Raw genomic sequence first — 72,089 nt, 5'->3', positions numbered from 1 at the left:
AAGCAGGTATAGATAGGACTTTTTGGAAATAATGAAGAATGAAGGGAGATCTCCGAGAAGTAAAGAAAGTTTTGTTTGCAAAATACTGCAGTAAAAGACACCCTGTCCTTTCCTTTTGTATTATTATGCTATGTGTTTGTGTACTCTTGTATATTTGTGTTTTTCCTGTCTTTATGTGTTTTAGCTGATGTTGTTCTGTTGTAGAATTTTTCTAATACTGCGTTATTTACTTTTTAAAGATGTTTAGACATTATTTACTCTGTTTTGTTTTAATGCTCATGTGTGAAGCTGATGTTTCGAATGTTATTTTATGTATGTACTCATGTCATAATTCCTGTAACACTGATGTATATGTTAGTTCGATTCTTTTGTAAAGCCTGTTGTACTACAAATGTTATCTGTATTGTTATGTTCTTTAATGATGTATTTTGTACCTTTGTAATTGTATTCTCATGTTATAAAATTGTAATTGACACCAGTTCATCAAATTAAGTACCTTGTAAGTTACATTTCACTGCTCACGTTTCTGTTGGTCATAGTATATGGACAATATGTGAGAAGTAGGGACTGTTAGTGTTTGCACATGTGTTAATAATTCAGCAAGGGACTGGATAACAGCATTGCTGGTTCTAAGGACATTTCAAACAAACTTTTTGTGAGTGGACAAGTGGTGGTTTATGGACTTGCTATATTCTCCGCAGCCGGCCGAAGTGGCCGTGTGGTTAAAGGCGCTGCAGTCTGGAACCGCAAGACCGCTACGGTCGCAGGTTCGAATCCTGCCTCGGGCATGGATGTTTGTGGTGTCCTTAGGTTAGTTAGCTTTAACTAGTTCTAAGTTCTAGGGGACTAATGACCTCAGCAGTTGAGTCCCATAGTGCTCAGAGCCATTTGAACCATATATTCTCCGCAAGACTCTTCGATGGTGATTGTGCACCTGCACAGTCGCAACAAGTGGCTGCTGGCCGTCTCTACAAGGACTACAGTGGGTCTGCATCTTTGATGGGCCACCAATACCATTATTTCTACAAGGACTGCAGTGGGTCTGCGCCTCTGGTGGCCCACCAATACTATAATCTCTACCAGGACTACAGTGGGTCTGCTCTGTGATGACCTACCTACCAATATTCTTCAAAACGTCGAATGACTCTGCTGTGGGTTTGCTCTGTTGTGGCCCATTACCTGTCTGCATGTCGAGAGTCAGCACTGTCTTTCCGTTGGAAGGACAACACTACTTCTTCAAGACTGCATGGAAATCCACTACTTCTGTGTGCATTTTCTTTTACTGCTCAGACTTTGAGAAAAACACTGCAATTTTACTGTGACGAATGATGAGGACTGTCTTTATGGACTGTGAGAAAATTTTAGCTTTTGACCAACATTTTATCAATAAGTGTGTGCATTTGATATCTTTGTTATTGTAATTATGAAAAATTTTATCAAATCATTATTGGCCACTGCCCAAAACAATTTGTAAAATTTTTTGTGGGGAGCATGGGGGCTATGTAAGTAAGCTGTTTATGTTTTCTTATTGGCAACGTAACGTAGCAGTCTGTGGCTGCTTTGCATTGTTGTAATAGTCGCCATTGTAGTGTTAGGCAGCTGGATGTGAACAGCGCGTAGCGTTGCGCAGTTGGAGGTTAGCCGCCAGCAGTGGTGGATGTGGGGAGAGAGATGGCGGAGTTTTGTAATTTGTCATGAACTGCTACATATATTATGACTATTAAGGTAAACACATTGTTTGTTCTCTATTAATATCTTTCATTTGCTAACTATCCCGATCAGTAGTTAGTGCCTTCCGTAGTTTGAATCTTTTATTTAGATGGCAGTAGTGGCGCTCGCTGTATTGCAATAGTTCGAGTAATGAAGATTTTTGTGAGGTAAGTGATTTCTGAAAGGTATAGTTTAATGTTAGTCAGGGCCATTCTTTTGTAGGGATTTTTGAAAGTCAGATTGTGTTGCGCTAAAAATATTGTATGTCAGTTTAAGCACAGTCTTGTGCAATTGTTCAAAGGGGACGTTTCACAGTATATAAAAGAAAGTGGATGTCGGTTCCGTATGAGACTGTGTGACATGAATTACACATAAACTGTGTTTTAAAGTGTAGTAGTGTGACAGATCGTTCTTGATTACGTGTAAAAGTAACACGTTCCACTGCTCAGTCTCCTCCCAGATAGTCAGAAACACCACAGTAAATTTAGAAGTGGAATGTATGGCGTAAATGACAACAGTTTTAAAAAATTAACATGAAAGGAATCCAACAGAGACCTTTCACGGTAGCAACGGATAACGCTGCAGGAATCACGGCCCCCCCATAGCGCAACGGTCAACGGCTTCAGCTCGTTGCAATCCCCAAGATGCCGTGCACTCAGGCAGACCCGTCCAGCTCCGAGTCCGATACACGATACACCATTCCCTACCGCACAGCCCCAGCAGCCCCAAAGGGAACACATGACCAAGCAAATATGAAACGACGAAGGCCAGAATAGATAGAGCGCGTTCACGAGTGAGACCAGGCGGATCACGTGCGCGCCCTCATAGAACCCTCCATAGTTCCACAACCATATCACCTATGGACAGCCTAAAGAATGGCCCCTCTCATTTCTAATCATCCTTGCAATCCTTTATGCCACTGCACTCTCCACAGGTTACTATCCTCAGCTGTGAAGAACATCCTAAATATTACTTTTTCTCAAAACACACAAGCCTCTGAGATGAGAAAAACCTCCACAATTGTACTTTTCCTCAAATTCACAACGACCTACTGATACATCATCGCACAGCCCCATCTGCCTCATATCATTGTTTAGTAAGGTCCTCAAATCCATCCTCTCCCAAAGCAACCATCAACTCCTGGATCATCACCATCTCCTTCTTATTAACCAGTGTGGCTACTGTTCCAACTTCTCTCCTAGTGACCAGCTTCTGCATCTCACCCATCTCCTATCCCACCGGCTCAAAACCTATGAATCCGCTATTTTCGTCTCTCTTGACCTAACGGAAATCTATGACCCTGTACGGCGTCTGCTCTCTGGTCTCTGGACTCCACAATTACGCACTTACAATTAATTATGTCCACCTTATTGCACCCTCCCTCTCTAATCACCTATCCTTTGCCACCATTAACGACACCAATTTGTGCCCCTTCCATCCCACTGCAGACATCCTCCAATGGTCGGTCCTCTCCCCTCTCCTCTGTCCCTGTCTCCCCCACACACCCAATATACCCAACCACCTCCAGCAGCCCACCTCCTTCAGTATGCTGAAGGCACCCCTCCAAACTCACCTCAATCAGTCAATCGTCTGGTGTAACCAATGGCTCTGCAACAATTCAAAACCGGGGCAATAATTATGGGACAAATCATCTGCACCATGCACCTCCATGACTTCTGCCTTACCACTTCACTTACGACCTTCCTATCCGGGTAACTAATACACTAAAACATCTTGGACTGACGATCAACTGGCAACTAATGTAGTAACCTCACCTACTAACTGTCCAACAGAAAGTCCAGAAAACTACTACCGTTCTCCACACCTACAAAACCTTGATCGATCCCAGATCCTGGAGGGCAATGCACTGCCTCACTTTCCGCATCCATTTACCTTCCCCCACAAGGATCTTTACCAACTCGTCAAACTGCCGCCTCTCGTCACTCATAATGAACTCCTTCGAGCAATCTGCACCATCTGCAAACTCGGCTCTAATATTCCTATAGTTTCCTCTCTTCTTTCCAACACTCGTATGCTGCGGCACCTTTACCAATACACCTACACATCATCCCAAAGAAACTTCAACCGTCTCTCCCTCCCATATCACACACTCCACTCCGACGTTTGCCCATCCCAGCAGATATACGTCCACTCCACCCATTCGAATTCGTCAGTGCTACCTCTCCCTTCCCTTCCCACATTTCCTAATCCCCCTTTTTCTCCATCTGCCTTTCTTTCCTCATCTCCCTTCTTCCACCCGCTAACCTCATCAGTACCTCTCCCCATCCCACTCCTACGCCATCGATACCATGCACCAGTGCTCCATCCTTATACCACCATATTTCTACCCTCCTCACAGGCCCTCCTTTTCCCATTCTTCTAAATATAAATGTTTCGACATCACGTTTTAAATGTTTCTAAATGTACTTCGTTTAACCTTTTATTTTTACTGTTTTTAGGTAAAAATGAGAGAAACCATATGTTTTGTATATATAAAAACTTCCATTTTATTTTCACCTTTCAAAAGTTTTAAATTCATCGCAAATATCTAAACTTTCTGTTTCTTAATTTTCTTCTCATTTAGTTTGTGTTGTCATCTGGCTGAAGTGCGTGTTGACTGTACTGTTGACAGGTACCCGCCCTCTCCTCATGGAGAATACTGACAGCGTGCAGACTAGGCCGGTGTATTTTGAAGATCCACAGTTGAGATCCGAATAGTGGACCCACTACGTTTCGCATCTGTTACAGGAAATGTAGTGTGATTTCACACCTTTAGAAAATGACACAGAGTGATAGAGTAGCAAGAACAGGTCGAAATGTTATCAGCAGCTCGTCGTTTTGTGGTTACTGTTGCTGACTGTCGATCATGGGACCCTACGTTTGATTCCCGGCGGGCAAATAAAATTATTTGTACCAGGATGCCGAACATCTCAGATCGGATTTCCAGACCAAAAATGACACACGCACATTTTCCTCCCGAGATGTTTATGACAACCTAGCAAAGTTACAGGTGCCATCATCACGGTGTAAGAACGACTGCTGTGCGATACAAGGAAATACATTGTTGTCACTCAGTGGTCAGAGCAGCACCCAAGGCTCAGCGTCTCACTCGATGACGTTGCAGGTGTACTTAGTGGGAATAATGCCAGATGAACAAACACTACGTCATGTCTATCAGAAGCATTAGGTGATACGTTACTTTGTAGAAACTAAAGGCCAAATGCTCGTTCGCGTAGAAAAAGCAAACATGTGCAAGTGATCGCTAATTGGGTCTCTGTGTAGTTCGCTGCAGAGAGACAGTGTCGTCGGTATTAGAGTCCGGTACCATCAAAGGCCAACATCTTTCACGCCCCACAATTGCCTGATAGGTACACTGTTGAAGAGTAAGAGGTGCCGCCCCGCGTGAATTTTGACGTACACATGTCCTACCACTAGCGTGCGCAGTGATGACTTTAACTCACCAATCTTCCTTCGTGCGTCAGACAGTCAGTGGTGTTGCTGTCCACGAGCCCGCGTTACCCTCTGTACCATATGAGGTATGGTGAGCAGAGGTACACTTGCGGTTTATGTGCTCCTCAACAAACAGATGGTTCTAAGTGTTTCAGCTGCTCACAGGATGAAACTTCCTGACAGATTAAAACTGTGTGCCCGACCGAGACTCGAACTCGGTACCTTTGCCTTTCGCGGGCAAGTGCTCCACCAGAAGTAAAGCTGTGAGTACCGGGCGTGAGTCGTGCTTCGGTAGCTCAGATGATAGAGCACTTGCCCGCGAAAGGCAAAGGTCCCGAGTTCGAGTCTCGGTCGGGCACACAGTTTTAATCTGCCAGCAAGTTCCATATCAGCGCACACTCCGCTGCAGAGTGAAAATCTCATTCTGCTCACAGGATGCTGTCCTGCTGATTAGATGTACTGTGGGCCGTATACGCTACATAGCTGCCATCACGTAGTTTCTCATATTACACAACTCTTAATATTACACGAATCTTATGGTGGAAGGTTTCACCATACACCAGTGACCCAGTAGCATGAGAAAATGCCGAAGAGGGACGATCTGGGATACATATTATTTCCTACTTCGGAACCCGTGATCTGGCTGGAACGAAATGCGCTGATACGGCGCGTAATGCCAACTCTGTGTACGCCTCTGACTGATGGCAGCTACAATAATGATAAGTCTTTCACTCTGCAGCGGAGTATGCGCTGTAATGAAACTTCCTAACACACTAATATTTGCGCCGGACAGGGAATTGAATCGCAGAACACTGCCTTTCGCTAACAGTACTCTTACCGATCGAGCTATCCAGGCGCCACCCGACCTCAGGGATTTACTTCGGTCAGCGTCTCATTCATACATTATCAGACCAAAAGTAACTACTCAACCCTACGTAACAGGGAACAGCGCACTAGATGTCACGAGAGGCGGTCCCGCCAATGTTAAAAGAAGGCGGAGTGTACTGCATTGTCAGTAGGCAACATATAACTGCACAGCGGGTCGGTCAGGAGAGCCGAGTGACGTCAAACATGGACTGGTCATCGGTTGTCACCAGAGTAACAGACCAATGATCGACATTTCAATCCTTCCAAACCCGGCCAAGTTGACTGTAGGTGATGTGACTGTGAACGGGAAAGGCGAAGTAACAACAACTGCTAAACCAAACCAGGCAAACGTCACATACTGACGGACAGGGGCTGTCGATCATTGCAGATGGTGGTTGTCAAATGGCTCTGAGCACTATGGGACTTAACAGCTGAGGCCATTAGTCCCCTAGAACTTAGAACTACTTAAACCTAACTAACCTAAGGACATCACACACATCCATGCCCGAGGCAAGATTCGAACCTGCGACCGTAGCAGTCGCACGGTTCCGGACTGAAGCGCCTAGAACCGCTTGGCCGCCGCGGCCGGTGGTGGTTGTCGAAAACAGCATGAGATCAGTGGAAGGAATCAGCTGTGTGTTCCAAAGTGTTAAAAGCTTTCTAGCTAGCACAATGTTAGTAGGAAGATAGAAGAAGTGGGGCACAAAGATCCAACGGCTCCTCGTAAGTCGTATATTTCTGCCTTCAGTGCTGTAAGGTAAGAGGCTATCTGTGGCGCCCTGGAAATTTTGTAAGTTCGGAGTTGACGTGGAAGCGCTGGGACCTCTCGGCGGACCGCAGCAGGTCGGCGGCCACGTGGGGCCGAACGTTAGCCAGGGCTGGGAGTTCCACGGTGACGCTGTGTCGATGAAGGAGACATTCCGGGAGTGCCAAATATGGCGTCCTTTGTGAAACCATCTTGGCAGACAGTTCACAGTTCGTATAGTAATTACTAATAGCCAGAGGAATCATGATACCTTAAACAGAAACATGTATGCTACCATAATCTCCAAGACGATTCTGATGGTGTAATGAGATTTTCAATATCTTTATTAGTTAAAAGTTTAGTATCTGACTCTGAATTATACGCTACTGGCCATTAAAATTTCTACACCATGAAGATGACGTGCTACAGACGCGAAATTTAACCGACAGGAAGAAGAAGCAAATGATTAGCTTTTGAGAGCATTCACGCAAGGTTGGCCCCGGTGGCGACACCTACAATGTGCTGACATGAGGAAAGTTTTCAACCGGTTTCTCACACACAAACAGCAGCTGACCGGCGTTGTCTCTTGAAACGTTGTTGTGATGTCTCGGGTAAGGAGGAGAAATGCGTACCATCACGTTTCTGACTTTGATAAAGGTCGCATTGTAGCCTATCGTGATCGCAATTTATCGTATCGCGACATTGCTGCTCGCGTTGGCCGAGATCCAATGACTGTTAGCGGAATATGGAATCGGTGGGTTCAGGAGGGTAATACGGAACGCCGTGCCGGATCCCAACGGCCTCGCATCACTAGCAGTCGAGACGATAGGCATCTTATCTGCATGGCTGTAACGGATCGTGCAGCCACGTCTCGATCCCTGAGTCAACAGATGGGGACGTTTGCAAGACAACAACCATCTGCACGAACAGTTCGACGACGTTTGCAGCTGCATGGACTATCAGCTCGGAGACCGTGGCTGCGGTTACCCTTGACGCTGCATCACAGACAGGAGCGCCTGCGATGGTGTACTCAACGACGAACCTGTCTACACTAATGGCAAAACGTCATTTTTTCGGATGAATCCAGGTTCTGTCTACAGCATCATGATGGACCCATCGGTGTTTGGCGACACCGCGGTGAACGCACATTGTAAGCGTGTATTCGTCATCGCCATACTGGCGTATCACCCGGAGTGATGGTATGGGGTGCCATTGGTTACACGTCTCGGTCACCTCTTGTTCGCATTGACGGCACTTTGAACACTGGATGTTACATTGCAGATATGTTATGACCCATGGCTCTACCCTTCATTCGATCCCTGCGAAACCCTACATTTCAGCAGGATAATGCACGACCGCATGTTGCAGGTCTTGTACGGGCCTTTCTGGATACAGAAAATGTTCGACTGCTGCCCTGGCCACCACATTCTCCAGATCTCTCACCAACTGAAAGCGTCTGGTCAATGATGGCCGAGCAACTGGCTCGTCACAGTACGCCAGTTGGTACTCTTGATGAACTGTGGTATCGTATTGAAGCTGCATGGGCATCTGTACCTGTACACGCCATCCAAGCTCTGTTTGACTGAATGCCCAGGCGTATGAAGGCTGTTACCACGGCCAGAGGTGGTTGTACTGGGTACTGGTTCCTCAGGATCTACGGACCTAAATTGCGTGAAAATGTAATCACATGTCAGTTCTAGTATAATATATTTGTCCAATGAATATCTGTTTACCATCTGCATTTCTTCTTGACGTAGTAATTTTAATGGCCAGTAGTGTACAAGAAACACCCACCAACGATTTTCCAAGACCTAAACTTTCATCCGATTTTCTCGAGAAACATATCTTTAGAAGGATATTAGTGTAAACCTGAACTGGTATGAATTACAGGCATGTAACTTGAATAGTACGTGAGTTATTGGAGGTGAAAATGGCCGATTACTATCAATCGCATGTAACATCCACGTGATAAGTTTTTGGCTACGGTGCGACGACAGGAAATTATGCCTCTAACAGTTATAAACATTATGTATTCGACGTATGAAAAAACAATGAAAACTTATAAATATTAATTATTTATATAACATTCTATGATGTAATTACACATATCAATGTGTATCATACAAAGACAATGATAATTGTAAATTTCTTTTATGATCTGCGTTTGTCTTCCTTTGTTTTTACCTTTTGTTGGTTGGTTTTTGTAGGTTCAGCACGCAAGACGAATATCAAACTGAGGTCTGTTAAGAAATTGTAATTATTTGTTAATTATTACTTGAAAATAGAGTTCATTATTATTATAAATATGAGTGATTAATTATTTGCAACTCCAATTCCTCTATCAGTAAGCATTATCTGTGTTAATTATTTCTTTCCGCTGCAACGAGCGCAGCCATTGATGGTAGCGAATTGTATCGCGTGTTTGTCTGTGTTTCCCTTAGAAACAAATCAAATGTTTGCTTGATGAAGTCTAAATAGTACACAATATGAAAGGAGAGTTTCTGCAAAGTTCAATAAGCATTTAAAATACTTATTTGCTCTAACAATAGAAAGTCTCTATCAATTGTCTGCCGCCATCTTAACAATTATCACAGCGGCAAATTCTAATTACGCAACTCTGCAGACATAAATGCTGAACGTAATACAGGTGTGTAATAATAAATGTGCACCGGTGGTCCCGAACTCATTTTAATGAAAATGATTCGAATCAGATTGGTTCTTTAAAAACAGTGCTCATAGCACGATCCTTATAAGAAACTTTTCAGTCTGATGTATGGAGCCGAAATTAATTACGCACGAGTTGCGAAGAATATTGTTTCAGGTAATATATGTCAGTGTTGTGCGCGGCTGATATTCTGTGGTTTTAGTGATCATTTTGCTGAAGATAACTGCTTCCATCTTAATCAATAGTTGTATAGAATCTGTTGTATGAACTGTGATTTAGTGACACTTACACAACTTACAGACAACACTTTAACACGACGTTAACTTGGAGTTCTTTAGCAGCTTGATCAAATCTTTAGCCGGGAGAAAAATTATTTAGTAATTACTCAATGTAATAAAATAAGATTATCATTTCCATTTACAAATTAGTTAAATACCAAACCACTGAATAACCCAGCGAACGCCACACGCATCAGGCCATAAGACCTCCACAGTTACACGAAAAAACGGTAGCAGCATGCTCATGAATATATTTATTCGTCTATGTCTTTGTTCATATCCGAGATATAGTAGTCATGAAAAAATTGGTTAAATATCTACTATGTTTTAGAAAGCACAGAAAAATTAGGCTACTGCCCTACCTTCTGTTTCTATTCCGTCGATATATGTTTTCTTGATTTGTTTATGTATTTAATAATGTGTGTTAGAGCGTGTTTATGGTCCAGCCATAGGAATATTTATTTAATTTCAAGTTATTTAAATGTAAATCCAGTATTTCGAATGTGTTTCATTATGTTTGTGTCGGTGCTTTGGCTTGAAGACAAGGCGCGAGCGCTCTAGCCAATCACAGCGCTCGTGAATGGGGAGACTGGATGGAAGCGGGAAAGGAGTTCGGAACAGGGCGGCGCGAGGAACGGTCGCACAGGACACGGGGAGTCTGGGACAGTACGGCGACGGACGCAGAGTCGCGGGAAAGACTTGCAGTGGAGCAGTTTGCGCGTGGTCGCGGTAGATAGAAACATTTCGTACTGCCGCCTTGTGTAGTCCTGAGATTTCCGTGGCTTCTGCAGTGAAGACATAGTACGCGTTTGGAAGTGAATATCTCGCGAGCTATGTTGTTGTTCATAACTAATTTCGTGAAGTAGGAATCTATTGTTTCCCTGTTATTCAACTTGTATTTTATTTAATTGCTGGACCATCGACACCATTAAGTGTTTTGCAGAAATACACCGCATTCTCAAAAGTACTTCTACTATCGCACTCATCATTTAAAGTCGTTAAGATAGTAGCTGCAGATTTTATTTTACTGCGTTCTTTCATTTATAAACTACTATGTTGCATTAAACATCCGCAATTGCCGAGTGATAGGAACCTTCGACCATTCGATTCATGTGCATATTCATATTGTATACTGTAGACTCAGCAGTATTTGGCTTGTAATGCGGCAACTACGTATCCCAGCCCCTAGACAACGAAACCAGCCAAAACTTTCAATATTTCAACTCTGAGTCTGAGGGTACGTAGTTGAGGGCCACCACATCATTTCATCATTAACTGAAAGGCCCGCAGCCGGCCGGAGTGGCCGTGCGGTTCTAGGCGCTACAGTCTGGAGCCGCGTGACCGCTACGGTCGCAGGTTCGAATCCTGCATCGGGCATGGATGTGTGTGATGTCCTTAGGTTAGTTAGGTTTAAGTAGTTCTAAGTTCTAGGGGACTGATGACCATAGCAGTTAAGTCCCATAGTGCTCAGAGCCATTTGCACCATTTTTTGAAAGGCCCGCAGTGCTAAGCAACTCCATTGCCCAGTGCATGAGTGGAAACGAGTGACTTCAAGTGTTGAATCGGGCTATACCATGTAGTAAACCGATGGAACGGTTTGGTTTAGCGAACGCATGGAGAACGTTGCCTGCCAATAATTGTAGTGCCAATAGTGAAGTACAGAGGAGGTGGTGTCACGATATGGGTATGTTTTTCGTGTTTAGCGTGTGGTTGCCTTATTGCTCTTAAGAGGCGCTACATGCCGAACGATACGAACACATTTTACAGTATTCTGTACTGAGTACAATTGAGGAACAGTTAGGAAACGATGACTGTTAGTATCAGCGGGACAGTGCACCCTGTCAGAAAGCGGCATCTGCGAGGCAACGGTTTCTGTGACAATAACATTTCTAAAATGAACTACCCTGCCCAGAGTCCCTACCTCAACGGAATGAAACACGTTTGGGGTGAGTTAGTATGTCGACTTCTCTCCAGACACCAGCGTTCAACATCGCTACCATCTCTAGTTTCGACTCTTGAGGAAAATGGGATGCATTTCCGCCATATGCATTCAGGCACCTCATCGAAAGTATTGCCAGCAGAGTTCAGATCTTATATTGATGTCCATTAATAGGTATCCGAATACTTTCAATCACATAAAGTACTTTGCAAACTTCACAGATGTTCTACTGCGTATCTACCGGGATTAGATCTCCTGGAAGAAAAGATATCGCGGATAATTTGTTCAGTCAATTTCTGCCAGAGTTAATCATTCGCTCTGCAGCGGAGTGAGCGCTTTTTCCAAACTTCCTACGAGCTATAACTGTGGTATGTCGGACAGAGCCACGGGTAGTGCCTGGGTAGCTCAATTAGTAAGTGCACTGTCAGCGAATAGTCTCTATCTACCATGAAACTTTGGCCTGAAAAAAAAAAGAAATCTCCACTATTGTTGCTCGGAAGTGTAGGAGAATATTAACAATTGGTGTGTTTCACAAATGACATTTTTCTTCTAGATAAAGATGAGGAAGAGGACAGTTTACGAGACTAGACAGCTTATTCAAAGCAAGACTCAGGAAAATAGGAAGTAATTCTGAGCAGTAGAAAAGAAATTAAAAACGTCTAAATACTCAAACCGAGGAAAACGTTATGTGACTGTGTGAATTTTACTACCTATGAAACTGCTCAACGCAACATACGGTGCAGTAAGCACATAAGAACAAAAACCAACGCATGCAATGAATGCTTTCTTACCATAGCAACTGTACTGATTACGAGAATAGAGCCGGGCTAGATGAGGATATTTCTGTAACCACACGCTATCCTATCAATATTTTTGGGACATCGATTAGTGGGCATTAATATGGGGTGTGTGCATCCTTCCTCTTTGTGATGGCTTGAACTCTGCTGGGGCAACTTTCAGTGAGGTGTCTCTATATAGAGGATTGGCAACCCATTCTTTCTCAAGAGCAGAACTTAAGAAGTTATTGATGTTGGACGCTGGGGTCTGAAGCGAAGTGCACGTTCCAACACACCCCAAAGATGTTCCATTGAGTTCAGGTCGGAACTCTGGGCAGGCCTACCCATTTCAAAAATATTGTCCACAAATCAATACCTCATAAAAGCTCCTCTATGACGGGGTACATTGTCAAGCTGATACAATGGTCTTCTCCAAACTGTTATTCTACTTTACGCAGTACACATTGCTTTAAAATTCGTCCAATCCTTCCACTTCTAGCCTTTTTTTTTTTTTTTTTAATGTAGTAAGGGGGCACACACTAACCACGAGAAATGCCCCCGTGCAGTGACACCACCTCTTCCATACATCACTGTTGGCACTGCACATAACGGCAGATAATGTTCGTCAGGCATTCGCCAAACACAAACCCTACCACAGGATTGCCACATGTTTCAGCGTGATTCACCACTCCAAATTCTTGCTTTCCTGTCACACACTGTCCAGTGGTGTCCCTCTATTAACCACCTCAAGCGAAGTGGCCGTGCGGTTCTAGGCGCTACAGTCTGGAGCCGAGCGACCGCTACGGACGCAGGTTCGAATCCTGCCTCGGGCATAGATGTGTGTGATGTCCTTAGGTTAGTTAGGTTTAATTAGTTCTAAGTTCTAGGCGACTGATGACCTCAGAAGTTAAGTCGCATAGTGCTCAGAGCCAACCAGCCACCACCTCAAGCGTCGCTTAACACCGACTACAGAAATTTCTGGTTGATGAGGAGCTGCTCGTGTATTGTACCCCATTCTTTCTAGCCCCCTACGCACCGTCACTGTGCAGCTGGTAACACTTTGGAACTCTGAACTGATTCCCTCCGCTGATTTCATCATATCATGATCAGTTGACGTGGGCAGCTGTTGTAGGGTTGAAATATCCCTGACTGATTTGTTTCTCAGATGACGTCTAATGATTAGTCCCCATTTGAAGTTACTGAGACCTCCTGTTACTGCCAATTTCGTGATGGCACAATTTTCCCCGCCCAATTTAAACCGGTAGGTCCGCATCTCGTGGTTTCTAATGGCTAATTCTTCATTATACGGAGGTGTCCGGATATTTTTGGTCAGAAGTGAAGGTAACACAGCAGTATCCCGCAGTCAAATTCAGAACACATTGGAAACCTAAATGCAAGGTACTTGATTTATGGGAAATGTGATCTACATGCGTACTCCTCAAACCATCATAGTGTGCGTAGTTGACTAGTTCCATTTACCCATCCATTCCTGCTTCTTTAGTGGATGGCACACTAGAATAAGTTAGACAGTAGTCCTCTGGGTGAGACATTACGTCTCTTATTTCATGGCATAGTTCTATGAGACATGTATGTCGGGAAAAGTAATACGTTTTCTTGATATATTTTCGGACGTTACCCTGTCCGTGATTCTGTATCTGTGCCTAAACGAACGCTTGACGAATCGCGGAGCCTTTTCTATTTCCGTTAGTCAAACTTGGTCAGGGTCCTAGACCAATGACGAACAAAATCCAGTAAAGTATGTCCATCCTTGCGACCGATGGTCTGTGGGACTTCGGCTGCTCACTTACGTAATAAATGTGTTATGGTGTAAAGTCAGCGCCTGCACGCCAGTCGAGAACGGCAGAGAAGAGGTCAGCCAATCGCACCTGTCCGACCTCTCTCCAGGACGACAACGCCGCAGTAGCAGCTCCTAGGTGAAGAGGACATAAGCGCCGCGACCAACTGGTGGGGTCCCACTTAGCTAGCAGCTTCAACGTCAGCCACTTCGTTAGTAATCCCTAAGTAGCACAGACTTGTGTTTGTCTATTCTGAAGAAGGCTGATCATTTTGTATGTCGCCCATTGCTTGTGTCACACCTATCAAAGTTAACTAATTGTATCTTGTCTAATTGTAATAAAACTCATAAACTCGAGTTGTTTGTTTGCATAGCGAACGAAATACTGGATTCCTAGACACAACAAAAATAAACACCTCCCGCCGTCGTTTTGATGTTATTTTATAACATGGCAACAGTTTAGGTGACTCAGTACACCATCTCCAGACCTTAGCTGATACTGAGGTGCGAGAACTCCGATCGTATATACGATCCCATCCGTGGCTAGCATCTGTGATCTAGCTTCCACAGAACACTGTAACAGCGATGTCGTGTCTGCTACCAACTACCAACTACACCCTGAAAATGCTCGATTACGGGTTCAGTGAGCGACCTCTGTCGTGCGTGTATTATATTTACTCTGGATTCTTCTATTAGATATGAGTTTGCCATCTGTCTTCTCTGTGGCTAGACTTATGTGATAGTTCTACCTTAAATCGCCTGAAACGGTTACTGCTAGATATTTTACTGCTGTGACTCATTCCAGTGACTGATCACCAATCACGTATTCATACGATATCGGTATTTTTCTAATATTTACATGAATTTCATTATTATTATAATTATTCGACTTTGGCCAACTCACAACCACGTCAAACAGATGATTTATGACATCGTATTCTTTTCCCTTTTTTTGCTTTCTAAATACTTCTTCATTCCTGCTCTTTTTTGTTCTCTACGTTCATCAGTCCATTGGCATTTCTTCTGGAAACGCTTCATATTTTCTGCCTTTTTCCTGAATTTATGTCTGTTTACTAAGCCTTTGTCTGTTATTGCTAACTCCTGCAAATCTTTCTTAATTTCTATAAACCATGGAATTTTAATTTCTGTTTTTTTTTTTTTTTTTTTTTTTTTTTTTTGTCGAAGAAGTTGAACATTTTTTTGCCAGCCCCTTGTGATACAGTTTTTTAAGGAGGGATTAAATGTAATTCTTCGTTTTCTCGTTGTTAGACTGTTAAGGAAATTTTGCTAGCTGTAGGGATACCTTCTCACATGGCGTGAAGAATATAGATCCGTCAGTGCACATAAATGTACGCCGTAGTGGCAAACGAGGTCAAGCTGTCCGAGTTCAGCTGCATTTGTAGCAAGTGCCGATGGGCGCCTTCACAGACTTTCTTCTTCCATCACGTACATTACGCAGACTGTCTATGTTCAAAACCGACTCTGACGACTTGCAGGCCAGGTCTGCTCAATGCTTGTATTTAACGGTACAGTAAATACAGGCATATTGGCAACGTCAAGCTAACCGCTCTCAACAAGTGAAACATCGATATTGATGGGAATGGAGGCCACGCTACGTATGGGCGATATGCAAGGAAACATTTTGCAGGTTGTTAAGAGATTTTTGTCGAGACCAGTAACAGCGGGACACAGAGACAACAAAACCAAAAGCATTCGTGATACGCAGCAGCTTAACCATTCATCTCCTACATACTTTTTGCTTCTGTACATTGGAAGTAAGTATGTTGTCATGCGAAGACACTTTACTTAACGGTTAAGGCAATGCAATTTAGCAAACAGCTGATGATGATGATGATACTATGTGGCTTTGTTTACTGCTTGAGATCGAAGTCCTTAGCGTCAGTACCAAAATTATATAAGTGTGGATAAAAGTGGGTGAAGAATAAAGCTTCAAAAGAGTTAACAAAAATACCCTTAGGAAACACACACACACACACACACACACACACACACACTGTGGGTAGAGTTAAAACAGAACTTTAGATAGCTGTGGCTAGCTGATTGCTAGAATGAAAAGGTTAAGTCAACCACTCTGCAAAACCCTAAATCTCCATCCAAAAGGTTTATATAGGAGTTCAGACACTATACAACGTTTTAAAGCTTTATAATACTGATATCGTTATCAGCTGAAACAGAAGGCAGATCCACACTCAAACTTGCTTCTGACATCTTTTCGCAATATAAAATTCAATCAATTAACATGTAGCGCATATGCACGCCACAGGCATGCCAGACTTGTGCGTGAGGGGGAGGGGGGGGGGGGAAGTGTCGTTTAACAGTATTGTGAATGTGAAACCATGTGTCAGGGGACGCTGCCATGTTCGAAGGACGTGGTGGGGGGGGGGGGGGGGGGGAGGTGTCAGAAACGTAGAAGCAATATCCTTGGGAAGGCTGTTGCTTTAACATTGCAATAGCGACACTGAAATTGCATCTCACCGAACACGAGAAAGGGGAAAATATTGGTTGAGGAAATATCTACTTCGCTCATGAAAATGACTACACAAAATTTATAGCCACTGTAATTTCCAGGACAACTTAATCGAATCGGAATATATATTCCTGTACAAATTAACGAGGACGCAATAACAGTCCTACGTTCAGAAGGGAGAGCAGATGTCATGAATGGAGACTATTGCCAACTGTTTGTGCAACGCTGAGTTATTGTCCGACTTCCGGCGACGCCTACGCTTGTGCTCAGCAAACAGCTAATCTAAGTGCGCCGAGCAGTGGTTGCTGCATGGAATCGAAGGTTGTTGATGCTTTGACAGCTATAAGAACTAATGATGCATTCGTAGGCACTCCTGCTGTTTTGTGATTCAGCGAATATTAAGAGTAACTAAGAAGTAACTACACACATCAAAGTACACTTAGAACTGAATCAAATAAAAGAGCAATTTGCACGTCTGCGCTCAACACTCTGTACTAACTGATAAGGCTCTGACTTAAAGAAAACCTTAACTCTATATTGAGCTACGATGTTACGTGTGTAAGTGTAATTCGGTGTTGTAAACGAGGACAATTAAAAAACTGAACGTCTGTTTGTGGAAGAAGGAAGAACCCGATTGGCAGAACTGTAGCAAGTTCCTAGGGGCTGCCACTATTATTTAAGAAAAGACATGAAATGAAATTAAAATAAAAAAATCAATACTATAGAAGGAAAACTGAAGTCTTAGATTTGTTGAAAAAATTTTGGCTTGTAAGATCAATCTGTTGAGGAAACGGCATACAATATTATACTGGAAATATTTTCTCCAGTGTCTGGTGTCTGCTAAGTGGGCCTAAGAGCATTCATGGAAAGAATTCAGAGAATGTTATAGGAGTGGCTGATATTGGTATGGAGTACTCTCTACCATGTATTCTACGGTGGACTGCAGAGTGTATATGCGAATGGAAAACGGTGTTCACTAGTTTCATGAGATCATTCTCAACTTTCTATCCTTAGTTAATGTAAGGGCAATCAAAAATTTCCGTTCGACGGCGTTGCTGCAGCGTATATCCAAGTGGCGCGACTGCGATGAAGATATATAAGCACCGACATGTAGTAAAAGGATTAGTGTGACGTTCGTCTCTTTCCGACATGTGTGCGGTAAATGCGAACATTTACATCTACATCTACATGGATACTCTGCAAATTACATTTAACTCTGAATTCCCTTATTTTGTCGTGGTGATCGTTCCTTCCTATGTAGGTCGGTGTCAACAAACTATTTTCGCATTCAGCGAAGAAAGTTTGTGATTGGAATTTCGTGAGAAGGTTCCGTCGCAACGAAAAACGCCTTTCTTGTAATTATTTCCAGTCCAAATCCTGTATCATTTCTATGACACTCTCTCCCATATTTCGCGATAGTACAAAACGTGCTGCCTTTCTTTGACTTTTTCGATGTACTCCGTCAGTCCTATCTGGTAAGGATCCCACACAGCGCAGCACTATTCTAAAAGAGGACGGACAAGCGTAGTGCAGGCAGTCTCCTTAGTAGGTCTGTTACATTTTCTAAGTGTCCTGCCAATAAAACGCAGTATTTGGTTATCCTTCCCCGCAACATGTTCTACATGTTCCTTCCAGTTTAAATTGTTCGTAATTGTAATACCTAGGTATTTAGTTGAATTTACGGATTCTGGATCAGACTGATTTATCGTGTAACCGAAGTTTAACGAATTCCTTTTAGCACTCATGTGGATGACCTTACACTTTTCGATATTTGGGGCCAACTGCCAAGTTTCCCACCATTCAGATATCTTTTCTAAATCGTTTTGCAATTTGTTTTGATCTTCTGATGACTTTATCAGTCCATAAACGGCAGCGTCATCATCAAACAACCTAAGACGGCTGCCCAAATCGCTAACATAGATTAGGAACAGCAAAGGGCCTATAACACTACCTTGGGGAACGCCAGAAATCACTTTTGTTTTACTCGATGCCTTTCCTTCAATTACAACGAACTGTGAACTCTCTGACAGGACATAACGAATCCAGTCACATAACTGGGACGATATTCCATAGACACGCAATTTCACTACGGGCCGCTTGTGTAGTACAGTGTCAAAAGCCTTCGGGAAATCGAGAAATACGGAATCGATCTTAAATCCCTTGCCAGTAGCACTAAACACTTCATCTGAATAAAGAACTAGTTGTGTTTCTCAGGAACGATGTGTTCTAAACCTATGTTGACTGTGTGCCAATAGATCGTTTTCTTCGAGGTAATTCACATTGTTCGAACACAACATATGTTGTAAAATCTTGCTGCATATCGACGTTAACGATATGAGCCTGTAATTTAGTGGATTACTCCTACTACCTTTCTTGAATATTGGTGTGACCTTGTTACCTCCACACAAAATATAAAATTAAATATTTTTGATAATGATTCTGATTTAGTGTAACCTCAAAACAAAATTCTTTCTCAGTGTAACCTGCCCGCAAAATTCAATTACATTTATAACCTCCCTACAAAATTCTTTTCACATTAATCTCCACGCAAAATTCGTTCTGATTTAATCCAAGCTCAAAATTCATTCACATTTAGCGTAACCTCACAACAGAAAAATTCCTAAATCTCTCAACAGTAAAAAAATTATAATTATGTCGTTCACATTCAGTGTAACGTCCCAATAAAAAGAATAAATTCAGTAACCTGGTATTAAACAATGTAACTAATCTCTCAATTAAATTGTCGCTCACTTATGACTTTTCAATAATTAGCTGTGAATTTAACCTGGTAAATTTTGGACGACAGCAGTGCTGCGTCATGGCCCTGAAAGATCATTCTGAATAAAAAAAAGGAAAAATTCTTACCTCAATGAAGTCGCCGGATATATCTGCTCTTACAATAAATTTTTCCGGCACAGCTCTGTGCAATGCCGGCCGACCCATCTGTCATTTATGAAAGGGAGCAACTGATTTTTCTATTGCAATAGTCGGGATGATCATGGATGGGAGAAATTAGAAAATTCTTTAAATTGAAATGACTGGTTGTTAAAAGTTACTTTTTATGAGGAAGATTATTATTACGAGAGTTTTAAAACGTTTACACGCGACTTGAGATAACATTACTACATATGCGCGAGGCTGCTATTTACCTTATACAATAATACTCAGGCTCCGGCATCGCTGCACCGCGACCGGGCCAACCAACACGATACACCAGACCAGACGAGAGCAGACTCCAGACTAGCAACAACTTACTGCTACAGGTACACAGTACCTACTGCAGTCAACACTGCTCTCTGGTCAGAGACCTTGCATATCGCAGGCAGCGCATGAGCAATACATCGAAATTACATCTGCTCGGACCTCTTACATAACCCTCCACTGGGGGGGGGCAAAAATTTGGCAGCGATGGTGAGTCAACTGGACTTGCCATGAGCAACAATTTTTTCTAAAATTTACTTAATTAACTAAGTTTACAGTCACAGAGTATATACATATATATATATATATAAGTGCAGAACATGAAATGAAATAGAGTGCACATGCACTGAGTACAGAACATATCAAGCAATGACAAAATGTATACGCAATGAGTACAAAACACATTAACAAATGACATAAAGTGCACACGCACTGTATATATTTTTTACCATTTTACAAGAACTAGGATACGCAATGAGTACAAAACATATTAACAAATGACATAAAGTGCACACGCACTGTATATATATATATATATATATATATATATATATATATATATATATATATATATTTACTTATCGCGAATGGACCCAGAAGGATCACGCAAAGCTTTCTGACGTCGTTTCTTCCATACTTCTTTCATTCGTTCTCCATGTTTTCTTTTTCTTTCTTCTGTCCATTTTGTTCCTGGTCTCTTTAGTGCTTCCTTCTCCGACAATACAATCCACTTTTCCACCTTATTTCTAAAAGTTTTTCTATCTTTGACATCTTTAAGTTCAATATTTGCTTTTTGTAAATCTAATTTTACTTGGCTAATCCATGGTGTTGTTGATTTGACTTTTTCTGTGTAGGTGAGAATTCTGTTGGTGAGTCGTGTGGGGGAAGTCTAGTGACATGTCCATAAAATTTTAATCTTCGCCTTCTTATGTCTGCTGCCAGGTTTGATATAGTTTCTGTGGTTCTTCTTGATTGTATCCGGTATCCTTCTTCTGTTCATTTTGGACCTAAAATCTTTCTCATAATTTTGCGTTCTTCTTTTAGTATTTTTTCTAAATCAAATTTTGTGTGGAGTGTGAGCGTTTCACTAGCATATAGTGCTGCTGGCTTAATTACTGCGCAGTAGTGTCTGATTTTTGTGTTCGAGGAGATGCATTTTTTATTGTATATTTCATGTGTCATACCATATGCTCTCTTCATTTTCTGTTGTCTGATCTTCTGTGCAACTTTCTCTCCTCCGGTTGGCTCCAAAATTTCACTTAGGTATTTAAAATGTTTTACTCTATTTATTTTTCCATATTTTGTGTTCAAACTGTGTATATGGAATTTCGTACAGAAAAATTCTGTCTTTTGAAACGAAATTTGTAAACCTACTTTATCCGCACATTCCTTAAGGATCTCTATTTGTTTGGTGGCGATTTCTTCATCATCTGTAAGTATGGCCAAGTCGTCCGCGAATGCTAAACAAGATATCTCCACGTTGTCTTTGGTTCTACCAAGATGGATTGGTTTCCAGTAGGATTGATTTTTTAATTCTTTTTCCCATTCCTTAATGACTTTATCCAGGACTATATTAAACAGAAGTGGAGATAGCCCGTCACCTTGACGTACTCCAGTTTTTATGAGAAAAGGTTCAGAGATTTCTCCCCTGAATTTAACTTTAGATACAGTGTCTGTCAGTGATTCTTTGATAAGCCTTAGTGTTTTGGAGTCAAGTCCAAGTTCCTCTAAAATGTTAAACAAAGATTGCTGGTCAATTGAGTCATAGGCTTTCTTAAAATCTACAAATGTACAAATTATGGGGGCATTTCTAATTGCTTTGTGTTTTAATATTGTCTTTAAATTAAATATTTGTTCTATGCATGAGCGACCGGGGCGGAAGCCTGCTTGATAATCACCAATTTGGCGTTCCAGCTGCTCTTGTGTTCTTTTCAGCAGGCATGTTGAGAGAATTTTGTAGGTGACTTGTAAAAGTGAGATTCCCCTGTAGTTATTGACATTTGTTCTGTCTCCTTTTTTATGTAATGGGTGAATAAGGGCACATTTCCAATCCTCTGGTAATTTTTCTGTTTCCCATATTTTTGTTATTATTTTTGCGAGCTCTTGCAACGTCTTTGGTCCTAGGTTTTTTAATAGCTCTGCAACAATGCCATCTTCGCCAGATGTTCTATTATTTTTTAAGTTTTTAATGTGACATTTTATTTCTTCCTGTGTTGGTGGTAATGAATCCGGTTGAGCGTTGGCACAGATTTCTTTGGGAAATCTTAAACTAGGTTCTGGGCAATTTAGTAGGTTAGAAAAATATTGAGCCAATACTTGACACTTTTCCTGGTTTGTTAGGGCTAATTTACCATCTGGTTTTCTGAAACATAAATTTTGAGGGATATATCCTCGTATTTTATCTGCGAAAGTTCTGTAGAAGTCTCTTGTATTATAGTTTTGGAAATTTTCTTCTATGGCATCCAGTTGTGCCTTTGTGTACTTCCTTTTTGCTTGCCTAATAGATTTTGAAACCTGTTTTCTAACCTCGTTAAATAAATGTAGACTTTCTTGTGATTTTTTACTGTTATATTCTTGAAATGCCTTTTTTCTCCTTTCCAATGCATTTTCACAGTCTGAATCCCACCAAGGGTGTTTGAATATCTTTTTCAAGGGAATAGTTTCCTTAGCTATTCGCGTGATTTTAGAATGAAATTCTTCCCATGTGTTTGCCTTTTCCTTCTCCCATTCTTCTTTTACTTTAGATTCCTTAATCTTCTTGGTGTCATATTTCTGTATTTCTGTTTTCTTCTGATGACTTCTTCGTGCTGTAAACTTGATTTTAATTCTAGTTAGGTAATGGTCTGAATCAATGTTTGCTCCTCTGCGTACTTGGACGTCGTAAATTTCTTTTTGTACTGGGTATGAAATCGCCACATGATCTATTTGAAACTCGCCAATTTCTTGTATAGGAGATCTCCATGTCTTTTGTTTTCTTGGACATTTTCTTAGAGATGTTGACATTATCTTCAGGTTATTCTGCTTACATAGTTCGACGAGCCTTGTACCATTTTTATTGGTAAATTTATGTGCAGGATATTTGCCTACGGTTTTTTGGTGGATTTTCTCTCTACCAATTTGGGCATTAAAATCGCCGAGTAGAACTTTTGTATCATCTTTTGGAATCTTGGCCATTATATTCTCCAAATTTTCCCAGAACTTTTCTGTTTCTATGGGGTTTTTCTTGTTGTCTCCGTTTGTGGGAGCATGAACATTAACCATTGTGTATGTTTTGTTGGCACATTGTAAGCGCATCGTCATTATCCTATTATTTACGGGAGTAACTTCCTTGATGGAGCTGAGCACGCTCTTGTGTATGACATGTTCCACATCCTGGAGGACCTCCTCACTACGGATCAATTGGAATGAAAGTAAATCTAATCTAATCTAATAAACGCCATCCCGAGATGGGGGGCTCCTCTTCTGATTCGTTTATCCGTCTTGCTCTTAAAGATGCGATAGTTGCCATAATCTGATGTTTCTTCATCTGTAAAACGTGTCTCCTGTAAAGCTAGTATTACTATCTTTTGCTTTTCAAGTTCTGTTGTAAGGTTTAGAAGTTTTCCTGGTTGGATTAATGTATTTATGTTAAAGGTTCCAATGTATGTAGGTGTTTTAAGTGGAAGTTTGCCAGAGAGCTCCGACTTTCTCTGATGTAATCGTGTAAGTCCAGGTTCCCCAGAATCCGAATTCCTGGTTGCCATCTGTTGATGGGTGGATTGGTTACCACCTGGGGTAATGTTGTTATTACTTGCACGAGTCATACTTGCTTGTAATCAAATTGGTCCAGTGTTTCCACTGGGTGTTTAGAACCAGGGATTGTTAGTTCCTGGCGTATTATGACCAGCCGCACATTGTGTGAACAGACGCTGACCAGGATGCCGATGGTTCCCACTTCAGACGCGTCCTGGATTTGGGTGTTGACAGTGCTTATTGTAATGGCGGCACTTACTCGCCATGACACAGCAACGTCTTCGGGTTCTGTGGTTTTTGAATGAGTGTGACCCTTGCCAAAAGTCACCCTCCCACACCCTCGTGATGCTGCCGCCTCGGTATTACCATTTTATAAGAACTAGGAAAGGAACGGGAAGGAAAGGGAAGGATTGCATCATGGTTGTAGCACAGTAGGTTGCACGTAGCTGCGCTGAAAGTCTATATCTTTCTACAGAAGCACAACACCAAGTGAGACAATCTAAGTTCTCTTCCCTGAAGTATTAATCAGTCTAGCCAAGACACTGAAATGTCGTATTAATATCCAATGTTATCATTTTGGTAGTACATTAGGTACACCAAACAGTGGGACGATAATAACATCTCCATCGATCAAGGTGGTGGACAGCATGATGTGTCAACAGCACATTCCTGTAAGGTACACCAACGTAGAATTAGTGCAAAAACCAAATATAGTGCTCCATGATTATGAGGATGGACAGGACAAACGGATATTGCAGTAATTTCTGGTAATTAGGTCAGAAGGTGAAGGACATTAAGTCTTATGCTAGTCATCATTGAGAATTACATTAGTCTATCAACTGATTTGAGCAATTGTTGGCACTCATTGCCTATTTACTAAATATTTCTGTACTATGTATGGAGTATTACAGAACATTATTCATAAGTCATGTGATTACACTAAATATTGGCACTCATTGGCCAGTTACAAATCATTTTTATGCATTGTTCAGAAGTCATCATTCAAAACAAGAGTTAATTAATTGCATAGTATTTACATAATTCATCTAATTATAGTAATCATTGGCACTCGTTGGCTAGTTACAAACCATTTTTATGCATTATTCAGAAGTCATCATTCAAAACAAGAGTTAATTAATGGCATAGTATTTACATAATTCATCTAATTGTAGTAATCATTGGCACTCGTTGGCCAGTTACAAACCATTTTTATGCATTATTCAGAAGCCATCATTCAAAACAAGAGTTAATGAGTGTAGCATCAAGCTACTGGTATTCATATATAATAGCCTGTAAGTGACATAAGACAAATTTAAAATATAAGAAACAGTGGAATTCGTTGGCCAGTTACAAAGTATTCATATAGTTTTATAAAACATTATTCAGTATTATTCAGAAGTCATCATTCAAAATGAGAGTTAATTATTGGCATAGCATTTATAGAGTATAACAAAAATATTATTTGCAGAAATTATTGGCATAGCATTTATGCATTATTACAAAACATCATTCAGTATTACTCAGAACTCATCATTCAAGTGACATAGGACATATTTAAAAAGTAACACACTGTAACTATTACTCAAGGTCTGTGTTCAATAATACATAGATATAATGGATTCAATACATCTGACAAATCTGCATTATATTTAGTACTATTAATATCTCTTAAACTAGTAGCATTATTTGGGACTGGTAATATATTTTTTTGTGCCAGCAATGCATTGCCTTGGGATCGATAATTAATTGCTGAGGCATGAAAATATTTGCTTTTGACTTATTGCTGCAAATAAGGATCAGTAACGTCATTCGTCATGAGTCAGCTGTAGCAAGGTTATGAAACAAGTAGAGTATATATGATCACATTCATGAATGACACACACAAATGGGTAATAAAAATGCAAGTGCTAGAACAGGTTTAATAACTAACTGCTTATAGCACATTAATTTCATGAATAGCTTCTCCTGGAAAAAATACAAAATTAATTTTTAAGCTGAAAGAAGAATCGCATATTATGCTGAAAAGTAGTGAACTTCGAATTAACAGGTAATGAAACGTGTACTCAATATGTATGTACTCTAGCTGTCCTTTCCAAAACATTCAGTCATTAGACCATGCGATATAAGACATACTGTCAAAACGAACTGCAACAAATACTTAAATAACTACATAGCATTTCTTAACTAACAGTAACTATATAAACTTCATCATTATTCTCATCTGCAAAGAAAACTTCATTATTCATATTACCATAATTTCATCATTATCATCAGCTGCAAAGAAAAACCTCATTATTCATATTAGCATATTCTTCATATAACTATTCATCATCATTCATTATCATCTGCAAAAAAGACACTTCATTATTCATATTACCATTAACTTCACACAACTATTCATAGTATAGAGTTTCTTATTTCTAGCATATTTCATCACTAAAACGAAGACGTGTAGTTCTGTCTGACAGCCTGCATCAATCGCCTCGTATTCTGAAAGAAAAAAATTAGTTTAGACTGCTATCATACGATGTGTATAGTATATTTTTGTTAATGCTTGTTAATTCTGATCCATTTACTCTTCATCACAAGGTATTCCATTTTCTTTCGTTCATTCCGAAGGTCAAATTCCCATTTCATAGTAATCCTCTGTGGTTTGTTTAAGTTATTTCTTTTACACGTTATTGCTTTCTGAAAATGATGAAAAGGGATTAATATCTTACATTTAAATCATATACCCATTAAATAAAAACTGGTTTCTAGTGATATAATTAAGCATACAACATAGCATGACAGAAAACATATGTCAAAAACATAGAGAGTGTTCAGGTGCAAAAATGTACACACAGTCTCATAATGCAGTAGCCAAGAGTGTAGAATAGTCAAGATATTGAGATATCATAAGGAAAAATGTTAAAGTCAACTGGTGTTTGTTATATCTTGAAGATTTCGTAGTGCATACAAACAAAATAGGAAAACAATCATACATACACGAAAAATGGAAAATGTGCACGGTCTCATACATAACGACAAGAAAAGCGACCTGCTAACCTTATCTTGCCGGGCACTTGCCAAGAAAAAATTCGATAATTATCAGTAATTGTTCATATAAATATCTGCAAATGGCATTACACCGCGACAAATCATAAAGTATGTTCATTCAATAAAGGGTTTAATATTGGAGACATGGTGATTGCCCCTGCTTTTTCTGGTTCTCAGAGTTTCGACGTGTACTACATTGGGGTGAGGAACGCTGCGAATTCGATATGGACCTGCATATAGAAGCTCAAATTTACTGCATCTACTCTTTCCTCTGTTGGGTAAATAATGCGTGCGTACTAATATCTTCTGTCCAATGTGAAAGTAACGGCGTGTACAAACCTGTTTTTGCTGTCTTCTCCGGCGCTCCGCGGCACGTTTGATGTTGTTCAGCGCAATGTCAATTATTTCATGGTGTCGTAGGCGACGAGATGTAGGAAAGGATACTAATTCTTTAATTTTGTTAGGAGGTTCAACATTTTTCAGTATAACAGTCGCAGATAACATAGTAGATTCATTTGGTATGGAGTTAATTACATCCTGGAATGACAGTGTGTGTGTCCCAATCAATATGTTTTTCATAGCAGTATATTCTACATAGTTTACCAATTTCTTTCATTAGTCGTTCGCAAGGGTTCGAAGAAGCGTGGTACCTGGACATATAGATCAGAGAAATGTTTCTTGCTCGCAACATACGTGTCCATATAGCAGATCGAAACTGTGGTCCATTGTCGTAAATTACATTCAATACATGCCCTACATGAAATAAAAAATGTTTTACAAATGCTTTCGAAACAGATTTAGCAGTAGCTTTGCGTAACGGAGTGAAGGTAACAAATTTCGAAGTCAGTTCAACAGCGATAAAGATGTAACAAAAACCTCTATTAGATCTGGGAAGCGGACCAAAAATGTCTACAGCGGCCATGCGTCTCAATTTAACAGGTACAATGGGACGTAACGGAGGAATATGTGAAGTCGTGTCTGACTTAGCTTTCTGGCAGATTTTACATGACGCTAAAACTCGTCGAATACGTTTCTCCATGTTGGCAAAATAACAGTTCTGTCTCAATATAAGAAAACATTTTCTGGCTCCATAATGTGCGTAACTTAAATGAGTATACCACATTAATTTGTTAACAAGCTCGTCAGGAATACATAGTAACCAGTTGTTGCTGTCAGGGTGAGAGCGGCGAAACAGAATATTATTGCGTACAGTGTAATGGTTTCTGATGGTAACATTATTCCTATCTTGCCAAAGGTGTTTAATTTCTTTCCATACGTTGTCTTTACTCTGCTCTTGTGCTGTCTCGTAATGACGACGAAATGAAGTTTTCAAATGCAACTTGTTGAATATACATGACGCTAAAATTTGCTTGGCAGAAGTTGGTTGCGATGTCTTGCTGATTGTTGCTGAGAGTACGGTATAGTGCGTCTGCTACAACATTTTGTGTACTGGGAATGTGAACAATTGTAAAAATTAAATTCCTGTAAATAAAGTTTCCATCTGCTTAATCTGTCGTGTGTAAATTTTGCTGAAAGTAAAAACTGTATTGCTCTATGATCTGTGTAAACGGTCGTATGTCTTCCATAAAGAAAATGCCGAAATCTCGTAAATGCCCATACAACACATAATGTTTCAAGTTCTGTAACAGAATAATTGCGTTCAGCAGGTGACAGAATGCGACTCGCAAAGGCGATATTTTTAATTACTGTAGAAACATCTTCTTCAATTTCCTGAAAAATGTGTACGCCTAAAGCGGTGTTAGAACTGTTGGTGGCAATGGAAAAATTTCTAGTAAGATCTGGATGTGATAAAAGTGGTGCATTCAACAAAGCTTGTTTCAGATTGACAAATTCAGACTGTGTTTGGCTATCCCAGGACCAAATAGTGTTTTTACCTGTCAATTGACATAATCTAGGGGTGTCTAAAGCAGCGTAATGAATAAATTTACGGAAAAAGTTAATTAAACCCAAAAAGCTGCGTAGTTGTTTCTTCGTCGTAGGAACAGTAATGTCACGTAAAGCTTGAAGTTTTTCCGGGTCAGGCGCAATGCCTTCTGCTGAAATTACATGTCCAAGAAATTTTATAGAAGTTTTGCCAATGTGCGGTTTGCTAAGATTAACTGTGAGTCCTTGTGCACGAAAAGTTCGTAACAGTTGTTCAAGAATCAAATTCTGTTCAGACCAGTTACCTTCTGCAATAAGAATGTCGTCTACGTACGTTGTGATTCTGTCTTTAAGTTCTGTCGGAAGTATTGTATTCAAACCGCGAATAAATGCTGCTGAAGAAATAGTTAAATTGGACAGTAATTTACAAAATTGATAACAGTCACCAAAACAGAGAAAAGCCATGTATTTTCTGCAGTTCGGATGGAGCTGAATTTGCCAAAATCCCGATTTCAAATCTAATGCGGAAAAAATAGCAGTACCATGAAATTTCTGTAGAAGTTCTTCTAGTGTTTGAGGGCGATCTGTTTCATTAATAATAATGTCATTGATGTGACACGAATCAAGTACGAGGCGCAGTGAACCATCCTTTTTCTTAACAATAAGGAGCGGGTTTATGTATGGACTAACTGCCGGTTCAATAATTCCTTGGTCAAGCGTAGCTTGCAGTTCTTTCTTAACTTGTTCTGTGTGAATATATGGAATGGGATAATGTTTGGCTTTAAATGTGTAGTGCTGTTTAACTTGAAATTCATACACAGAACCGGACATAGTGCCAGGGACGCTGTCAAAAACTGGAGCTTGCTGTAAAAGAATTTCGCGTAGTTGAGTACGTTCGTCGTCTGTATTTGCATTGCTCTGTTTAGCTTTATCAGAAATCATCTGCATAACGTCATATTCGGCTTCGTCTGGTGTATAATAGTTGTGAACATACGTACTGTGAACAATGTCAAATGACAGTCTATGTAACGCGATATAGAAATGACCTCTGTACGATTAATTGTTTGTTCTTCTGCAGATAAAGAGTGTTAAAATTCTAATGCCAGTTGTACATTTTCATCCTTTAACATTAAATAGGAATTTTCAAAATCAATAATTGCGTCGTGTTGTACCAGAAAATTAGTACCTAAAATAACGTCTGTTGTCAATAAGGGAACAATCCAAAAATTTGAGTGAAACGTATGACCTGCAATATAAAACGATAAGTGTGTCTGTAACTTTACATCTACTCCTTTACCAGATACTGCTCCTTTTACTTCAGTTTTACCTAATGGTAACGTAGGATAGGTATTCTCTTTGTTACATTCGTTGGAAGTTTCTTCATTTACAACTGACATAGGTGACCCAGAATCGATAATTGCTGAAAATTTGGATGCTCCAATCTTTACTTCAATGACAGGGTGTGAAATGGTTTTTTGAATAACTGGTTTTTCCTACAAAAGAGTATCTCGAATGTCGTCAAAAGTAATAACATTTTCGTGAACAAGATTCTGTGTGTCAAAAGTATTGCTTGCGTTGCTGGAAGATGCAACCTGTACCGTATCTAGTCAAATTCTACACTCCTGGAAATTGAAATAAGAACGCCGTGAATTCATTGTCCCAGGAAGGGGAAACATTATTGACACATTCCTGGGGTCAGATACATCACATGATCACACTGACAGAACCACAGGCACATAGACACAGGCAACAGAGCATATACAATGTCGGCACTAGTACAGTGTATATCCACCTTTCGCAGCAATGCAGGCTGCTATTCTCCCATGGAGACGATCGTAGCGATGCTGGATGTAGTCCTGTGGAACGGCTTGCCATGCCATTTCCACCTGGCGCCTCAGTTGGACCAGCGTCCGTGCTGGACGTGCAGTCCGCGTGAGACGACGCTTCATCCAGTCCCAAACATGCTCAATGGGGGACAGATCCGGAGATCTTGCTGGCCTGGGTAGTTGACGTACACCTTCTAGAGCACGTTGGGTGGCACGGGATACATGCAGACGTGCATTGTCCTGTTGGAACAGCAAGTTCCCTTGCCTGTCTAGGAATGGTAGAACGATGGGTTCGATGACGGTTTGGATGTACCGTGCACTATTCAGTGTCCCCTCGACGATCACCAGTGGTGTACGGCCAGTGTAGGAGATCGCTCCCCACACCATGATGCCGGGTGTTGGCCCTGTGTGCCTCGGTCGTATGCAGTCCTGATTGTGGCGCTCACCTGCACGGCGCCAAACACGCATACGACCATCATTGGCACCAAGGCAGAAGCGACTCTCATCGCTGAAGACGACACGTCTCCATTCGTCCCTCCATTCACGCCTGTCGCGACACCACTGGAGGCGGGCTGCACGATGTTGGGGCGTGAGCGGAAGACGGCCTAACGGTGTGCGGGACCGTAGCCCAGCTTCATGGAGACGGTTGCGAATGGTCCTCGCCGATACCCCAGGAGCAACAGTGTCCCTAATTTGCTGAGAAGTGGCGGTGCGGTCCCCTAAGGCACTGCGTAGGATCCTACGGTCTTGGCGTGCATCCGTGCGTTGCTGCGGTCTGGTCAAAGGTCGACGGTCACGTGCACCTTCCGCCGACCACTGGCGACAACATCGATGTACTGTGGAGACTTCACGCCCCACGTCTTGAGCAATTCGGCGGTACGTCCACCCGGCCTCCCGCATGCCCACTATACGCCCTCGCTCAAAGTCCGTCAACTGCAGATACGGTTCACGTCCACGCGGTCGCGGCATGCTACCAGTGTTAAAGACTGTGATGGAGCTCCGTATGCCACGGCAAACTGGCTGACACTGACGGTGGCGGTGCACAAATGCTGCGCAGCTAGCGCCATTTGACGGCCAACACCGCGGTTCCTGGTGTGTCCGCTGTGCCGTGCGTGTGATCATTGCTTGTACAGCCCTCTCGCAGTGTCCGGAGCAAGTATGGTGGGTCTGACACACCGGTGTCAATGTGTTCTTTTTTCCATTTCCAGGAGTGTATATGACGTGCTATTATTTGCCGGAGGATGCTGTGGCATTTCGACTATTTGTACTGTTCTGTTATTTCGTCCTGACGTATTACGTTCTGGATGATACCGACTGTCCGATTAATTCACGATAATCTGTTGTTGCGGATGATTTTGCTGCTGGTAAGACCGATTGTTATTAAAAGTACGCTGAAAATTGTACTCATTACTTTTACGTCTGTCATGATAGTCATTTCTATACGGTGCATTGCGATATGAGTTGAAATGGTGTGTTTTTTGTACGTACTGATTTCCTTGTTGCTGTGCGTTACTATTTGGCGGAGCCGACGCTATACGTGTAGGCGGCGAAACATTAAAGCTTGGTTGGCCTTGCACATTACATTGTTGGTTAGGTATTCTAACCGGTTGGTTTTGTTGCTGTTGCGGGGAAAACCCTCTATTGTTAGCAAAATGTGGTTCCTGTTGCTGATAATTTTGGACGATACTGATAATTAAAATTTAGTCTGTTATTAAAATTACGGTGGTAGTTCTGGAGTGTCTAATGAAAATTGTCACTTTCGGTAAAACGTGTCATATCAGGTTTTCTTTACTCTTTCATAATTCAAGATAGACCGATAGTTGAAGAGCTGCTTTGATAGATATAAAGGATAGTAAAAGAGAAGGCAGCAGTGCAGAAAACTAAAGATGAAATAGCACTACTATGGCTCGGGGCCCTGTGCACGCTACGGCACATATTCATCAAAGTGTAGTGAATCCCCTGAGGTCTATTACGCGCTGCAAATAAATTTTGGTTTCTGTGTTACAGGCAATGACAGTGAAAATTCAAAAGCAAGTTGTTGTATCCAATCCAATTCTAGTTTCTGCATTACAGGCCAAGCTGGAGAAAGTACAAAAATAAATTGTCGTATCCAGTTCAAAGTGTGTACCTGTGCTCTGTCATTTTTAAATACCTTAGATTTTTTACGGATAAAAATTGCTTATAATCAACGTTATCGTTTCTGTATGTCAGAACAGGTTCAGGATTGTATGATAATCTGTTTGTCTGTGTCTTTTCGGATTCTAAGTCGCGTGGTCTCTGTAAATCACTTAAGTTGTACTGGCTGTTTGGGTGTGACAAATGTTCAGAGCGTGGCGTATGCTGTGACGTGTTAGTGACTGAAACAATTTTCATTTCTGTCACTTTAAAACGTTCGTCAATTTGGCTGTTCTGTTGTTCAAATCTCTTATCGACTTCCGCATCCAGCGTGTGTGAAAGTTCTGCTGACATTAATTTAAACTCGTCGCGTAACTGTGTTGCTTTTTCAGAACATTGTTCAGTGACTGCACTACTTTCATCTCTAAGTAATTTCGTTGTGGCTACACGTGTACTACTTAATTCTTGTACAACAGATCTAATTTCTTCACTACTGTTCCTAGCGTAAGCCTTACTTTCCTCACATAATTGTTCTTTAGTGTCATAACGTTGCACGGAAACGGCTGTAATCTGTTCACTAAGTTGTTTGTTCTGTTCATTAAGGTTGTCGTGTTTTTCGTTCGACTGTTTGAAACTTTCATTAAATTGTTTGCACGATTCATTAAGTTGTTTATAATTATTGTCTAGTTTTTCATTAAGTTGTTTGCAATGGTTGTCGAATTTTTCATTACGTTGTTTGTACGATTCATTAAGTTTGTCGTATTTTTCATTAAGTTGTTTGAAATGGTTATCTAGTATTTCATTCCGCTGTTTGAAACTCTCATTAAGTTGTAGTAATAATAACTTGATCCATGCCAATATTACCTACTCTATTCTCTATGCTGTGTGTTGGTGTATCTGCATTTGTCGCGTTTTGTATAACCATTTCATCATTCTGTGATTCTTGAAAAGGTTTGCGAATTGGATGTGCATTGTTAGTCACTACTTTGGAATCAAATAAATCTGACCTATTCTGACTACATTGTTCATCTTGGTGAGAAAAATTTATCTGTTCACAATTCAAATTTTGCAAACCGGGTGTGTCAAACTGCGCAGCGTTCATTGTATCGGAACGTGCCGCATCATCAGTTGTTACATTTACTGTGGACATAATTGAATTTATTTGTTCATCATTAGGATCAAAATCATTACTAGTGATCGATACGCACTGATTATCTGTAATTAGGGGATTATCACTATTACACTGAGCGTCGCAAATATTATCGGTCAAACTATTCGAGTCGGCTATTTCACTCATTGCACATCGCGATGTACTGTTAACAGTTTTTCGCGGCATTTTTCACAAATCAAAATTAAGCACAAAATGAAACAAAGATGAAGTAAAAATGGAACAAACACAATTACAACAAAGAGCAATAAATTGCCGATGATCTGTGACAAATTAGTAAATGCGTTGCGCCAGATGCAAACTATATTTAAGTAAATAAGATCAGATATATGACTACTTCTCAGAGATTCACAAAGAAATACGATCCTGGCCGGTTGTCGTCTAGAGTAACCTCCCCACAAAAATTTAAATAAATAATATGAGTATGATTCTAATTTAGTGTATCCTCACCACAAAATTCCTTCTCATTTGTAACCTCCCTACAAAATTTTAAAATAAATAATATGAGTATGATTCTAATTTACTGTACCCTCGCCACAAAATAAAAATAAATAATATGAGTATGATTCTTATTTTAGTGTAATCTCAAGACAAAATTCTTCCCCATAAAATTCGTTTCCCTTTAATGTAAGCTCAAAACAGAAATATTCCTAAACCTCTCAACAGTAAAAAAATTATAATTATGTCGTTCACATTCAGTGTAACGTCCCAATAAAAGAAATAAATTCAGTAACCTGGTATTAAACAATGTAACTAATCTCTCAATTAAATTGTCGCTCACTTATGACTTTTCAATAATTCGCTGTGAATTTAACCTGGTAAATTTTGGACGACAGCAGTGCTGCGCCATAGCCTTAAAGATCATTCTGAATAAAACAAGGAAAAATTCTTACCTCAATGAAGTCGCCGGATATATCTGCTCTTACAATAAATTTTTCCGGCACAGCTCTGTGCAATGCCGGCCGACCTATCTGTCATTTATGAAAGGGAGCAACTGATTTTTCTATTGCAATAGTCGGGATGATCATGGATGGGAGAAATTAGTAAATTCTTTAAATTGAAATGACTGGTTGTTAAAAGTTACTTTTTATGAGGAAGATTATTATTACGAGAGTTTTAAAACGTTTACATGCGACTTGAGATAACATTACTACATATGCGCGAGGCTGCTATTTACCTTATACAATAATACTCAGGCTCCGGCATCGCTGCACCGCGACCGGGCCAACCAACACGATACACCAGACCAGACGAGAGCAGACTCCAGACTAACAACAACTTGCTTCTACGGGTACACAGTACCTACTGCAGTCAACACTGCTCTCTGGTCAGAGACCTTGCATATCGCAGGCAGCGCATGAGCAATACATCGAAATAAGATCTGCTCGGACCTCTTACAACCTGTGCAACTTTCCAGTCTTTGGGTATGGATCTTTCGTCGAGCGAATGGTTGCATATGATTGTTAAGTATGGAGCCAATGCATCAACATACCCCGAAAGGAACCTAATTGGTATACAAAAAATGGCTCTGAGCACTATGGGACTTAATACCTGAGGTCATCGGTCACCTAGAACTTAGAACTACTTAAACCTAACTAACCTAACAAGGGAACCTCCCCATCGCACCCCCCTCAGACTTAGTTATAAGGTGGCACAGTGGATAGGCCTTGAAAAACTGAACACAGATCAGTCGAGAAAACAGGAAGAAGTTGTGTGGAACTATGAAAAAAATAAGCAAAATATACAAACTGAGTAGTCCATGCTCAACATATATAATATTAAGGAGGGTAGTACCGTAGTAACGCTGTGGTCCTGCGGTTAGCGTGAGCAGCTGTGGAACCAGAGATCCTCGGTTCGAATCTTCCCCCGAGTGAAAGTTTTAATTTTTTATTTTCAGACAATTATCAAAGTTCAGGCACACACACAATATCAACTTCGCTCTCCAAAATTCCAGGACATGTTCAGATTTACTTGGACATATGCAGGATTTGACGGTCTGCACACGGAAAAATTTTAAAACGTTAAAAACATATGTTTTGACAGAGCACAGGGAACACTGTGCGACTGTTGCAGTCATTTGTTGCAGTTTATGTGACAAACTCTTATGTTTTCATCACTTTTTTGGGAGTGATTATCACATCCACAAGAAAACCTAAATCGGGCAAGGTAGAAGAATCTTTTTACCCATTCGCCAAGTGTACAAGTTAGGTGGGTGGACAACATATTCCTGTCATGTGACGCACATGCCGTCACCAGTGTCGTATAGAATATATCAGACGTGTTTTCCTGTGGGGAAATCGGTTGACCTATGACCTTGCGAACAAATGTTTTCGGTTCCCTTTGGAGAGGCACCTCCTTTCGTCTACTAATCGCACGGTTTTGCGGTGCGGTCGCAAAACACAGACACTAAACTTATTACAGTGAACAAAGACGTCAATGAACGAACTGACAGATCATAACTGCGAAAATAAAGAAATTAAAATTTTCACTCGAGGGAGGACTTGAACCGAGGATCTCGCGTTCCACTGCTGCTCACGCTGACCACGGGACCACGCCGCCCCTGATCACATTCTTCTTGATGTTGCATATGTTGCACATAGACTACTCAGTTTGTATATTTTGCCTTTTTTTCATAGTTCCACACAACTTCTTCCTGTTTTCTTGATTGATCTGTGTTCAGTTTTTCAAGGCCTATCCACTGTGCCAACTTATAACTAAATCTGAGGGGGGTGCGATGGGGAGATTCCCTTGTAAGTACATCACACACATCCATGCCCGAGGCAGGATTCGAACCTGCGACCGTAGCTGTCGCGCGGTTCCGGACTGAAGCGCCTAGAACCGCTCGGCCACACTGTAATTGGTATACAGTCTGGACCAGAAGACTTGCTTTTATTAAATGATTTAAGTTGCTTCACTACTCCAAGGATGTTTACTTCTACGTGGGTACACATGCATGGCTAGATGCAGCTCGCATGTCCCATTAGGATCACTAGGAACAATGCATCCTGTGATATTCTGTGACGTCAGTATCCACAGGTATCGCATCAGCAATGGTAAACACAAGTGCTGCCCAGAGGCGTCTCACATATGGGTCCAGCGCGAGTGCGCCTCGGAGTATTGTGACGTCAGTATAACACTCGAAGAACTCCAACTGTATACCCGAAAATAGACCCAACATTCACCTGCTCACTGTAAGCAGCAGCAGCGTAAGAGTGATGGCTTGCGCTGGCTTGAGTCTGGTGGCAGCTTGTGTCGATGCACTTGCACCCTTCGAGTGTCTGCACTCTGCAAATGGGTCTTCACTCCCATCTGGTCGCATCTGCAATGGTGCCTAGGTGATCAAGTATTTAGAGAGGAATTTCTCAGGTGTCAGGTATGAAAGTGATGCCTCCACCAAATGCACAGAAGAGAATGCTTAATCTTCAGAACAGAAATGCTTTTAGTACACTAACTATTCTCGTCAAACACTGTCTTATGGAGTACTGGTGTAGATGCAGATGTAGAAAAATATCGTAGCATGATTGGCATTACGATTCTGGACGATAGGCGTCCGAACGGAATGTTTCTCATTTCTGTATATCTATACTCACATTCATAGTACTTGCCTTTTCCAGTATATCTTTAATTTCTGCTGCATCTACGGTTATCTAGCACACTTGAATGGCTGATGGATCACGCGAAATGTTCGTCCTGCTATCAATATACATCTCAGAAACATTAAACTTTCTCACCGCTAAAAGCATGTGCACACTTGGTAAAACACCATTCTTGCTGTTTGGAAAGAGAGCACTCTCTAAGCAGAGATGGGGGGAAATCAGAACAATTATGCAACCAGAATTCGAAGCACTGTCTTATAGAGGAGAAAAAAATGACCGAAATTTCCGGTATCCTACAGCTACAGGTCAGGAGGTGTCCTAAAGCTGCAGTGGCGGATGAGTGATGGCATCCCTGCCAGAGATGGATGGTCCGCTTCAACTTGTCTTTGAACACTTGGTCTCTCAGAACTTTCCATACATGCTTTGCCTCCATCTTGCTCGAATCAGTTTGTAGACACTCCTATGTCCCGGCACAAAGGATGTCTAGTGAATGAATAGAGCATTATGATAGTATTTTGTACATATTGCATCGACAATTAAACCCTGCAAAGTTTCCTACAGATCGTCAAATACGGAAGGACTCTTACTCAGTTTCGCAGTTCTCCCACTGAGGACAGGAGCTTGAATATTCGAGTCTGAAACAGATCTCCAACTCAGCAATATATCAACGCATACCTTGTCGATGTAGTAAACATACAGTTCCTATCCTGAGCCATACAAAATCAGCACTTTTACATCATTTGTACATATACCGCGAAGATAGACAGCACTGTATACACTCGTCACAGCACTAGATATTTCCCTGCGAGTTCAGTGGTCACCCACCCCTGACGGGTCATCAGAGTACCCTCAGTGGTCCGAAGTTACTCTCAGAACTGTTCTACAAATTCTAGCTCGTTCCCCCTCGAATAGTTCTAATGGCTCTAAGCACTATGGGACTTAATATCTGAGGTGATCAGTGCCCTAGACTTAGAACTACTTAAGCCTAATTAACCTAAGGACATCACACACATCCATGCCCGAGCCATGATTCGAACCTGCGACCGTAGCAGCAGCGCGGTTCTGGACTGAAGCACCTAGAACCACTTTTCCACAGCGGCTAGCGTTCACCCTCGGCACAAATAAGTTTCTGTTTCTGGTCCAGAACTGCTTGCTTGCTTGCTTTTCTACACCCATCTCCAGACTCTGGGATTTCAAATGGCTCTGAGCACTATGGGACTCAACTTCTGAGGTCATTAGTGTGGTGTTACCGCCAGACTCCACACTTGCTAGGTGGTAGTTTTAAATCGGCCGCGGTCCATTAGTACATGTCGGACCCACGTGTCGCCACTGTCAGGGATCGCAGACCGAGCGCCACCACAAGGCAGGTATCGAGATACGGACTAGCACTCGCCCCAGTTGTATGGACGACGTAGCTAGCGATGATCACTGACGAAGCCTCGCTCATTTGCTGAGCAGATAGTTAGAATAGCCTTCAGCTAAGTCAATGGCTACGACCTAGCAAGGCGCCATTAGCAGTATATTGTCTGAAACTACAGAGTCTCACTTGTATCATCAAGAACGCTGTATACAATAATGGATTAAAGTATTCCAGGAGCTACGTACTTTTCTTTATAGCATTCATTACGTATCCTGTTTCAGACCTCACGCCATCCTGCTTTAGCTTAGCGCGTGCCTTTCGGTTTCCTCTCATTGTGTCTAGGCTGTCTTGTCCAGACACAACAATTAGTCCCCTAGAACTTAGAACTAGTGAAACCTAACTAACCTAAGGACATCACAAACATCCATGCCCGAGGCAGGATTCGAACCTGCGACCGTAGCGGTCTTGCGGTTCCAGACTGCAGCGCCTTTAACCACACGGCCACTTCGGCCGGCTCTGGGATTTCAAGAACACATGTATTTTTGCATGGTTTTCCATAACATTATAATATTTTCGCGGTTCTTCTCGATATTAAGCACTCAGCAGTATACTGCTGATTGCTCGCGCAACATCATTCCGAAGATCTGGACTGGAAATTATTTCTCTGCAAACCCTAAACCTTAGCTAGGTTGGGCGTGCTGTAAACGACTGACGTACTAGAAACTTGTTTGAAAGAACGGACACCACGCATTCATCTAACTGATTCGCCTAAGTGGGCTATGAACCCACCACCTTCAATGCCGATGTATCAATACTTTCGACCACCTGCGAGCGAGAATGGTGGTCATATTTATTGGCAGTTTGCTTCTACAAGAATGGTAACTCAAAGTGTTTTCTTGCGGCAGTCGGTACCGCATGCTCACGAGGGTACTGTTTTGTCCACATAAACGCCCGTCAGAAGCCACGTGGACTGCACAGCAGAAAGTGTTGTGTATGCTTCCTTTCGCGGAGCGTAGCAATATTGGAGTTGTATGCTGTGCCACAACTTCCTCGTGCCGCGATCTTTCAGCAAGATTGCGCACCATACCATTTGGCGAAAGTTGTGATGGATTTCTTGGATAATGAATTCCCGGATCGCTGGATTGGGAGAAGTAGCCTATCGATTGCTTAGTAGCTTAGAAGCCCAGGCAATACGCCACTTCATATTATTCTGTGGGGGTTTCTCGGGAATCAAGTGTACCAGACACTAATTTGGGACCTAGCAGCTATCGCAGTGCTGCAAAACAATTGCATAAAAGCGAAATACAGATAGTCTCCTCAGACGCCGTCATCGAGGTGAAAGCGGCTCGAAGCGTGCAGCGCGCAATGGACGCAAGCTGGGGGAAGACAGTTTCCTGCTCTTGTATTGGACCTATGGTAGTTATCGACGTCACATTGACAGCTGCAAACCACCTGCATCCCTTCATGCCTGATGTCATCTTTCAGCAGTATAACTGCCCGTGTCTCGAAGCCAGAACCACTCTGCAGTGATTTGAGGGACGTTGTAGTGAACTCACATTGACGATCGGTGACCAAATTCACCCCATGTAAGTCCTATGGAACTCATCTTGGTTGCTATCGGGCGCCATCACCACGTACGCAAACAACGGCCCGTTATGAGGGCGAATACACGACCTGTGCGTAGGCATCTAATGCCACATACCTCCACAAACCTACAAACATATTGTAGGATCCCTGACACGCAGAACCAGCGATGTATTTAGTTCCAAACACGGACAAAGAAGCTATTAAGCAGGTGGTCATAACGTTTTGTCTCATCAGTTGTTTTTGTCTAGCTCATGGAATAAACCAAACTTCCTATGCCTAGTTGTGGCATATGCTTTACACCATGTGCTTTCACTCCATCACTTGCTTGTTCCAAAAGTGCTTAAAAAAGATATTCACCGCAGTGTCACACGTCTTCAAAAAATAAAGGTAATTCCTGTTGGTTTTCAGTAATTTTGGACTAATACACCATACGTTATCGAGTAAGTGACTGTTTATCTTATCACCATGATATAGCTACGTATTGTTTTCGATATAGCGCTGGGACTACATTTAGCAACTACTTATATTTTCATATTGCAGTGACATTGTTATCGCAACTTTCAGGCGTTTGATATTGAATTTTCCAGATATTGCACATATTTTAATTATTTTCTAACATAACTAGTATTAACGTTAAAAATGTTCTAAAATTTTTATTAATCGCACCATTTTTTTTAATTTCAGTATTTCAGTCTTAATTTGCCCAAAATAAAGCACTGAACACAAGTATAAACTTTTCATTCATAAAATGTAAGCTAAGAACTGAGGAGGTTGTAAGTGACTGAGGAAGTCGGCTAGAAACTCAGAGGGTGGAAGTAGCATACTACACCCAACAGGACTGTGCCGGTTAAAGCGCTGTGTATTCGGACCAACTTTTTGGTTGACAACAGTTTTACTTAAAAGAAAACTTGTGTTACATAGTCTTATGCAATAATGGACTTACTAAACTACCACCATAGAGAGGTATAATGTTGTTCATTTGGGTACGCTACTCACGTGAATAGATATGTGTACATCACATAAACATGTGGTGACATTGGAAACTTTATCTACTGGCGAAAGTCTGAGTGCAAAACTTCCGAAATAAAGACAAACGTTTCGCTCATATTTACCTATCCTCCTGGTATTATCATATTGTTGCAAGTGACAAGCTGTCCGTAAAAGCAACATTAAAATGTATCAATCCAGTAATGGATAAATAAAAACATACAAAGACTGTCTTGATAGTAAAAGCAAAACTCAAGATTATTGTGTAGCCAGATTTGTGCAAAGATTTGAAATTTTCATACATTAAGTGAACCTCAGCATCGGCAATTCATGTAGAAACATTATTTTGTGGAAATACAAAAGAATGTAAAAAATTGGGGATTCCTTCAAATAGTATACATGGATATAATAATCACAGGGCCAACGTGTGTGTAGTTACGTAGGGGAGTTACTTTACACTCACGCTCTTTCCTGTTAAAGAAGATTATTTTTTAATGCCTTGCGGTCAGCAACTCAGTTTCTGATGAAGTAGCAGCTACTACCTGTCGCCTCGTGATCCCCCACTCCACAGAGAAAGGCAGATAAGTGTAGAAGCGTTGTGACCTTAAGTGCCGGCACCTTACGCTCACTGCTAAATATAGCATTCCCACTCTCAACTTCTAACTCCTTCTGCAGTATTTTATTGAGCTCGTGGACTATAGCACATTTTAAGAAAAGTTTCCATGACAATACAGATTTCTCTAATTCTATGAGCTACTTTTCTGTTTAGGAGGTGGGTCCCAGTGAGACGATTTTGCAGAGTTGTGAATGTATTCTGACGTTGCAATTAGAAGTGACAAAGAACCATTTTCTAATGCCAATGTTGATAACTCTTTAAAAGAGACCGAGTTCAGATACTTTAAGGCGACTTGGAACATCAAGCCTGTTATGGGGCAGCTTCAGAAAGTAAGTTACACATCATCACTGCAGGCCAAGTAACCCTTATTGAATATTCTACAGTTTAAAGTGACACAAGGACATGGTGCTGTTCTTCAACATAACCGCCAAGTCTCTGCAACTAACAGTCGGAACATTCTACCAATCGCCCAATTCCTCGACGATAGAAATCCATTCAAGAACCGCTGTGTGGACGTCCTCGTCGTTGAAAAATCTTCTCCCCCCCCCCCCCCCCCAACCAAAGACGTTCTTTCAGCTTGCCGAAAAAATGGAAATCGCATTGTGCAAGTTCTGTTCTTCCCGATGAGTATCACTCAGGCCTTGAGAAAATTTCACTGTGCCCTGAAGCGACTTTGCATTTGGTGACTCTTATGTGCAGTTTAGATGCGTTGCCCATAAGACACGTGCTGTCGTGTGTACTTCCAGTTTGGATTAAATTTCTGTTTGCCGCACCATTTCAGTCGCGCACTGTTACCGATCTGTTACCTGTTCTGCCGCAGAACTGTGGCTGCAGGATACTTAAATTGTCGTCAGCTCTAATCATCTTCACAGTAGAACAGGGTGAACTAAATGTGAAAGCAGTTCGTAGGTTCAACATAGTTCATTCAGATAAACGAATGGAAATATTCAGAGACGACATGAGCCAATAACGAAAAGAGCTGCTGCTAATGTATTCAAAAGACATTCAGTTGGTTGACTACAATCTCAAGAAACATTTGCAATGATTAATTATCTAGGGACACCCGCTTGGAGAAATTTATCATTATTTTGTTTTACAGAAGACGTGTATGCAGACTAAATTACAGGAATAGGAATCCGCCTGTTATAAAACGGTTAACCTTTTTATAGCCCAAACATATTTCGACACATTTGTGCCAGCCTCAGAGAGAACTTTTATTCAGGCATTTGTTAAATAAGAGCTTGAATGGAAATTAAGCCTGAAATATTTATATATTTACCTTTATTTCAAATAATCATTGTGTTTTGCGAAGTTCTTCCTTTTAAGTCAAAAATTTTGTTCATTTAAAATATGTACCGTATTTTTTTTTTGTTGAGGAAGAGAGGAGCATGCACATAAGGACAAGAACCACGAGAAAAGTATGGAAAACTATGTGATGATGTAAAGAATGTCCAACAAAACTTAAAATTAAAGGGACTAAGTTAAAGATCACAACAGATATAAAACGTTTCAGGCCAAATTTTAGTTCAAATAGCTATTTTAATCCATTTGCACTGAGGCACTATGGACTCTGAATTAACAGTAAATATCAGTGTCCTTTCTTAGCTATTGTTCGTCTTTCAACTTTTATTTGTTCTGCCTGTATCTAGTGAGCCCATCACTTCTTACAGTCTTCTGATAGAGGTCCTCTTCGTATTTTGAGTTCTTCTCTGAGCTTCGAATCCCGCTAGTTTTAGACAAATTTAAGCTTGTTTGGCTAAATTAATTACTATTCATGAGTTTGTCGTCTGGGATACCGATTTCTTTAATATCTTTAACATGACCATGCAACCATCTCAGTCTTTTTGCCTTTGGTCTTATGAAATTCCACAGTTTCTTTGTTAGACGATAATCGGACGTTCTGAATGCAACTGTGCACTTGGCATAACAACTCTTTCTCTTTAATTAATGATGTTACTGGTTATATCTTTATGTACGTTTCCTCATACGGACGCAAACATAGCGTGTTCATTTGTAACCTTCCAACAGATAAATTCCGTAACCTCCCAATAAAAAAGGTATTATTGAACCGGCAGTTAGTCCGTACATAAACCCGCTCCATATTGTTAAGAAAAAGGTCGGATCACTTCGCCTCGTACTTGATTTGCGTCATGTCATCTACGTTACCATTAATGAAACAGGTCGCCCAAAGAGACTAGAAGAACTTCTACAGAAATTTCATGGTATTGCTATTTATGCCACATTAAATTTAAAATCGGGATTGTGGCAAAGTCAGCACCATCCGAACTGCAGAAAGTACACAGAATTTCTCCGTTTTGGTGACTGTTATCAATTTTGTAAATTACCGGTAGATCTAACAATTTCTTCAGCAGCATGTATTGGCGGTTTGAATACTATACTTCCGACAGAACTTAAAGACAGAATCACAACGTATGTAGACGACATTCTTATCGCAGAAGCTGACTGGAACAGAATTTGATTCTTGAACAACTGTTGAAAACTTTTCATACACAAGAACTCAGAGTTAATCGTAGCAAATCGCACTTTGGCAAAACTTCCATAAAATTTCTTGGGCATGTAATTTCAGCAAAAGGCATTCCGCCTGACCCGGAAAAACTTCAAGCTTTACGTGACATTACTGTTCCAACGACCAAGAACCAACTACGCAGCTTTCTGGGATTAATTGACTTTTCCCGTATATTTATTCATTACTCTGCTTTAGACACCCCTAGATTATGCCAGTTTCGACGGGTAAAAACGTAGTTTGGTCCTGGGATATCCAAGCACAGTCTGAGTTTGTTAATCTGAAACATGCCTTGTTGAAGGCACCACTTTTATCACACCCATATCCTACCAGAAATTTTTCCATTGCCATCGACATTCTAACACCGCTCTAGGCGTACACATTTTTCAGGAAATTGAAGAAGACGGTAATACAATAATTAAAAAGATCGCCTTTGCAAGTCGCATTCTGTCACCTGCTGAACGCAATTATTCTGTTACAGAGCATGAAACATTATGTGTTGTATGGGCATTTGCCAGATTTAGGCATTTTCTTTATGGAAGACATACTACCGTTTATACAGATCATAGAGCTATACAGTTTTTACTTCCCGCTAAGTTTACACATGACAGATTAAGCAGATGGAAGCTTTATTTACAGGAATTTAATTTACAATATTCAATCTGTTGCCTAAAACTTCGGTAATATCCTGCGTTCCCTTTTGATTAATACATCGATTAGTCCGCCTCTGTTTACAGTTAAATTATCCGAAGCATATAATCCTTCTGGTTCGGCACCCGTACTGAAGTGTCTTAACTTATCCCCAGTGCTCAGCTACTTCGTAACATACGTTTTTCGTGAGGTCATAGACTCCATCCAATTTGCAGATTTAAGATTGATTGCTTCCTATTTTGAACCTTTCTGTTAGATTGCATCACCGAGGTATCTTAATTTCTTCACACTAACAATCTAAATTTGGTTTATAATCGCGCATTCTGTTACATCGTTGATGTCGCTCACGCATTTTGTCTTTTCAAAGGAGATCTACTTTTTCAATTACCTTTGTCAATTGCGCTCACGTATTTTGTCATCTCAAAGGAGACTTACTTTCTGAATTATCTTTGTCAACCGATCAATCCTTACGACTGCTTGGAGGGTATTGTTGGGAAAAATGGGTCGGCCGCTGTGGCCGAGCGGTTCTAGGCGCTTAAGTCCGGAACCGCGCTGCTGCTACGGTCGCAGTTTCGAATCCTGCCTCGGGCATGGCTGTGTGTGATGTCCTTAGGTTAGTCAGGTTTAAGTAGTTCTGAGTCTAGGGAGTTGATGACCTCAGATGTTAAGTCCCATAGTGCTTGGAGCCATTTGGGAAAAATGGCTAGGTCTTCAACGAAGCCCAAGCTATAATTATTACTTAAGACAGGTTGTATTTGCACATGTGTGTCGAAGCATGTTTCGGCAATAAAGAGCTTTTTGTTTGCATAATAGGTGGATCAGAATTCTCATAATGGGGAATGTAGCATAGAACTATAGGTAAACTGAATTTTTGGGGAAATCAGATACAGGAATGAAATGCGCTGGAAGCATCCTAAGGATGTGAACGAGTCAGATGGCGTAATGGTTAAGACATTAGGCTCATATGCGGGAAGCTCCCAAATTTGAGTTGTCCGTGATGTAACTAAACCATTCAGCGTAATTCCGGTGTGATTCCTCTGAAAAGGACTCTGTCGATTTCTTTCTTCATGCGAGCTTGTGTACCAATTGCTGTCGACGACGGGAATTAAATCCTAGCCTTATCTTTTTTTCCTGAGGAAGTGATTTTCAATTGCGAAGGCAGTTGCTTTAAAAACAGTTATACCACCGATTCTTTAGCATTGTCATCAGCTGTGAATCGTTGTTAAGTTGAAAGAGAGGGAAGGATGGTTACCGTTTGTCAGTTCGTCAACTATGTTGCTCCAGCTTGACTTCTATTTCCATTCACCAACCATTATGTGGTTTTCCCGGTCCTTTCTTAGCTCTTGGGATCCAGGTACACTGTCCGATCAAAAGTATCTGGACTGCCTTATAGAATGCGGCACTGACCTGCGAATTCACTAGAAGCAGACCTGAGAGTATAAAAGGAGCCGGGTTGTATTATGTTGGCACCAGTAACAGCAGAATGGGTCGCTCAGGAGCGCTCAGTGACCTCGAATGTGCACTAGTCATCTGATCCCTTCTAAAGCTGCTGTGGTCGACGACGGTGGTAAAACTGCGAAGTGGAAACCCTAAAAAGGGACAATCGCAGCTAAACCGGGCAGAGACCGCCGAACACGGCGGAAGATGGTCGTAAGAAAACCAGAGTAGCACTCACTCGTGAGTTCCAAAGTGCTATCAGCAGTGCGGCTAGCAGAATTACTGTGCAGAGGGAGTTACAAAGAATTGGGTACGATGGCCAAGTAGCTGCTTACAATCAACACATTTCTCTAGTCAGTGCTAAGCGTCACTTGAGGTGCAGTAAAGAGCGGTGCCATTGGATGGTGGATGACTGGAAACGAATCGTTTGGAGTACTGAATCACGCTATAACCTGCGGCAGGCACATCGTGTGTAGTGTCACCAGTGGAGTAAGGTGGAGAAAGTGGTGTTACTTTGGAGAGATTCGTGTGGTTAGTGTGTTTGGTGACCATACTGCTCATCAGAAAACATTACATTTCATGTCATTGTATCTTCATTGATTTCTCTGCCATAGCTCCAGTACACTTCTTCGAATACCAGAATTCGAATTATCCGAGTTTAGGTACATCGCAGTAGCGTCGGTTAGCAATTACGTCAACAGAAGCTGGTAACTGCTGTTTCTGTTCAATTCAACTTGGGACGCTTCAAGCTTCTAAGTATTTGAACACTTGTATTATTTATTGCTTTTATAGAAGGTAGAAAGTTGTCGACGTCACAAACAAAGACACTAAGATCTGATTTCCCTATGTGTATTGTTTCTTAGGTTATATTCCAGAAATGGGGTCCATGAACAGATCTTGTTGCCCACCCTTATGTGAATACAATGATACAAGAAGGAGTCCGCTATGGAATTATTAAAAGAATCCTACATCGTTCTCGTTCTATTATAATAATAGATTTTATTGCAATGCATATTGCTGGCTGCTGTGGCCGAGCGGTTATAGGCGCCTCAGTCCGGAACCGCGCTGCTGCTACGGCTGCGGGTTCGAATTCTGCCTCGGCATGGATGTGTGTGATGTCCTTAGGTTAGTTAGGTTTAAGTAGTTCTATGTCTAGGGGACTGACGACCTCAGATGTTAAGTCCCATAGTGCTTAGAGCCATTTGAACCATTTTTTTTACAATGCTTATTCACATTTGTACTTATAATGATCACCAATGTAGCCGCAGTGTTACCCGTCACTTATACTTTCTGTGTTCAGCCTCACTATTTAGTCAAATGAAAGAAATCTCAACAGTAAATACAGGTTAAATGGATGTTCCACATGTAGCATACGAGTACCATTTCCTAGACGCGGTTATGAGCCCGCCCCGTGGTTAGTGCGTCCGCCACGACGGATTTCCTGTATCCTATGGAAGGAGGCTTTCTGCAGATTGGGGATGGGACGATCTTTCCCTAACCCTCCTAAGCGGAGTGAGATGGAGGCCTACTGGGCTGACTGAAGGACGAGTAGTTTTTCTAGGTTAACAGCTGTTTCACATAGCCCATCACCAATTAACCTGCCATAGTCTGGCAACAACTAGCATTTCACAGAAGAGAGCTTTAACTGGAGCAGGTAGTGGCAAGTGGAAACGCCAGAATTCTGCTTCCGATTATGATTGCCAATAAGAACTAAATTTTAAAAACTTTCTTGGAACAGTATGGAGCTGTCAAATTTGAAGAGTCGGTCGACAGACGTCATGGGGCTGATGTGACGAATCTTGCTACCGAGCGAGGTAATGCAGTGGTTAGCACACTGGACTCGCATTCGGGAGAACGACGGTTCAAATCCGCGTCCAGACATCCAGATTTGGGATTCCGAGCTTTCCCTAAGTCGTTTAAGGCGAATGCCGGGATGGTTCCTTTGATAGGGCGCGGCCGACTTCCTTCTCGGCCCTCCCTAATCGGAACTCGTGCTTTGTCTCTAATGACTTCGTTGTCGATGGGAAGTTAAACACTAATCTCCAGCTCCGCCACGAATCTTGGGCCCTGTAGGGTGGAGATAGTCTTGCAAAGAGTTTCATCGTTGTAGGGGTTAAGAATCCTTCACAGTGAAGAAAACTGCTTTTTAAATACTGGATGACCACAAGAATCGGAAATGCATTCCCGTGCCGCGGGCCTGTTCAAAAATTGTTCAAATGGCTATGATCACTATTGGACTTCACTTCTGAGGTCATTAGTCCCCTAGAACTTAGAACTACTTAAACCTAACTAACCTAAGGACTATTGATTGGCGACTCCATGGAGTGTCGTGTGCACCACTACCAGATAATGGATATACTTGGAAGGAGAGACAGTATTGGTCGTATTTTCTTGTTTTATTGACAGCAAAATCGATTTTCGGTCACTTAGTGACCATCCTCAGTGCTGTAATATACAATACATATGTGATCGCTCTAAGCTTGTTGACACCAGTGCCTACCAATTTAAATTGTATATTACAGTACTGAGAATGGTCACTAAGTGACCGAAAATCGATTTTGCGGTTAATAAAACAAAAAAAATACGACCAATGCTGTCTCTCCTTCCAAGTATAACCTAAGGACATCACACACATCCATGCCCGAGGCAGGATTCGAATCTGCGACCGTAGTGGTCGCGCTGTTCCAGACTGTAGCGCCTAGAGCCACTCGGCCACCCCGGCCGGCGAGCGGGCCTGTAATTCTGTTTCATCCTTTTCCGGTTTTCTAGACTACTCTTGCCTGACAGGAAGCATTCAAGTTCCTGATAGAGAGAGGTGTCTTGTACCTGGGTGTGGAGCCATTAGGTAGCTTGAGGTTGTGTTCACTGAAGCATTTTTAATTGAAGAAAATAAAATCTGTTTGTTTTCGTGGAAATTCCTTCGTATCTTTTGTACTACTGGCGTTGAACTCTATTCCCGTTTTTTCTTGTGAAGAGTGTCACCTGAAATTTCTATGAGCAAGTTAGAGGCTGAGTGTGTACTGTAAGCGGTGTGCATATTCTGATCCAGTGGTTAGATCTTTTTGTTTTGTTTTGTTTTTATTTGTTATTATTTTAGGCGACTTTCGATTCGTGCCCGTCCAGCCGCCTCTATGGTGGAAAGACAGTGGTTTTGTGGCGACTTTCGTGTCAGTAATGAAGATACGAATGTAAGGACAACGCAACGCCCAGTGCCCGAGCGGAGAAACTCTCCGATCCGGCCAGGAATCTAAACCGCGCTCCTTCGGTTAGCAATCTGCAGCGCTGACCCTGCAGCTACCGAGGTCAACATCTTCGAATAACATCGTCGCATCTTCCTGAGAGTAGTTACTGATTTTAGACTTGTGAGAAGTTTTAATCCTGTCTCACAGATCAGGGCGATCCTCGCTTAGACTGACTTGATAAGTATAGCTGCCCATGACTTAATACGGATCAACAATTGAACATTCCCAGCTGCATGCTAGCCGTAGTTTGTCTCGCGCTCCGCATGCAGAGCATTTGCTTGTGTGCTCTGTGGCCTCACGTCGGTAAATGTGCGTGGATTCTGTCCGGAGCCGCAATTGCGAACTTCGCGAGTGTGACCCGGACTCCCTGAGGGCTGACGAAATGCTTACGCATCCTAACTCACCGTGATTGATGTCGTGTTACGTGATTTCCAGAGACGCTAGATTCCGTTCCGCACTGTCGTTCTGTGAACGAAATACGAGTTCACTGCATCAATGGATTCACGACTTCTATGAGACAGAACTCAATACGTTATTCTTGACGGTACGGTATTGACAGATGCTAAGATAATTTTCGGAGTACCCGCAGAGACCGTTACAGGGCCCTTAAGGTTTACAATACATACAAATGACCCAGCCGATAACGTCTCAAATTCTATGAGACATTTAGAGATAGTGCTGTCGTCCACAGGAAGGTGGAAACGCAGTAAGGCTGAGGCGAAATACAAGAAGATCTGCAGGAAATCTTTGATCTATGCAAAGACAGGCAGTTAACTTTGTACGTAAGTAAATGGTACATATTGCGCGTAAGTATATTACTGTTCTAATACACTGCTGGTGAAAACTGACTGTGAACAGTGACAATTATGAAATCACTTGGAGTAAACGACCGGAGAAGAAAATGGTTCAAATGGCTCTGAGCACTATGCGACTTAACTTCTGAGGTCATCAGTCGCCTAGAAGTTAGAACTACTTAAACCTAACTAACCTAAGGACATCACACATCCATACCCGAGGGAGGATTCGAACCTGCGACCGTAGCGGTCGCTCGGTTCCAGACTGTAGCGCCTTGAACCGCACGGCCACTCCGTCCGTCAAACGACCGGAGAGATGTGAATTGGAGTTACCATATAAAACTAATCGTCGGAAAAACAGACGTCAGGCTGAGATTCAGTGCAACAATCTCAAGAGAATGAGATTGATACACAAATGAACTTGCTTACAAAATTCTTGTTCGACCGGTTCTTGTGTACTGGTCATCAGCCTCTGATACTTACCAAGTACGACCAACACAAGAGATAGAGAAGATCCAACGAAGAGCGGCACGTTTTGTTGCAGAGTTGCACGAGAGCGTTACGGAGAAGTTCAGCAGACTCCAACGCTAGTCGCTGTTAGAGAAGTGTTTTACATCACGGAGCCAGTTGCTGTTGAAATTTGGAAAGCGCTCTTTCCTCTCACATATGTCTCACAAAATAACCACAACGAGAAAATCAGAGAAATTACAGCTAATATGGGAGTTTATCGACATTCATTCTTCCCAAACAATACAGAATTGAACAGATAAGGTGGGAAATGATAGTCTTACCCTCCGCCACACATCATAAGTTGGCTTCTACAGTTGAGATGTGGATGTTGCAAGGAACGTTTCACCCCTACAGCCTCTGAAAGTAAAACTGCTACGAATAGATCGCTAAGGAAATGTTTTTATTTATTATGACTTTTCGGCATCTGCCACTATCAGATATCTGTAGTTAAGATGAAACGAACACAAAGGCCATACATTTGTTAGCAACATCAAGCTCTAAAAATTTTGAAAACTCAGGAATTATTTTAAAAAGTTCGCTCACCAAGAGGCTTTTAACTTGCGGAAAAAGGCTCAATGTCAATATTAATACATCGCCATATTCCTAATCAGGATGTCTACTAGCAACTGGTTCAAATTTATACAAAGATGTAAGTTCTATCCGACAGGCAGCGCTAGTGTGGTGGTCGTTACCTTGAGATTTTAGTTTTAGTTTATTATTACTCTATTTTTCGCTTCCAATTACATTTATAAAAAGACAGACATAATTTAAATTACAAATATGTAGTCAAGCAATAAAACACGATTAAAATGAGTATGAGTTGCAATTAAAGTACACATATTAGCAAAAGTCTGCATCGTCCATTTATATCGAAATGCATAGAACAGAAAACAGAAGTTGGTTCTGAGGCATGCGTTTATGTTCATTTGCAATGTTTCCAGATCACTAAAACAAACGTTTGTTTGACGATAAAAGAGTGTTTTCCGTGTAGGATTTTTCACAACACTCCTGAGCAAAGTCAGTTCGTGGTAGAACGCTCGCTTGCTCGGATGCAGGCTGAATCCATCGTGAAATACCATCGATGAGATTATCAAGCCAGCTCTGCTCCGAATCGTCTCATTCTTCACTGGGGATTTTGATTAAGTGGCGCAGAGTACGTGATCCTTATCAACGTCCAAAAACAGCTCGGTTCAGTTGATCTCACACATTTTACATTGGATTAATGTCGTGGGGACAGGCAGGCTACTCCATTGTAGAGCTACTCTATCGTAGAGCAATCGAATTTTTCTCAAAACCCTCGAGGGGTGAACAGTAGCCCCATGTAATGCCACCCAAGAACATCGCTTCACCACCACCTTGTTGCACATGCGTTGGAGGCTTTCGACATCATCCGATTGTCACCAAAGATGTTGTTTGCGATTATCAGGGTACAAAGAGATCCAAGTTCCGTGCGTAGACAACACTTGAAGTCAATCCGGGAGCGTTCATTCAGCACGATTTCTAGCTTATCTGTAAGAGTCCCTAGTGTTGTGGTGCACTATGTGGTGCCTACCACAGTCATCGGATAGGAACAGTTTTATCCTATACAACCTCTTCGGACGCTGAATTCAGTTCTGGAGCACTCGGTCCAAGATTCCATTGATTCAAAAGTCATGGATATCTATCATCCTTTGCAGCTGCTAAACGTGTACAGCCCGTGAGGTGTAAGTCCTTAACAATAACCGGTCACTTGGAAGCGATTCCATGTCCACACCATATCACTTTGCCTCCAGTGCAAACGTCGAGTAGTATCACTAGGTGACAATGCTGCTGCACATAATGAAATCATGCTGAGCCTCACATTGATCACAACTGTCCCTCACGGCGTAATGGATGTTCACTCTACCATTCAAGAGACGTCTCTAGTGCATCACTACTGGTGCTTTACTTTCAACCGAACTGCTGCAATCCATTCCAGTGAGGCGTGTGTCCATATTTTTTTCCTTTATTGTATTTCAGTTTCCCAGCCAGGGTGGGCTGGCAGCCGCATAGGCGCTGCTCTTCATCCGAGAGACATTAAGTATATAACTGGTAGACATTTAAAACAACATAAAGGAGAAAACATGGCGGATCATAGATATAAAAAGGGAGAACATAATGGAAGAGAGGATACAAAAGGTGGTGACAGTAAAAATGAAGATAAAAATCCAAAAAAGTATAAAAGTAATTTACACAAAAAACCACACACTGTAAGGATTAAAAGAACACAAGGCGAAGTACGGCCAGAGCATAAAAGTTGCAGAATGATTAAAACAGCCAAGCGATGGTCGGTGTACCACAGAAAAATCATGGACAGCAAAATTATGTACAAGTCAAGCACAAGATTAAAACCACAGTACTTCAGATCACTGTACAATGGCACCAAGCACAACACTGACGCAACACACTGATGACGAAGAACAGACTGGAAAAAGAAGGGGAAGGAGCGGTGCTAGATGGGGGGTGAGAAGGGGGGGCGGGATGGGGTGCGGGCCAAAGGTGGCTGGAGAGAGAAGGACAGGAGAGGAAAACAGCCGAGGAAGGAGTGCAAAGACTGTGTGGAAGGGGGGTGGCGTGGGAGGCAAGGAGGAAAAACTGCTCTGGGGGAAGAAGGGGAGGGGAAAGAGGGTGCCGTGGGGAGGGAGAGGGAACAAGGCCTGTATTCACTTGAAGATGGCCAGAAGATTCTACACTGAAACATCGTGGCAGCAAGTTGCACATAACTGGCAGTTCGTAAGGAATTTCATGGAACAACTATTTTATTCACATGTGTGTGAAATCTTATGGGACTTAACTGCTAAGGTCAACAGTACCTAAGCTTACACACTACTTAACTTAAATTATCCTAAGGACAAACACACACACCCACGCCTGAAGGAGGACTCGAACCTCCGCCGGGACCAGCCTTTTATTCTTGATTATGAAACTATTCCACTGAAAAACTGCGCAGAATACCATAAAAATTATGGACAGAGTGCTACATTAGTACCACACCTTACACACTTTCACGCTCTTAGTGCACAGATCAGGAAAAGAACACATTGCACCTGATACGATAAAGTATAAATATTGTGTAAATACTCAAGCAAGGGAGCATTGTACACCTTCGCCGACATGCAGGTGATTCAGGAGTTACAAGCGTTGAAAATGGACCTCCATATGAACAGTAAACAACGCCTTTTAGTGTTCGCGTTTAACGAAACATGTTTTTCTAAACATTATGTATGAGTTTGAAAGTGTAAAACGCCCAATATCTGTGGCGTATTAATCTTTTTTTAAACTGACGTGAATGTTATTGGATTGCAAAATTGAATAATTTTCATTTACGGTGTCTAATGAATTTAAACGGCAGTATAAATGTAGTCTAATGAATATGCATAGGATTTACAACGAACACAGAATAACGACAGCAAGCAAGCGCGTATTTACGACGTATATGCGGCTTTAGCACGGGACGCTGGCCGCGGAGAATTCCGCGAAAGCTTCGGAAACGGGCGAAAGTTACGGCAGGCTTTATACGACCTCCCCTCCCCTCTCATGCTGTGTCTTTCCCACAGGCTGGCAATTACGCTGAGTTATGGCGCACACAGAGCGCCGTTCTGCTTCCAGATTGATTTGACCTTCGTCAGCTAGTCCTAAATCAGCCTCGGCTCCCTGAATAGGTTGTACTCGTTTAGTCGGAGAGATCTTTCCGATCGTGTTCTTATTAAGCGTGATCTATCGTGTTTGGGAGGGACATAAAAAGTTTCCCCCTGAGAATTTAAGCTCAGACATTTGCCCATTGAGAGGGAAGAAGGGTAAAGAAATCACGAGTGCGAAGGTTGTGGCCAGTGCGGCAAGGTAAGAGCATTTTATTACGTTAATGCTGCTCGTAAATATCGTGAACCGGGATTGACTATATAATTATGATGAAGCAAACAAGCTATAGGACAGGAAACGCATTATTTTATTAAGCTGTTGGTAATTTACGAATTACATCTGTAAAAAAAGTGAAAAATAGATCGCTTAGAGATTAGGCTCCTCACATGACCAAAAAAAGTAAGAGATTTTGCACTGGGTGATCGCTAACGTCCATGCGGTGAAAAGTAGCCCACGTCTCGTTAGGCTCTCGTCATAGTGAACAATTTCAGCATCTGCAACTGCATATATAGTCCGCATACTGATCTGAAGAAGATGCAGAGGTAACTATCCATTGTACAACGTATTAGAGTTTCTTCCTGCTCCATTCAAGTATAAAGCGCGGCAAGAATACTTAAACGCCTCTGGGAGAGACGAAGTTAGTCTGAAAACTGTCTTCACGATCCCTATGGAAGGGATACGTAAGGCGCTGTAATACACACGTGAGTTGCTGTCCTGATACTGGTTCTTCTTAGTCTGTAAGTCGGCCTTCATGGGATACTTCGCAGCTATCTTGAAGCATCTGCCAGTTTAGCTTTGCCACCATCTCCGTGTCACTGTACAATTGGTCAAATAATCTAGCTGCCCTTGTTTAAATACGTTCAAAATCCGCTGTAACTCCTATTTGGTACGGGTCCCAAAAATTGAGCAGTATAATGGATGGATAGCGCAAGTGTTAGTTGTAGACCAAATCAGTTTTCTTAATACCCCACCAATGAATCACTGTCTTTCAAGTCCTTTAAGTACATCTTTGACTAAGTCATCGGTCTATTTCATATCCCCACAAATACATTCTAAAACGAAGAAAACGACGCACCACGGGCGAATTATCCGAATGGGACGGAAACCGGTAGGTCTGATTTACATGTGCAGACAAAAAATGGTTACAATTTCAGAAAAAAATGGTGATCTATTGAAGAGAAAGATATCGACAAATTGAGAAAGTCAACAACGCGTTACTCCCCCTCTGGCATTTATTCACGTAGTTATTCGGTTCCGTAGTGATTGACACAATTGTTGGATGTCCTCCGAGGGATACCGTGCCACATTCTGTCCAACTGGCGCCTCAGATCGTCAAAATCCCGAGTTGTTTGGTGAGTCCTGTCCATAATCTCCAAACGTTCCCAACTGGGAGAGATCTGGTCATCTTTCTGACACTGCAGCTATTGGCAAGCACGAAAACTCGCAGTAGGAGCTCTCGCCATTCGAGGGCGGACTTTATCTTGCCGAATTGTAAGAATTGTAAGACCGTCTTGGGTTTCCATAATTGGCAACAAAACGAGGCGAAGGATCCCGAGATGGTTGGAGAGCACTGCCCATAATGCTCCAAACATTCTCTACTGGGGAGGGTCCGGCGAGCTTGCTGGCCAAGGTAGGTTTTGGCAAGCACAAAGATAAGCGGCAGAAACTTTCGCCAAGTGCTGGAGGGTATTATTTTGCTGAAAATTAACCCCTGAATGACTTGCCACGAAGGGCAACGAAACGGGAGTAGAATATTATTGACGTACCGCTGCGCTGTAAGAGTGCCTAGGATGACGATCAAAGGGTTAGTGGTATGAAAAACAAGGCACCCCGTACCATCACTCATGGTTGTCGGATCGATGGCGGGAGTTATTTCGGTATTCCATCGCCGTCTGGGCCACTCCGAATTGTGCCCCAAAGACCAGAGAAGACGTGTCTGGAGATAACCCAGACATCGGCGGGATACCATCCTGACTGTCGCCTGCCATACGGCCCGACAACCAGGAGTGATCGTATGGGTTGTCGTTTCTCTTCTTCCTTTGATTATTGTCCTCGGTACCTTTACAGTACAGTGGTACGTCGATGCTGCTCTATGCCTCGTTTTGTCGTCATTTATGGCAACCCAACCTGGGTCTCCCAATTCAGAACATTTAGAGATTATGGACAGGCTCTCCAAACAGCTCAGGATTTTGACGATCTAACGGACGAGTTGGACAGAATTCGGCACGATATCACTCAGGAGGACATTAAAAAACTCTGTCAATCAGTGCAAAGCCGAATAACTGCTTTCGTAAAGGCCAGAGGCGGGCCAATGCGTTATTGACTTGCTCAGTTTGTGAAGCTCTTTCTCTTGAACAGATCTTCCAATTTTCCTGAAATTTTAATCACTTGTTTGTCAGTACATGCACATCACGCCTACAAATTTCCGTCTTATTTGGATAATTCATTCGTGTTCCATAGTTCATTATTTCTTTTCGTCCTAAAGTTTAATTACAGACAGGTATTTGTGTGGATTGATCGCTACCAATTGCAACACATTGGTATTATAGAAATAGGATACTACCTTCTTACTTTTTCTGAATTGCAAAATTTTATCCTTCTAAACATTTAAAGTTATCTGCAAATCTTTCAGCCACTTTGAAATTTTATGAAAATCCGACTGAATAATATCTTGCAGCTTTGTTCAGGCAGCATCTAAGTGCAGTATTTACGAAAAGTCTGTCGTTACTGTTAATATAGTTTGCAGAGTCATTAATATAAAAAATGAAGAGCAAGGGTCCCAATACACTTTCCTGTAACACGCTTGGAACTACTTCTAGGTGTGTCAACGACTCTCAGACCAAGATAACAAAAAATGGTTCAAACGGCTCTGAGCACTATGGGACTTAACATCTGAGGTCATCAGTCCCCTAAAACTTAGAACTACTTAAACCTAACTAACCTAAGGACATCACACGAATCCATGCCCGAGGCAGGATTCGAACCTGCGACCGTAGCAGTCGTGTGGTTCCAGACTGAAGCGGCTAGAACCGCTTGGCCACACCGGCCGGACCAAGATAACACGCTGCGTCATCCTTACCGAAAAAGCATCAAACCAGTCACAAATTTACGACAGTACTTTCGCTATTAAACGTAGGTGTGGTATTGAGTCAAACGCTCTTAGGAAGACAGGAAATGCTCAGTCCACCCGAATGCCTTGATCCATGGCTTCAGGATGTTATGCGATAAAACCGCATACCTACGTCCAATGCGCTTCTGAACTTAGGACGTGACGTAAGAACTCTATTACTTGTGTGGTGTAGCGCCAGAAGGCAGTAAAGGCAGAGATACAAAGCTCCGCACTCTTGGAAAAGTATGAAGCATATATCGTGCGTACATCCACTGAAATTGTAATAAATACAGGGCGAACGAAGCAAATATCACCCTTGTACGACATGTCGCTCACATCTGTTCTGATGGCGACTTGCTCACCACCTTTGGTTTATGCGGTCTTATTTGAGCTTTGGGGCTATGATACAGTCGACACTACCACAGAGGTTATAGTGATATACAATAATGAAACCGGTAGTTTTATTTTCATTTTTGCATACATCTTCGTTGCGTCTGGGGAAAGAGCAGGTAACTGAGGGTTAACTTTCCTTCCGTTAAGTGGATAAAAAACCGGTATAATATTGGAAAATACCTTTATCTGTCCTCCTTATTTGTGCGCAACTCTGCTGAATACTACCCATTGATATCTGGGCATCGAAACAATCTTCTATGTTTTACAAACAACCTTAGCGCCCACTGCTTCGCTCGTCTAGGGTGTGTCGTGTCATTTGCACAGTTTTTTTCTTGTTTTTCTTTAATCTAACTTCTATGTTGCTCACAAATAAAATTTTCACGCTAATTAAGACCGCAGATGCATGGTATTTTCCGAATGTACTTCTGAACAAAAAGTGATTCTGGTGGCTGGAATTCAAGGTTTTTGTTAATCATGTCCATAGAAACTTTAATCCCAAAAGTCATATTTCCTTATATCTAATCAACAGGTGTAATACCAGTTTTCATAGATCTAGCTTTAACTATTTTTTAATGTAATCAAATAGGTTCATAAACATTTTCTTCCCGTATTTCACTTGAACTTCCAAGAACAGTGAAATGTTTTTATTTATTAAAGGTGAGAGGCACCCACATGCTTTGCTCATACTGTGGCATCAAGCAGTCAGGCCTGCAAGATGAGTGGTCTGCCAAGCGAGTGGATTCATTCTTATTTATCGAGTAACATGAACTCTCGTACTGACAATTAAGTTACAAATTATCCTCCTGTATGAATAATATGCAATGGAAACGCATATCTGACTACCAGTAATTTACAGAACTCTCACTGTTCACTACGCACTGGCAATACCACATTTCCTTTTTTTTTATTTAGCGGCTTTTATCAACACGTGGCCACCGCACTGAATGTGAATCGCGCACACATTATAAATTCGGGACATCATGACAACATACAATTCGAAGGAAAAGTCCACCAATCTTTTTCTTTTCACTATCTTATTTATTCCGATAAATTCTATAACCTAAACACACAAATTCAATAACCTACAACAATAACACATGAGAAATTCCGCCCAGTGGGCATGGCTTAACATTGGTGATTCTCTACCTTATGGTCTCGTAATTATTTAACGCTACAGAGCACTTTCTGGATAGGATGGTGGATCTTTTATTATTTCTCACACTTCGACTCTCACAATCATCATCACGAAACTTTCCTCCAGACCGAGCAGTACAAAAGGAACACGCATAACCCGCTAATCTTTTGAAACTACCTCGCTACTCTCCCATGCAAACCACACATACCCAAATTACATGACATACACCACACTACAACATGGAATACAATACAAGAAATAGTCAAAACACTATCACTTTCAGCTTTCCCACTTCAATTAATATTTATCCCAGTTTCACACGACACTGCTCCACTTTGTAATTCTACTTTCCTACTATGAACTCTGGAGATATATGCACGTCTTCCTGTGCAATGCAAGCCAAGTGGCGTTGCTGGATAGACGGCCGACTCACCTTGCTTCTCTCCCAGAGTTTGATCTAGCGTCACACGGAATCATATCACGCAAAGTAATATTAAGAACATATTCATCACACACGCGAGTCCTCAACTGATATCATGGACGAGTACTTCTCTTTATCCTTTGTCTCATACACAGATTGAGACTCACACAGTAATCACCACGTGGAAGTACTCGCCTCTAATTTCAAGTCCTGCACACGCCATTTCTTAAATATTTCAACTTATGGTACACACGCTATTTCTTAAATATTTCAACTTATTGTACACACGCTAGTAATTCAGCTTAACTTAAGCACACGGAAGTATTTCAACTTATTGCTACACGTGGTTTCATTGTGACCGTTGGTCACTTCCGAAGATTACTACAATCCCATTAATATTACCTGCCTGACATTTAATTATCCCCACAAAAGTTCCTGAAATAGAGAAATTATTATTTCAAACTACTCTTAAATATTCCACATGCATACCATGTCTCCACTCTTTTGTCTTTACGGAGCACAACTAAGACAGATCTTAACAGCACAAGATCCAGCGGCAGAGTGCTGAAACATGGCCGTTCTTCAGGTCCTCTCGCACCTCTCTTGAAGTGGGGGAGCACCTTGCTACCGTATTGGTCAGCCACATTTCAGGCGCTCAAAATGGTTCAAATGGCTCTGAGCACTATGGGATTCAACTGCTGAGGTCATTAGTCCCCTAGAACTTAGAACTAGTTAAACCTAACTAACCTAAGGACATAACAAACATCCATGCCCGAGGCAGGATTCGAACCTGCGACCGTAGCGGTCTTGCGGTTCCAGACTGCAGTCAGGCGCTCAAAGCTCAGGTAAATTTCATCTCTTTGGTCCCACCAAAGGTGGCCAAGGAATCGTATCAAAGATGATCATATATTCACATTCACTATCTGCGGTTAGCAGATGACCATACATTCATTCATTTCACAGATCTCACCAAACTGGATGTAGGGATTTATTTTGTGGAAATGCACATGTGATCAATTAAATAAATAAATTGTCATTCTTTCCCACACTGGTATCTAGCTTCGCTGTATTAATTGAAATTGAGTTAATTTACAAAAAAATGCGTTGTTCTGACAAAAATAATGAAGTATGTTGCACCTATTTTCAATGTCGGGCGGTACTGTACCCTTTCAAAGGTAAGCTAAATATAAATATTCATATATTTAGCTCCGAAAAGGCTTTAGTAATGAAATAATATCATAATGCTTTTCATCCCGTATTTAACTCTTTTAGAGGGGGTCGAATTTAAAAAAACACTGAAACACTTGTCTTTTTTTTAATTTCTAATCGAGAGGTCAAATACCAATTTTCGTATACGTAACTTTAAAAATTCTTTAGTAGGTAATTAATCATGATTTATTTTTTTAAAAATTTACCCTCCATTTTACCCCCTTAGTGCCTGAATTTCCAAAAATGCTGAAACATATACTTTTTATTTCTGACTGAGAAACCAAATACCAGTATTAGCACTTCTAGCTCTAACATTGACTTGATAGCGAAATATTTTCAAAAAACATTTCGTCCCTTACTTCATTCCCTTAGGGATGAAATTTCGATAGATTCTTTCTTAAACGCCGGCCGAAGTGGCCGTGCAGTTAAAGGCGCTGCAGTCTGGAACCGCAAGACCGCTACGGTCGCAGGTTCGAATCCTGCCTCGGGAATGGATGTTTGTGATGTCCTTAGGTTAGTTAGGTTTAACTAGTTCTAAGTTCTAGGGGACTAATGACCTCAGCAGTTGAGTCCCATAGTGCTCAGAGCCATTTTAACCATTTGAACCTTCTTAAACGATACATACACATCAGATCAACATCCACGAAATACTTCAAGTTTCTGTCCATAGCGGTTTGGGCTGGATGATGAAGCGCCAGTCAGTCAGGACATTACCTTTTACATATAAAGAAAATAAAACTGTAAAACTGTCATGTCTATCTGTTTTTCGGTTCGCATTTGTTTATCTCCAAAACTACTAGACGAATTATCATGGGTTTTTCACAAGTAACTTAAGAGTAGCTTGTTGCACCTTATAGACATTATTTTATCAAAAACGGACCACGGAACAAGAAAGACACCATGATTTAAAGCTTTATCTAAGACTGTCATGTCTGTCTGTTTGAACACGGTGATCTCCAAAATTATTAGGCGCATTTTCATAGAGTTTTCACATGTAACCTGAGCGTAGCTTGGGCCAACATATAGGCTTTATCTCACCAAAATTAGAACAATAAAAAGTAAGATATCGTAATTTAAAGCTTCATCTATAATCGTCTGCTCAGCTTAGTAATTCGGACGTTTAATCATCACAGTGTAGTACACCAAAGAACCAATATACGACGGTGTTTTTTTTAACTCGGTGACAGATGTAGTTTCGGAAGCTTATATCAGTCATAGAATTAGGCGCCACAATTTTATCTTCACAAATACAAACTGATATTGAATTTCTTGGTCGGGATATACGGACTTACTGATTTTAGTTTGTGCGTTAAGAACTTAAAGATATTGGTTTGCTTCTTTCGACTGATTTTACTTATATTCTTTGCCAGGCAAAGCGAATTTACTAACTTAGCTTTGTGACTTGGGTGCCTACTCATTAAACATTGATTTCGTTTCGTTTATGGACGAAAATGCCTAGAAAATGGTCGAGTCTTTCTGAATACACCAGAACGGCTAAAAGACTTAGGACTATGCGGTTTCAAGAATCCAATGTAGATCGTGTGGCGAGATCTGCTACAGCTCGAGAATATCAGGGTTTATCTTGCTCTTTAGAAACTCCTTCCCAAACCGAGGCGTGACGTAACTCTGATCGAGAGCACTATGCACTATCTCACTCCTAAGAATCCTTCACTGATAGAGGCTTAAAGTTGCTTCTCTCTAACCTGACATAATAGAAGCGAAGAGTTTGACAGGAAGTGGTGCATGCAAGAAAGATTTTATATCCTGACTCCTGCTTGTACCTAACAATCTACCATTTCACATTACACACGTACAATTCGCGGTGAGCTTACGTGATGCCATGACCATAAACAAAGCACAAGACCAGACGCTTCCTATTGCGGGTGTGGAATTCAGTGTCAGTTGCTTTTAGCATGGCCAACTCTACATGGCTCTCTCCCATGTTAGTGAAGCAAACAAATTATTTGTTCATGTTCCCAATCATACTACCTCCAATGTTGTATTCAAATAAGATTTAGAAGTTAAAAATAAATTCCAGGCGTACGAAGCGTTAGACACAGCTGCAAGTAAATACCGAGGCCACGTCGGGTATCTCATATGGTCATAACATAAATCAACTCTCTTGTTGCTCTTCAGTTATCCCACTGCTTTATATCGATGTCATCAGTTTAATATTTCGTTATATATTTTTTACAGTAATTAAGGGCCACAAAATGTCAAACAAAAAGAAGCAGAAGCAGGCATGATTTGCATCAGATCTTCAAGCTACATGTCACGCTGTTCGGAATGAAGTAATTGGAATACTGAAAGACGAGAAAATGTATGGAGAACCAGAGAAATAACGTCACTTTTCGAATTTGGCGACATAAGTTTCCCTATATTACGTTTTTGTCTACCAAAATTCCCGAAACTCAGTGGGAACGAAGTGAAAAATTTGTGAATAAACTGTATATAACTACAACAAAGAAACACATGAAGTATGTGCAGTAGGACGGAAAACGAAACTACAAAACATCTGCTACTGTTTCACTGGTGAAAAGTTTGCAAGAAATAATGGTATTTTGTCAAAAAGTGGCATTTTGAGCCCGTGGCTGTGTACAAAATATAGCTTAACTCTTGCACACAAGATTACAGCAACGAGCAAAATTCTAAAATGTTATTTATTTATTTAGCGGTTCGAACCGACATGTTCATCTTCAGATTGCTAGTTCACGTTTTACATTAGCTTTCGCCTTTTGTTTGTACTGTCACATGCATGTACATAACGAAATATCTCTGAGAGTTGAAGTCTTTGGCATTGTTATGATTGTAATGTCGCCATCTTTGTATACATACCTCCATGTGATGAAACTTCTTAGTGTGTGAATGTTGCTTTCCGTTATGTGCATACATATACATGAAAAAAGGACGTTATACAGTTTTCGCTGCTGTCAGGTCATAAGCAGTCTGCATTAGAACATAATGGCGCGGATTCTTCATCGTAAGTAACGGAAAACGGAAACATCGTTGCTTTATCACTAAAAAACGTTGCGAGGCACAATTACAGTCAAAAAGACATTTCTCAATTTCGGGAAAAGAAAAAAGTCACTAGGACTCAGATCAGATTAATAGGGGGAGGAGGGGGACCAGGAGACGGGGGGGGGGGGGGGAGGCTTTGGAACAACAGGAATGACTTTTGAGGTCAAAAATTCCGTGATAGTGGTGGCCGTGTGAGATGACGCATCCACTTGTGTCCAATGTGAAACAAAAAGAAAAAGAAAAATACTTTGATCAAAATCTGATGTACTACGAAAGAGTAAGTTTAACACCGATCTCTCAAGAGCAAGCACACGCTCGACGTTTTACTCGGTTTTTGAAGTTAAAGGTCTCCCTGAGAGAGGTTGACCTTCAACATGTTCTCGGCCTTCCAAAAATACTTTCTGCCAGCAGAAAGCTTGTGCTCTTGATGGGGAATGTTCGTCATATGACTGTTTCAACTCTTCAGAGGTCACACTGGCGGACACACAAAACTTGATGACATGCTCTAAATTCCACTTTTCCATCTTCATAACACACAACAAGTATACAGCTTTACGGATGGCGCTCTCGAAACTCGGTGACTGCACGCAGCTGAAACTCGAACTGATAATCTGGAAGGCATGAACACACCGGTCTACAGTAGTCGAACAACAAAGCGTCCATAGTGTAACTAAGATTAAGTACTGTGTAGGCTTAGGGACGGATGATCTCCGCAGTTTGGTCCCATAAGACCTTAGCACACATTTCCATTTTTTTTTTTCAACAAAGTGTTACCAGATCGCTCACAGTGTTTTCATGTTTCCTTACTTTTAACACACATCTCGAAACACATGAAGAGCATCTTTTGCCACTTGAATATACATTGCATTCATCATCTGCATGCAAACATAAACTGTAAGTTGTAGTCATCTTTTAGTAAGTGAAAAAAACGTTTTATTAAATATTCTCTCGCTAAATATATGAACTGAAGTCCCCTGCTTTCTTATTTTTACTTGTCCAGACTAGTCTGAGAAACTATTGTAGAGATTTTGATACGGTCTTGGAATTCCCGAGGCCCATGTTTCGACGGTGCCTATATCGACAACAGGCAAAAATTTTTGAGATTCTCGATTCCTAGGGTAGACAAACTATATATATGTTCGTGGTTAAGTTCGTACAAATCCTCAATGCGCGAGACTTACTCGTAGTTAGCCAATTTTTTATCTCAAATCTGTCGCGAATCTCTCGCACTGTGTATACTGGCAAGAGATTGGGAAGAAACACAGGTTATTCCGGCATATAAGGAGGGCTGTGCAAAATTACAGACCAAAGATGATTAAGGCCTGTCTGGCTTTTAGCCGGGTGGCAATGTTCAGAAACCGCGGCATTTCCACGAGTGCCATACTCATCATCTTGTGGCAAAGTAATGTGTCGCGGTATCTGAAAACTGCCATCCTGTTGACGGCCGGAGAGCTTTTCAACAGCAGTTCACTTCGGGGAACTTTACATTCAAACGTCGTAGACCAATATCCTTAACGTCGGTCTGATGAAGGATCTGAGCGTTTTCTAAGTTCCAGTGCTATGGGTTCCCGGGGCTCTTAAGAATTTCCTAAGCTCCGACATAACGGGTTTCCGAGAAAGAGAGAGAGAGAGAGAGAGAGAGAGAGAGAGAGAGAGCGAGAGAGAGAGAGAGAGTGAGAGAGAGGGAGGGAGGGAGAGAGAGAGCCTCTATTCGTGAATCCATAGATTTAGAAAGCATCGCTAGTGCAAAACACATTGATATAGGCCAACAGGCAGAATACACATACCGAAATTTCCGGAAAGCGTTTGACACTGTAACACAGTATAGGCTGCTAGGAAAAGTGCAAGCGCACGACATAGATTCCTCAGTGTATTACTGGATCTCGCTGACTGCCAATGATTTGTTCGAGCTCAAGTTACTTACATCCGTTATAAACTTTTCTCGCTTTACTGTTTCGCCTACAGTTCTTCTGCTTATACCTTTCCCCTCTTTTGCGTAATGAGTTGTGAGATACAGCCAAGCGAAACACTGAACTTATTCAGGATAATGATTCGCATTACTGCTGTAGCAAATGAGTAATCTTTCAGTATCTTCAAAGGGCTAAGCATTAATTCTCATTGACACAATATTAAAAACGGCAAGATAAAAACCAGCATGAGAAGTGTGATTAACTTCACAGCACTTTTGATATTGGTTATAGTGTTCGACTTAACTCCCCAGCAGCATGTTGCTGCTTTAAGTGTCTCTCACTTTCATATAGCGGTAGATCCAGTACTGACGCAGACATTAAGAAAAGTCTAGAGACAGATCTAAATATTGACAGTCGAAATGCTGAGGCACTTTGTGACCATGTGAGATTGACAGAGAAACAGACTAAGCCTTGACTGTCAGAAGTCTGTCAGAAGAATCTTAACCTCGTAGGGCATTATTTCCGCCATTCATACACTTACAGTTTATTTGCGAAAGCTGCTCTCGAGAATAGGAAAATATTTGCCTATGTGTGGAGTGAGAATGTGTATGAGAAGACACTAATCAAATTGCATCGGCACTGTACCACAGTTGACAAGCACAGATCTTGAAAACTATTGTTCTGTCAAGCTCATCGCCGACGGTTGCCCAGAACAACAATATGACGATTATTGATATGCTTTGAAAATTTGTGAGTGAAAATTCACCTTAATCATATAAAGTAATGGTAATATTACTTGTGTTAGCGCATTCATTCATCCCACACGATAGTTTTTGGTCGAACTGAGACATTTGATGATGAAGGGTACATAAATAAGTACATTTTTATCGGCACAGAAAAGTGATCCGGATGGATGTAACTTCACTAAGCTACTGTACATTTTTAATTCGATATTTTAAGATAAGACGAAATTTTAAATTTCAGAACAGACTAATTGAGCAGTTTACAAATTTATTCATTCATAATGTGATGCATATTGTGTAATACTTTACAACTGCCGCTAGAAATAGTATCTTGAACAGTTTTTCTACCTCCTTCATTCTGTTGTGGTTTGGAAACAGGGTCTTAGCTATAGCTAATTAGAATGTGCCACAGAATTCTACAAATCATCTTCCTGTCTAATGTACTTCCGCCAGTCCATGTCTTCCAGTACTTCTGCCAGCCATTCGGTCGTCTTCTATCACGGTTCCATCTCCCAACTCTGACATATTTTCGTTCCCTACAAGTATTTTACAGGTTCCAGAAATTAAACATACAATTTCTCTATTTCTTCTTTTCCAACGTGTGATATGACGAATTCTGCAAGTTACTTAGATCTTCAGAATGATGTTGACCGAGGGCTTTTTGTCAGTCAGCTCCAAGTAAAATAATTTTTGTCACTGCGTCACTGACAACATTCGCCGAACTTTTATTTGTAATTGTGCTAACTCCTTTTACACCATTCGCTGGTTCCATTATTATTTTTCTATTGTCACCTAATTGTTTGAGCTCTTTATATTTCTCTTCACTAACTCTTACCTTCGTCCTGTTAAACTCAGTATCAAGATTTGTATTTCCACAGGACACACAGGCAACTAATATTTCAAGTTACAATACATACAAAGTTTGTTCTCATTGCCCTTCTTCATCGTCTTGTGCTGAGTACCCTTTACTGAATATTCAAAAAGTGTATGGCTTTTTTATGTTATGAAACTGTTCTGCAAGTGTTCTGGTTTAACAGATTTTGACCTGCATAGCTCCTTGTGTTTGTATCGTGAACCATAGTTCCACATATGAATCGTATATTCGAAATCGAAATGTCAAATGCCTATATGTAAAGCTTTTTGTGTTTTACCTCACCATATCAAGACTATCTATTGTACTTATATGAGTAACTAAGAAATTTATTGCGTTAGCAGAAAAATGAAAAGGTGATAAAATCATGCTTATAAAAGTATGCTACAAAATTCGCGTCTTCCGAAGTTTCCTGCGTGTGCAGCCTAAGGCATATACGTGTCTCACTCGCACAACTACTCGAAACAGCACAGTGATTGGGGGAAATCGGAGCGCTGAGCTCTGGGAGCGCAAACCTCATCCAGGAATGATATGTAGTTAAGTATAACATAACGTAGAGTCCCATATTCCGGGAGTGAGTGTGGGGGAGCAGATACAGAAATTCCGCATCGCTCTCCTGGACAATAACCTAGTAGAGGTGGTTTGTCATTGGCTTCTTCCGACCAGTTACGAAGTATCAAGTGTGTCTCTGGGTCGGACGAATGTGCCTGTACAGTGGAATGTTGGGTTGTATTTGCTATAAATTAAAGGAAGGGAGAGGGTTAAATCCGGTGCCAGCACGTAGCCCGCTCCTCTGGAATAGCATCAAGGTGGACGCTGAGATTAACGTTCCCATCACAGCCTACTTCTACATCTATGTGATTACTCTGCTATTCACCTTGAAGCTGCCTCTCTACAGCTCCACTCTCGAACGGTACGCGGGGAAAACGAGCACTTAAATTTAAGCTTGTATCATCTGGCGGTGACCAGCATAGCATTGGTGAATCTAGTGACAAGGTACTTGTGCCGCGCATCCAAATCTTCATCAAAGTCTTATAATTTTCAACGTCTACATCTACACCTACGTGATTATTCAACTATTCACAGTAAAATGCCTGGCAGAGGGTTCAGTAAACCACATTCAAGCTGTCGCTCTACCGTTCCACTCTCGAACGGCGCGCGGGAAAAACGAGCACTTAAATGTTCCTTGCGAGCCCTGATTTCTCTCATTTTATCGTGATGATCATCCCTCCACATGTAGGTGGGTGCCAACAGAAAGTTTTCGCAATCGGTGGCGAAAACTGGTGACTGAAATTTCATGGAAAGATCCTGTCACAACGAAAAACGCCTTTGTTTTAATGAGTGCCACTCCAATTCACGCATCATGTCTGTGGCACTATCTCCCCTATTTCGCGATAATGCAAAACAAGCTACCCTTCTTTGAACATTGTCGATGTCATTCGACAGGCCTACCTGACGTGGATAGCACACCGCCGGCTTATGTGGCCGAGCGGTTCTAGGCGATTCGGTCTGGAACCGTTCGATAGCTACGGTCGCGGGTTCGAATCCTGCCTTGGGCAGAGAAGTGTGTGATGTCCTTAGGTTAGTTAGGTTAAAGTAGTTCTAAGTTCCAGGGGACTGAAGACCTCAAATGTTAAGTCCCATAGTGCTCAGAGCCATTTTTGATACCACACCGCACAGCAATACTCCAGAATAGGGCGGACAAGCGTGGTGTAAGCATTCTCTTTAGTAGACCTGTTGCAGCTTCTAAGTGTTCTGCTAATGAATCGCAGTCTTTGGTTTGCTCTACCCACAACATTATCTATGTGATCGTTCCAATTTAGGTTATTTGTAATTGTAATCCCTAAGGATTTACTTGAATTTACCGCCTTCAGATTTTTGTGACTTATCGCGTAATCGAAATTTAGCGAATTTCTTTTAGTACTCATGTGAATAACTTCACATGTTTCTTTATTCAGGGTAACTGCCACTTTTTGCACCATACAGATATATTACCTAAATCATTTCTCAATTCGTTTTGGGCATCTGGCGACTTTACAAATCGGTAAATGACAGTATCATTTGCAAACACTCTAAGAGGGCTACTCAGATTGTCTCCAATGTCGTTAATGTAGATCAGGAATAACTGAGGCCCTATAACACTTCCTTGGGGAACGCCGGATATTACTTCTGTTTTACTCAATGACTTTCCAACTATTACTACGAACTGTGGCCTTTGTGACAGGAAATCACGAATCTAGTCGCACAACTGAGGCGATATTCCATAGACGCGTAGTTTGATTAGAAAACACTTGTGAGAAATCTAAAAATACGGATTCAATTTGACATCCCCTGTCCATAGCACTCATTACCTCATGAGTATAAAGAGCTAGTTGTGTTTCACAGCAACGGTATTTTCTGAATCCTTGCTGATTATGTGTCAATAAATCATTTCCTTCGAGGTACTTCATAATGTTCGTACACAGTATATGTCCAAAACCCTGATATGGGCCTGTAATTCAGTGGATTATTCCTACTTCCTTTTTTGGGTGTTGGTGTGACTTGAGCGATTTTCCAGTCTTTAAGTACTGATCTTTCCGTGAACGAGCGGTTATATACGAGTGTAATTGCTAAATATGGAGCTATTGTATCAGCACACTCTGAAAGGAACCTGACTGGTATACAATCTGGACCGGAGGCCTTGCCTTTATTAAGTGATGTAAGCTGCTTTGCTACACCGAGGATATCTCCTTCTATGTTTCTCATCTTGGCAGTTGTTCTTCATTGGAATTCTGGAATATTTACCGTCAACAGTGTAACATGTGCTCACTCCACTGCGGAGAGACCTGGAATTTAATCCACGACCTTGGCGCGAAAACTGGTGATCAAGAATTTTACGTAAGCTACTCTCCTCCATATGCCGATCAAATAATAGCAGAGAAAATTTTTCATCGGGAAGATTCGAACCATCTTACCTACAAATCTAACGCCACTGCCCATGTGTGCGTCAACGACCTCGGCTACAGAAGAGGGTTAGTAATGTTGGTGTTGTCGGCTGTCGATAACTTTCTCTAGGTGAGGAATTTGGATACTAGTTGGACTGACGAGGAAGTTGTATAATAAAGGATACGGAATGAATATAGGGAGGGCTCAAGAGTCAGCATATAGCTGGTGGAAGTGGACAGAAATGCAGTTCTGCTGCAAATGGTAATTCACTTGGAATGGAAATGTTGGGGTAGGGTTAGTTGATGGGACATATAGATCGTAGAACTGGGAAAAGGTCATGGAGTGTGTGGAAATGTACCAAAGGTAAGACGTAGTGCTAGTGCCGCAGCAGCAAGCCGTAGTGTTCAAAGACTGGTGATACGTCGGAGCGTTGAGATTTGATTTTGAGGGAGAAAAGCGACTGACAAAATACAGACATCAAAAAAAGTTTTGCGTCACCTCGGTGCCGCGAGTTCCGGAACCTGTACAGAAAATTGTAATAGAGATCAACATAAACATCATTTCCGCCCTCTTTATTGCTAATGAAAACCACACATTGCTTGTGCCACCATACAGCGAGACCTTCAGAGGTGATGGTCCAGATTGCTGTACACGCCGATACCCCTAATACGCAGTAGCACGCCCTCTTGCATTGATGCATGCCTGTATTCGTCGTGGCATACTGTACTCAAGTTCATCAAGACACTGTTGGTCACATAGTCCTACTTCTCAATGACGATTCGGATTCCTGAGAGTGGTTGGTGGGTCACGTCGTCCATAAACAGCACTTTTCAATCTACCCCCGGCGTGTTCAATAGGGTTTATGTCTGGAGAACATGCTGGCCACTCTAGTCGAACGATGTTGTTACCCTGAAGGAAGTCTTTCACAAGATGTGCACGATGGGGGCGTGAATTGTCGTCCATGAAGACGAATGCCTCGCCAATATGCAGCCGGTCTGGTTGCACTATCGGTCAGAGGATGGCATTCACGTCTCGTGCAGCAGTTGCGGGGCCTTCCATGACCACCGGTTGCGTACGTTGGCCCCACAGAACGCCACCCCAAAACAGCATGGAACCTTCGTCTTGCTGCACTCGCCGGCCAGTGTGTCTAAGGCGTTCATCCTGGCCGGGTTACCTCCAGACACGTCTCCGATGACTGTCTGGTTGAAGGCACATGCGGCACTCATCGGTGAAGAAAACGTGATGCCCATCCTGAGCAGTCCATTGGGCATCTTGTTGGGCCCATATGTACCGCGCTGCATGATGTCGTGGTTGCAAAGATGGATCTCGCCATGGATGTTGGGTGTGAAGTTGCCCATCATTCAGCCTATTGCGCACAGTTTAAGTCTTAACGCGACGTCCTGTGGTTGCACGAAAAGCATTATTCAGCATGGTGACTTTGCTGTCAGGGTTCCTCTGAGCCATAATCCGTAGGTAGCGTTCATCCACTGCAGTAGTAGCCCCTCGGAGGCCTGAGCGAGGCATGTCATCGACAGTTCCTGTCTCTCTGTATTTCCCCCATGTCAGAACAATATCGCTTTGGTTCACTCGGAGGCGTCTGGACGCTTCCCTTGTTAACAGCCCCTCCTGGCACAAAGTAACAATGCGGACGCCATCGATCCGCGGTATTGACTGTCTAGGTATGGTTGAACTACAGACAACACGAGCCGTGTACAT

This window comes from Schistocerca americana, chromosome 3 (genome assembly GCF_021461395.2).
Source record: "Schistocerca americana isolate TAMUIC-IGC-003095 chromosome 3, iqSchAmer2.1, whole genome shotgun sequence".
NCBI lineage: Eukaryota > Metazoa > Arthropoda > Insecta > Orthoptera > Acrididae > Schistocerca > Schistocerca americana.
This window is presented reverse-complemented; position numbering follows the sequence as displayed.